The sequence below is a fragment of the Orcinus orca genome, chromosome 17 (genome assembly GCF_937001465.1).
Source record: "Orcinus orca chromosome 17, mOrcOrc1.1, whole genome shotgun sequence".
NCBI classification, from domain to species: domain Eukaryota; kingdom Metazoa; phylum Chordata; class Mammalia; order Artiodactyla; family Delphinidae; genus Orcinus; species Orcinus orca.
In genome coordinates this window covers 43,591,261-43,663,349 of record NC_064575.1, presented here as the reverse complement: position 1 = coordinate 43,663,349, position 72,089 = coordinate 43,591,261, and the positions used below count along the sequence as shown (strand labels likewise).

General features: G+C 36.5%; 1 pseudogene; it reads right to left on the bottom strand.

Moving 5' to 3' along the window:
• Window positions 1-23,810: 23,810 nt before the first annotated feature.
• LOC101275218 (60S ribosomal protein L27a-like) lies at window positions 23,811-62,680 on the bottom strand (annotated as a pseudogene).
• Between the last annotated feature and the right edge of the window lie 9,409 nt (window positions 62,681-72,089).

Sequence of the window (72,089 nt, the reverse complement as noted above, 5' to 3'; positions counted from 1 at the left end):
GGAGTAGCATGATATATTTAAAATGATGAAAGGGAAAAACCTACAACCAAGAATACTATATCAAGCAAGGCTATCAATCAGATTGGATGGAGAATTCAAAATTTTACAGACAAGCAAAAGCTAAAAGAATTCAGCACCACCAAATCAATGTTACAATAAATCCTATAGGAACTTCTCTAAGCAGAAAAGAAGAGGCCACAACTAAAATCAAGAAAATTACAAACTGGAAAGATCACCGGTAAAGGCAAACATAAAGTAAAAATACGAACTCATCCACACACACAAATATGATATCAAAACCAGAAATCATGAGAAGAGGAGAGTATAAAGGCAGGATATTGGAAATACATTTGAAATTAAGAGATCAGCAACTTAAAACAATCTTCTTGGGGCTTCCCTGGTGGCTCAGTGGTTGAGAGTCTGCCTGCTGATGCAGGGGATGCGGGTTCGTGCCCCAGTCAGGGAGGATCCCACATGTCGCGGAGCAGCTGGACCTGTGAACCATGGCTGCTGAGCCTGCGCGTCCGGGACCTGTGCTCCGCAACGGGAGAGGCCACAACAGTAAGAGGCCCACGTACTGCAAAAAAAAACCAACAAAAAAAAAACCAACCAAAAAAACAATCTTCTTTACCTATAGACTACTATATCAAAACCTCATGGAAACAACAAACCAAAAGTTATAATAGATACACACAAACAAAAGAAAAGCAATCCAAGCACATCACTAAAGACAGACATCAAATCACAAGAGAAGAGAATAAAAGAGGAAAGGAAGAAAAAAGACCTTCAAAAACAAATCCAAAACAATTAACAAAATGGCAATAAGAATATTCATATCAATAATTACCTTAAATGTAAATGGATTAAATGCTCCAACCAAAAGACATAGACTAGCTGAATGTATACAAAAACAAAACCCATATATATATGCTATATACAAGAGACCCACTTCAGACCTAAGGATGCATACAGACTGAAAGTGAAGGGATGGAAAAAGATATTCCATGAAAACGGATATAAAAAGAAAGCTGGAGTAGCAATACTCATATCAGACCAAATAGACTTTAAAATAAGGAATGTTACAAGAGACAAAGAAGGACACTACATAACAATCAATCAAAGGATCAATCCAAGAAGAAAATCAAACAATTGTAAATATATATGCACCCAAAAGAGGAGCACCTCAGTATACAAGCCAAATGCTAACAGCCATAAAAGGAGAAATTGACAGTAATACAGTAACAGTGGGGAACTTTAGTGCCTTACTCTCATCAATGGACAGATCATCCAGACAGAAAATCAGTAAGGAAACACAAGCTTAAATGACACACTAAACCAGACGCACTTAATTAATATTTATAGAACATTACATCTGAAAGCAGTCAAATACACTTTCTTCTCCCTCACACACAGATCATTCTCCAGGATAGATCACATCTTTGGCCAAAAATCAAGCCTTGGTAAATTTAAGAAAATTGAAATCATATGAAGCATCTTTTCCAACCACAAAGCTATGGGATTAGAAATAAATTACAGGAAAAAACCTGTAAAAAACACAAACACATGGAGGCTAAACAATATGTTACTAAACAACAGTGGATCACTGAAGAAATCAAGAAGATATCAAAAAATATCTAGAGACAAATGACAATGAATAAACGATGGTCCAAAACTTTTGGGACACAGCAAAAGCAGTTCTAAGAGGGAAGTTTATAGCAATACAATCTTGCCTCAGGAAGCAAGAAAAATCTCAAAAAAATAGCCTAACCTTACACTTAAAGCAACTAGAGAAAGAGGAACAAACCAAACCCAAATTTACTAGAGGAAAGAAATCAGAAAGATCACAGAAGAAATAAATGAAATAGAAACAAAGAAAACAATAGCAAAGGTCAATGAAACTAAAAGTTGGTTCTTTGAGAAGATGAACAAAATAGATAAACCTTTAGCCAGACTCAAAAATATGAACAGACAATTCAAAAGTACTGAATTTGAAGCAGTGATTAAAAAGCTTCCAGCTAACAAAAGTCCAGGACCAGATATCTTCACAGGCAAAATCTATCATTTAGAGAAGAGTTAATACCTATCCTTCTAAAACTCTTTCAACAAACTGCAGAAGAAAGATCACTCCCAAGCTCATTCTATGAGGCTACAATCACCCTGATACCAAAACCAGACAAAGATATCACAAAAAAGAAAATTACAGACCAATATCACTGATGAACATACATGCAAAAATACTCAACAAAATACTATCAAACCAAATCCAGCAATAACATTAAAAGGATCATGCACCATAATCAAGTGGGATTTATCCCAGGGATGCAAGGATTCTTCGATATCTACAAATCAATCAGCGTGAGACACCACATTAACAAACTGAAGAATAAAACCCACACAATCATCTCAACAGATGCAGGAAAACCTTTTGCCAAAATCTAACAACATTCATGATGAAAACTCTCCAGAAAGTGGGAATAGAGGGAACTTACATCAACATAATAAAGGCCATATATGAAAAACCCATGGCTAACATCATTCTCAATGGTGAAAAGCTGAAGGATGTCCACTGTCACCACTTTTATTCAACATAGCTTTGGAAGCCCGAGCCATAGCAATCATAGAAGAAAACTAAATAAAAGGAATCCAAATTGGAAACGAAGCAGTAAAATTGTCACTGTTTGCAGATGACATAATACTATACATAGAAAATTCTAAAGATGCTACCAGAAAACTACCAGAGCTCATCAATGAATTTGGAAAGTTTCAGGATAAAAATTTAATACACAGAAATCTCGATGGCAGAGTAGAAGGATGTGCTCTCACCCCCTCTTCTGAGAACACCAGAATCACACATAGTTGCTGGACAATCTTCAGCAGGAAGATGCTGGAACTCACCAAAAAAGATACCCCACATCCAAAGACAAAGGAGAAGCCACAATGAGATGGTAGCAGGGGCACAATCACAGTAAAATCAAATCCCATAACTGCTGGGTGAGTGACTCACAGACAGGAGAACACTTAACCATAGAAGTCCACCCACTGGAGTGAAAGTTCTGAGCCCCATGTCAGGTTCCCAACCTGGGAGTCTGGCAACGAGAGGAGGAATTCCTAGAGAATCAGACTTTGAAGGCTAGTGGAATTTGACTGCAGGACTTTGACAGGACTGGGGGAAACAGAGAATCCACTCCTGGAGGGGACACACAAAGTAGTGTGTGCATCGGGACCCAGGGGAAGGAGCAGTAATGCCAGGGGAGACTGAACCAGACCTACCTGCTAGTGTTGGAGGGTCTCCTGCAGAAGCAGGCGGTGGCTGTGGCCCACCATGGGGACAAGGATACTGGCAGAAGTTCTGGGAAGTACTCCTTGGCATGAGCCCTCCCAGAGTCTGCCATTAGCCCCAGCAAAGAGCCCAGGTAGGCTCCAGTGTTGGGTTGCCTCAGGCCAAACAAACAACAGGGAGGGAGCCCAGCCCCACCCATCAGCAGTCAAGCAGATTAAAGTTTTACTGAGCTCTGCCCACCAGAGCAACAGCAAGCTCTACCCACCACCAGTCCCTCCCATCAGGGAACTTGCACAAGCCTCTTAGATAGCCTCATCCACCAGAGGGAAGACAGCAGAAGTGAGAAGAATTATAATCCTGCAGCCTGTGGAACAAAAACCACATTCACAGAAAGATAGACAAGATGAAAAGGCACAGGGCTATGTACTAGATGAAAGGATAAGGTAAAACCCCCCAAAACAACTAAATGAAGTGGAGATAGGCAAGCTTCCAGAAAAAGAATTCAGAATAATGATAGTGAAGGTGATCCAGGACCTCGGAAAAAGAAAGGAGGCAAAGATCGAGAAGATGCAAGAAATGATTAACAAAGACCTAGGAGAATTAATAAACGAACAAACAGAGATGAACAATACAATAACTGAAATGAAAACTACACAAGAAGGAATCAATAGCAAAATAACTGAGGGAGAAGAACAGATAAGTCACCTGGAAGACAGAATGGTGGAATTCACTGCTGTGGAACAGAATAAAGAAAAAAGAATGAAAAGAAATGAAGACAGCCTAAGAGACCTCAGGGAGAACATCAAACACAACAACATTCGCATTATAGGGGTCTCAGAAGGAGAAGAGAGAGAGAAAGGACCGGAGAAAATATTTGAAGAGAGTATAGTCGAAAACTTCTCTAACATGGGAAAGGAAATAGCCACCCAACTCCAGGAAGTGCAAAGAGTCCAACTCACGATAAACCCCAGGAGAAACAAGCCGAGACACGTAGTATTCAAAATGGCAAAAATTAAAGACAAAGAAAAATTATTGAAAGCAGCAAAAGAAAAATGACAAATAACATACAAGGGAACTACAATAAGGTTAACAGCTGATTTCTGACCAGAAACTCTATAAGCCAAAAGGGAGTGGCATGATATACTCAAAGTGATGAAAGGGAAGAACCTACAACCAAGATTACTCTATCCGGCAGGATATTCAGATTCGATGGAGAAGTGAAAAGCTTTACAGACAAGCAAAAGCTAAGAGAATTCAGCACCACCAAACCAGCACTACAACAAATGCTAAAGGAACTTCTCTAAGTGGGAAACACAAGAAGAAAAGGACCTACAAAAACAAACTCATAACAATTAAAAAAATGGTAGTAGGAACATACATATCGATAATTACCTTAAACATGAATGGATTAAATGCTCCAACCAAAAGACACAGGTTCGCTGAATGGATATAAAAACAAGACCCATCTATAGGCTGTCTACAAGAGAACCACGTCAGACCTAGGGACACATACAGACTGAAAGTGAGGGGATGGAAAAAGATACTCCATGAAAATGGAAATCAAAAGAAAGCTGGAGTAGCAATACTCAAATCAGATAAAATAGACTTTAAAATAAAGAATGTTACAAGAGACATGGAAGGACACTACATAATGATCAAGGGATCAATCCAAGAAGAAGATATAACAAGTATAAATATATATGTACCCATCATAGGAGCTCCTCAATCCATAAGGCAACTGCTAACAGCTCTAAAAGAGGAAATCAACAATAACACAGCAATAGTGGGGGACTTTAACACCTCCCTTACACCAATGGACAGATCATCCAAAATGAAAATAAATAAGGAAAGAGAAGGTTTAAATAACAGAATAGACCAGATATATATAACTGATATTTATAGGACATTCCAGCCAGAAAGAGCAGATTACATTTTCTTCTCAAGTGTGCATGGAACATTCTCGAGGATAGATCACATCTTGGGTCACAAATCAAGCCTCAGTAATATAAAGAAAATTGAAATCATATCGAGCACCCTTTCTGACCACAATGTTATGAGATTAGAAATGAATTACAGGGAAAAAAAGGTAAAAAACACAAACACATGGAGGCTAAACAATACGTTACTAATAACCAAAAGATCCCTGAAGATATCAAAGAGGAAATCAAAAAATACCTAGAGAAAAATGACAATGAAATCACTTCAATCCACAACCTATGGGATGCAGCAAAAGCAGTTGTAAGAGGGAAGTTTATAGCTATACAAGCCTACCTCAAGAAACAAGAGAAATCTCACATAAACAATCTAACCTTACACCTAAAGGAGCTAGAGAAAGAACAAACAAAACCCAAAGTTAGTAGAAGGAAAGAAATAATAAAGATCAGAGCAGAAATAAATGAAATAGAAACAAAGAAAACAATAGCAAGGATCAATAAAACTAAAAGCTGGTTCTTTGAGAAGATAAACAAAATTGATAAACCATTAGCCAAACTCATCAAGAAAAAGAGAGAGAGGACTCAAATCAATAAAATTGGAAATGAAAAAGAAGTTACAACAGACACTGCAGAAATACAAAGCATCCTAAGAGACTACTACAAGCAACTCCATACCAATAAAATGGGCAACTGGGAAGAAATGGACAAATCTTAGAAAGTTAGAAACTTCCAAGACTGAACCATGAAGAAATAGAAAATATGAACAGACCAATCACAAGTAATGAAATGGAAACTGTGATTAAAAATCTTCCAAAAAAGAGAGTCCAGGACCAGATGGCTTCACAGGTGAATTCTATCAAACATTTAGAGAAGAGCTAACACCCATTCTTCTCAAACTCTTCCAAAAATTTGCGGAGGAAGGAACCCTCCCAAAGTGATTCTATGAGGCCACCATCACCCTGATACCAAAAGCTGACAAAGATACTCCAAGAAAAGAAAATTACAGACCAATATCACTGATGAATATAGATGCAAAATCCTCAACAAAATACTGGCAAACAGAATCCAACAACACATTAAAAGGATCACACACCATGATCAAGTGGGATTTATCCCAGAGATGCAAGGATTGTTCAAGATACATAAGCCAATCAATGTGATAAACCATATTAACAAATTGAAGAATAAAAACCATATGATAATCTCAATAGATGCAGAAAAAGCTCTCAACAAAATTCAACATGCATTTATGAAAAAAAACTCTCCAGAAAGTGGACATAGTGGGATCCTACCTCAAAATAATAAAGGCCATATATGAGAAACCCACAGCAAACATCATTCTCAATGGTGAAAAACTGAAAGCATTTCCTCTAAGATCAGGAACAAGACAAGGATGTCCACTCTCACCACTATTATTCAACATAGTTTTGAAAGTTCTAGCCATGCAATCAGAGAAGAAAAAGAAATAAAAGGAATACAAATTAGAAAAGAAGAAATAAAACTGTCACTGTTTGCAGATGACATGATCCTATACATAGAGTATCCTAAAGATGCCACCAGAAAACTATTAGAGCTAATCAATGAATTTGGAAAAGTTGCAGGATACAAAATTAATGCACAGAAATCTCTTGCATTCCTATACACTAATGATGAAACATCTGAAAGAGAAATTAAGGAAACACTCCCATTTACCACTGCCACAAAAAGAATAAAATACCTAGGAATAAACCTACCTAAGAAGACAAAAGACCTCTATACAGAAAACTATAAGACAGTGATGAAAGAAATTAAAGATGATACCAACAGATGGTGGAGAGATATACCATGTACTTGGATTGGAAGAATCAATATTGTGAAAATGACTATACTACCCAAAGCAACCTACAGATACAATGCAATCCCTATAAAATTACCAATGTCGGGGGCTTCCCTGGTGGCGCTAGTGGTTGAGAGTCCGCCTGCCGATTCAGGTGACTCGGGTTCATGCCCCAGTCTGGGAAGATCCCACATGACATGGAGTGGCTGGGCCCGTGAGCCATGGCTGCTGAGCCTGTGCGTCCGGAGCCTGTGCTCCACAATGGGAGAGGCCACAACAGTGAGAGGCCTGTGTACTGCAAAAAAAAAAAAAAAAAAAAAAAAAAAACCAATGGCATATTTTACAGAACTAGAACAAAAAAAATCTTAAAATTTGTACCAAGATACAAAAGACCCCGAATAGCCAAAGCAGTCTTGAGGGAAAAAAACGGAGTTGGAGGAATCAGACTCCCTGACTTCAGACTATACTACAAAGTTACAGTAATCAAGACAATATGGTACTGGCACAAGAACAGAAACATAGATCAATGGAGGAAGATAGGAAGCCCAGAGGTATTTCATGCACCTATGGTCAACTAATCTATGACAAAGGAGGCAAGGATATACAATGGAGAAAAGACAGTCTCTTCAATAAGTGGTGCCTGGACAACTGGACAGCTGCATGTAAAAGAATGAAATTAGAACACTCCCTAATGCCATACACAAAAATAAACTCAAAATGGATTAGAGACCTAAATGTAAGACCAGACACTATAAAACTCTTAGAGGAAAACATAGGAAGAACACTCTTTGACATAAATCACAGCAAGATCATTTTTGATCCACCTCCTAGAGTAATGGAAATAAAAGCAAAAATAAATGGGACCTAATGAAACTTCAAAGATTTTGGACAACAAAGGAAACCATAAACAAGATGAAAAGACAACCCTCAGAATGAGAGAAAATATTTGCAAATGAATCAATGGACAAAGGATTAATCTCCAAAATATCTGAACAGCTCATGTGGCTCAATATTAAAAAAAATGAACAACACAATCTGAAAATGGGCAGAAGACCTAAATAGACATTTCTCCAAAGAAGACATACAGATTGCCAATAAGTATGTGAAAAGCTGTTCAACATCACTAATTATTAGAGACGTGCAAATCAAAACTACAATGAGGTATCACCTCATACCAGTTAGAATGGGCATCATCAGAAATTCTACAAACAACAAATGCTGGAGAGGGTGTGGAGATAAGGGAACCCTCTTGCACTGTTGGTGGGAATGTAAATTGATACAGCCACTATGGAGAACAGTATGGAGGTTCCTTAAAAAACTAAAAATAGAACTACCGTATGACCCAGCAATCTCACTACTGGGCATATACCCAGAGAAAACCATATTTCAAAAAGACACCTGCACCCCAGTGTTCATTGCAGCACTATTTACAGTAGCCAAGTCATGGAAGCAACCTACATGCTCATTGGCAGACAAATTGATAAAGAATTATGGTACATATATACAATGGAATATTACTCAGCCATAAAAAGGAAAGAAATTGGGTCATTTGTAGATACGTGGATGGATCTAGACACTGTCATGCAGAGTGAAATAAGTCAGAAAGAGATATCTTATATTAACACATATATGTGGAACCTAGGAAAATGGTACAGATGAACCAGTTTGCAGGGCAGAAATTGAGACACAGATGTAGAGAACAAACGTATGAACACCAAGGGGGGAAAGTGGGGTGGGGTGGTGTGATGAATTGGGTGATTGGGATTGACATGTATACAGTGACGTGTATAAAATTGATGATTAATAAGGACCTGCTGTATAAAATAATAAATAAAATTAAATTAAAAAAAGAGAAATCTCTTGCATTCCTATACACTAACAACAGAAGATCAGAAAGGAAAATCTGGGAAACAATCCCATTTACCATCACATCAATATTAATAAAATACCTAGGAATAAACCTAACTCAGGAGAAAAAAGAGCCCTACTCTGAAAACTGTAAGACACTGATGAAAGAAATCAAAGACAACACAGACAGGTGGAAAGATATATCATGTTCTTGGATTGGAAGAATCAGTATTGTCAAAATTAATATATTACCCAAGGCAATCTGCGGATTCAGTGCAATCCCTGTAAAGTTACCAATGGCATTTTTCATGAAACTAGAACAAAAAATTCTAAAATTTATATGGAAACACAAAAGACCCTGAATAGCAAAAGCAATCCTCCCTCAATTCAGACCATACTATAAAGCTACAATTATCAAGGCAGTAAGTTACAAAAACAGAAATATAGATCAATGGAACAGAATAGAAAACCCAGAGATAAACCCATGCACCTATGGTAACCTAATCTATGAAAAAGGAGGCAAGACTATACAATGGAGAAAAGACAGTCTCTTCAATAAATGGTGCTAGGAAAACTGGACAGCTACATGTAAAAAGGAATGAAATTAGAACACCCTCTAACACCATACACAAAAATAAAGTCAAAATGAATCAAAGACCTAAATGTAACACCAGGCAGTATAAAACTCTTAGAGGAAAACATAGAACAGTCTTTGACATAAATCACAGCAATATCTTTTATGATGTACCTTCTAGGTTAATGAAAATAAAAACAAAAATTAAAAAAATGGGACATAGTTAAACTTAAAAGCCTCTGTACAGCAAATCAAATCATAAATAAAATGAAAAGACAACAGAATGGGAGAAAATATTTGCAAATGATGTGACCAACAAGGAATTAATCTCCAAAATATACAAACAGCTCAAGTAGCTCTATGTCAAAAAAACCCAAACAACTGAATCAAAAATAGGCAAAAGTTCTAAATAGAGGGTTACCAATGGCATTGAGGGTGGGCAGAAAAGGGAACCCTCATATACTGTTGGTGGGAATATAAATTGGTACAACCATTATGGAGAACAATATGGAGGTTCCTTAAAAAACTAAAAATAGAAGTACTGTATGATCCAGCAATTCCACTCCTGGGCATATACCAAGGGAAAAATCTAATTTTAAAAGATACATGCACCCCAATATTCATAGCAGCACTCTTTACAATAGCCAAGACTTGAAAGCAACCTAAATATTCATCAACAGATGAATGGATATAGAAGATGTGATACTTATATTCCGTGGAATATTAGTCATAAACAGAATGAAATAATGCCATTTGCAGCAACATGGATGGACATAGTTATTATTATACTAAGTGAAGCAAGTCAGACAAAGACAAATGTCATATGATATCACTTTTATGTGGAATCTAAAAAAAGTGATAAAAGTGAACTTATTTACAAAACAGAAAAGAGTCACAAATATAGAAAACAAACTTATGGTTACCAGGGAGGGAAGTGGGGGGGAGGGATAAATTGGGAGATTGGGATTGACATATATACACTACTATATATAAAATCGATAATTTTTAGTAGATAAATAATAAAGACCTACTTTATAGCACAGGGAACTCTACTGAGTACTCTGTAATGCCTTATATGGGAAAATAATCTAAACAAGAGTGGAGATATATATATATCTATCTATAACTGATTCACTTTGCTGTACACCTGAAACTAACATAACATTATAAATCAACCATACTTCAATAAAAATTAAAAAACAAAACAGTGGAAAAGCAAATTACCCTTAATCACATCACCTAGGAATAACTACTACTGTTAACATTTTGGTGTATTTCTTTGTAGTATTTTTCCTGCATATTTATAAATTTGCAACTATAATATATATACAGGTTTATTATCAGTTATTAATATTTAACTTTTGTATTTTAATTATGTGTGCAATTTTTATGTCCTGATTTAGTATTCACAAATAGAATTTTTTAAATGACCCATAAGTCAAAAGGCTATTTCCATTCTTTTTTTTCTTAATTTTATTTGTTCATTTATTTATTATTTATTATTTATTTTTGGCTGCACTGTGTGTTCACTGCTGCACACAGGCTTTCTCTAGCTGCAGTGAGTGGGGCCTATTCCTCATTGTGGTGCCCGGGCTTCTCATTGCGGTGGCTTCTCTTGTTGTGTAACACAGGCTCTAAGTGTGTGGGCTTCAGTAGTTGTGGTACGCAGGCTCAGTATTTGTGGCTTGCTGGCTCCAGAGTGCAGGCTCAGTTGTCGTGGTGCACAGGCTTAGTTGCTCTGTGGTACGTGAGATCTTCCTGGACCAGCAATCAAACCCATGTCCCCTGCACTGGCAGGCAGATTCTTAACCACTGTGCCACCAGGGAAGTCCCTATTTCCATTTTTAATGCATATTGTCTAACTACCTCCTGGAAAGATTGTATTAATTAGAAATCTTACCACTAACCTGTGAGAGTACTTGCCTTACTACATATTCTTACCAGCAGTGGGTATTATTGGTTTATAAATCTTACCAGTTTGATATGTGGAGAATGGTATTTCAATATTGTTTTAATTTCTTTGATTACTATACTGCTAGATATTTTTAATACTTCCTTAGAGTTGTCTTTTCATTTTCTTTGTCTACTTTCCTATTGGGTATTTTTAATCAATTTTTACAATCTCTTTATGTATTAAAGGTGTTAAATCCTAATTAAATTTATTTTTGCAAAATTGTCCAATTTTTACTTTATTTACATATTTTAACACATACAGAAATTTAAACTTTTTATGCAATTAAATTCATTGGTACTTGCCATTTTCATTTTTTTCTTTACTTTTATTCACTGTGCTGAGTTGTCTATTGATTTATATTTACTTCTTTTAAATTATTTTGTTTTGATTTTAAGGGGCGGGATTAAAACAATTGTACATCAAATCTTCTCTGTGCTGTTTCAATTTTAGTATATTTGCTGCTAAAATGAGCACATAATCTTGTTTTCTTATGGTTTAACAATTTTATATTTAACCCTGCTATCCATATGGAATTTATTTTGTTAAGAATCTATATTGAGTTTTTTCCACAAATAGCTGAATTTCCCAACATAATTTGTTAAACAATCCATTTCTTCCTATGGGCTTCTGATCTCTCTTTTATTATATATTAAATTCTTATATACATACATGACATATCTGATTTAGGGCTATCCTATTCTAGTCATCTGTAGATTCTAGTGATAACACAATGTTATTTTAATCTTCAGAGCTTTTTTTTTTAAAATTTAATTTATTTTTTTATACAGCAAGTTCTTATTAGTTATCTATTTTATACATACTAGTGTATATATGTCAATCCCAATCTCCCAATTCATCACAGCACCACCACCACCCTCCACCATTTTCACCCCTTGGTGTCCATACATTTGTTCTTGACATCAGTGACTCAATTTCTGCCCTGCAAACCAGTTCATCTGTACCATTTTTCTAGGTTCCACATATATGCGTTAATATACGATACTTTTTTTTCTCTTTCTGACTTATTTCACTCTGTAAGACAGTCTCTAGATTCATCCACATCTCTACAAATGACCCAGCTTCATTCCTTTTTATGGCTGAGTAATATTCCAGTGTATATATATACCACGTCTTCTTTATCCCTTCATCTGTCAATGGGCATTTAGGTTGCTTCCATGACCTGGCAATTGTAAATAGTGCTGCAATGAACATCAGGATGCATGTGTCTGTTTTTTTTTTCTTTTCTTTTTCTTTTCTTTTCTTTTTCTGAATATTATTTTATTTTATATTTTAAATCTTCATTGGAGTATAATTGCTTTGCATGTGTTTTTTTGAATTATGGTTTTCTTTGTGTATATGTCCAGTAGTGGGATTCCTGGGTCATATGGTAATTCTATTATTAGTTTTTTAAGGAACCTCCATACTGTTCTCCATAGTGGCTGTATCAATTTACATTCCCACCAACAGTGCAAGAGGGTTCCCTTTTCTCCACACCCTCTCCAGCATTTGTTTGTAGAATTTCTGATGATGCCCATGCTAACTGGTGTGAGGTGATACCTCATTTAGTTTTGATTTGCATTTCTCTAATAATTACTGATGTTGAGCAGCTTTTCATGTGCTTCTTGACCACCTGTATGTCTTCTTCGGAGAAATGTCTATTTAGGTGTTCTGCCCATTTTTGGATAGGTTTGTTAGTTTTTTTAATATTGAGCTGCATGAGCTATTTATATATTTTGGAGGTTAATCCTTTGTCCATTGATTCATTTGCAAATATTTTCTCTCATTCTGAGGGTTGTCTTTTCATCTTGTTTGTAGTTTCCTTTGCTTTGCAAAAGCTTTTAAGTTGCATTAGGTCCCATTTGTTTATTTTTGTTTTTATTTCCATTACTCTAGGAAATGGATCAAAAAAGATCTTGCTGTGATATATGTCAAAGAGTGTTCTTCCTATGTTTTCCTCTAAGAGTTTTATAGTGCCTGGTCTTACATTTAGGTCTCTAATCCATTTTGAGTTTATTTTTGTGTATGGTGTTAGGGAGTGTTCTAATTTCATTCTTTTACATGTAGCTGTCCAGTTTTCCCAGCACCACTTATTGAAGAGACTGTCTTTTCTCCATTGTATATCCTTGCCTCCTTTATCATAGATTAGTTGACCATAGGTGCGTGGGTTTATCTCTGGGCTTTCTGTCCTCTTCCATTGATCTATATCTCTGTTTTTGTGCCAGTACCTTATTGTCTTGATTACTGTAGCTTTGTACTATAGTCTGAAGTCAAGGAATCTGATTCCTCCAGCTCTGTTTTTTTCCCTCAAGACTGCTTTGGCTATTCGGGGTCTTTTGTTTCTCTCTACAAATTTTAAGATATTTTGTTCTAGTTCTGTAAAAAATGTCATTGGTAATTTAATAAGGATTGCATTGAATCTGTAGATTGCTTTGGGTAATATAGTCATTTTCACAATATCAATTCTTCCGATCCAAGAATATGGTATATCTCTCCATCTGTTGGTATCATCTTTAATTTCTTTCATCAATGTCTTATGTTGAATAATAGTGGTGAGAGTGGACATCCTTGTCTTGTTCCTGATCTTAGAGGAAATGCTTTCAGTTTTTCACCATTGAGAATGATGTTTTCTGTGGGTTTGTCATACATGGCCTTTATTATGTTGAGGTAGGTTCCCTCTATGCCCACTTTCTGGAGAGTTTTTATCATAAATGGGTGTTGAATTTTGTCAAAAGCTTTTTCTGCATCTATTGAGATGATCATATGGTTTTTATTCTTCAATTTGTTAATATGGTGTATCACATTGATTGATTTGTGTATGTTGAAGAATCCTTGCATCCCTGGGATAAATCCCACTTCATCATGGTGTATGTTCCTTTAAATGTGTCATTGGATTCTGTTTGCTAGTATTTTGTTGAGGATTTTTTACATCTATATTCATCAGTGATATTGGTCTGTAATTTTCTTTTTTTGTAGTATCTTTGTCTGATTTTGGTATCAGGGTGATGATGGCCTCATAAAATGAGTTTGGGAGTGTTCCTTCCTCTGCAACTTTTTGGAAGAAACTTTAGAGCTTTATAAATATGTTTTAGTATCTGTTAAAAAAAATCTCTTTGATTAATCTCCTTTTTATTGTATATTTTTGATGAATTTTAGAATAATATTATCAAACATAAAGTCATTTTAGATTTTGATTGAAATAATGTTAAACCTATTAAGGTATTTGGTCATCTCACTCAGGATAATTACGTGTCTTTCCTTTTACACATAATTTTTTATATGTCCCTTGGTGGAGTTTAGCAGCTTTCTTCATATGGGTCTCTATAAAGTCCTAGTTCTAAAAACGATAAACAGTTCATTCTTTAATATCTAGTTAAAGCACTTCTTACTCTTCAAACACCTTAAAAATTTCTGTAATTTTGGCCACTGGTATTCTCCATCTTCTACTTACTTAACTCATGGTTACATCCTCATTTATTTTTTTCTGATTATTTCACGTGGCTTAATCTGTTATTCCTTAACAAAATTAATCACTTTTTTTTTTTTTGCAATACCTGGGCCTCTCACTGTTGTGACCTCTCCCGTTGTGGCCTCTCCTGCTGCGGAGCACAGGCTCCGGATGCTCAGGCACAGTGGCCATGGCTCACGGGCCCAGCCGCTCCGCGGCATGTGGGATCTTCTCGGACCGGGGCACGAACCCGTGTCCCCTGCATTGGCAGGTGGACTCTCAACCACTGTGCCACCAGGGAAGCCCCCTAAATTAATCACTTTTAAAGAATATAGGCAATGCTTTATAGTCTTTTTTGAAGTATATGCAGTAATCGTTCTTTCATTACGTCATCAGCTACTCACTGAGTTCCAACCGTTTGACAGGCCATGCACTAAGCACGAATATATATCAGCAAACAAGTCCAACACAGAACTTAGCCTTTGCGGAGTTTATATCCTAGTGTGAGAGATAGATTTTAAGGGACTAATTGAAAAACTAAATTTCAAAATTAATAACTAATAGAATAAAGATTAGCAGGGTGTCATGAGAAAACATAACAGAGACACTTGATTTAAGTCTGGGGTGTCTAAGAAGACTTCCTTTTAGAAGGACCAAAACCTGAGTTTTGGAGGATGACTATGTGTTAATTTGGTGACGAAGGTTTAAGGATGGGACAACAAGAATTCCAGATATAAGGAAAAGAATAACTAAGAGCTTACACTGATTACTTATTACTTATTATGTACCAAAAACTGTGAACTGTGCTAAGCTCCACATATACTATATATATATTTTAACCCTAACAATCTCCAGTTAACTCATGGGGAAACTGAGGCATAGAGACCTTAAGCAACTTACAGCTTGCAGGTAATGTGTACAAATCTAGCGTGACTCCACAGCTCATAGTCTTAACTCCTATGCTATCTGTTCCTTCTATGCAGGCTTTGAAGGGGGAAGAAGCGTTTCATGTTTGCATATCTAAAAGAAGGTCCAGAGTATGGAGAGCTGGGAAAAGTGGAGTTACCTGAGACTGTTGGGTCAGGTAAGTGTCAGGTTGAATTTATAGACCATGGTGAGACATTGACTTTTGTCTTAAAAGAACTTAGAACCCACTGATAGGTATTCATCAGGAAAATGACAAGATCATATTAACACTTAAAAAAAATTTCTCTGGCTATGGTGTGAAGAATAGATTGAAAGAGGTGAAATGAGGGCAGAGAAAACAGTTTGGAAACTATTTCAGTACAGGCACACCTCATTTTATTGTATTCACTTTATTATGCTTCTCAGATATTGCATTTTTTTTTTTACAGATTGAGGGTTTGTGGCAATCCTGTGCTGTCAGATGATGGTTAGCATTTTTTAGCAATAAAGTATTTTTGATTAAGTTATGTACATTGTTTTTCTAGACATAATGCTATTTCACACTTAACAGACTATAGTATAGTATCAACATAACTTGAATATGCACTGGGAAACAAGAAAAATTCATGTGACTTACTTTATTGTGATATTCACTTTATTGTGGTGTTCTGGAACTGAACCTGCAATATCTCCAAGGTCTGCTTGTACTACGAGTTAGAGATAATGGTAGCTGAGAGTAGGGTAATAGTGATGAACATAGAAAGAAGAATATATTTGAAATATACAGTGGAGCCATAAAGAAATGGACTTTTGATAAGTTGGGTATAGAAATAAGTGAAAAGGAAATATAAAGCACATTTTAGGCACATGTAACAGAGTGACTAGTGGTGACAATCACTAAAGTGAGAATCACTTATTAGTTCTAGAAAGAAAAAGAACACAGAAAATAATCTGATTTTTCCCCTCTTTAAGAATGCTAAAAAACATTTTTTCTTGTCTTTGATTTTCAGTTTCACTATACTAGCCTTAGGTGAGTTTTTCTCAGTGTTTATCAGGCTTCTTAAATCTGTGCCTTGATATCTTTTGTCAAATTTTTGGAAAGTCATTTGTCATTATCCTTCAAATATTACTTCAGTTTCTCTTCTCTCTCTTCCCTTTCTGGGACTCCAATTATATATATGGTAGAACTCTTAATTTATTCTCTTTTCTGTATTCTCTCCTTTTTCTCTACAGCTTCAATCTAGATATTTTTTTCTGTCCCTTTCCGAATAACAAATGCTCTCTTCACTGAGTTTAATCTGCTGTTAAATCTACTGTGTCAGTAATTACATTATTGCCTCTCAGCTCCAAACCCACCCTTCTGTACTCTGCTTTGGGATGCTGAACTGGGACTCTGCAAACCACATTTCTGCTTTGTCACTAAGATCTACATTAGGTCATCTGGTTCTACTTTAGGATCTGACAAGAGGAAACACTAGAGGGAGAGTGCAAGATTGGAGGAGGAAAAAGGAACATGTTTCTTACTCTGTATCCTGTGAGTTTCCTATGAGATTTCTTTCTCCTACCAGATCCTTTGAGCATTACCTCCATGCTTCTTGAAATGCCTTTCTGTTGCATCAGCTGAATACTGTTTGCAGTTTTTCCATATGAAGCTAGCAGAGATAGCTTCATTGTTCTTCCCTCTGAGGCCACAGAATTTCAGAGATTTAAGTCCCAGACTCAGAAACACCAACACCAGCTGGCCAGGACCTCCTCCTCAGAAGCCCAAGTTTCAGCTTCACAGGACTCTTCCTCTAAGTTTCTAAGTTTTAATAATGTCAATGTCTTCCCTTCGTTTCCCTATTTCTGTTGTAGGTGCGGTATTAACTCCTTGAAGTTGCTACTTTCATGATATATTAGAGTTATTATCCTACTCTTTTAGTTACTTAGTTAATAAATTTATGCCTAGCTAACCATTCTCTATATTAAACTCCTCTGTTCAAATTACTGATAGTGGTTTTCTCTCCTGGGTCCTGTTACTTCCACTTATTGTGTTCTTATTTTCAGTTGTATTTTTCAATTCTGAAATTAGCATTTGTTTTTTTTTTTAAGAATTTTTACTTTTCTGATGAAAATTTTCATTTTGTCATCAATATATTGTGTATAAAATCATACATCTTAAGAGTTTGTGTCTGGTACTTCTAATATCTCAATATCTAAATCACCTGTTAGTCTATTTCTACTATCTATTTTGTTTGTATGATTTTTATTGCTTGTTTGTGTTTGATCATTAGGTCTTGTCTCCTGGTATCCCTTGTAACTTAATGATGAACCTTGTATATGAATATTTGTAAAGGCAATTTGAGTCTTTGGATGTATTAGCATCCTCCAGAAGATTTATGCTACTTGTGTCAGGCAATTAAGAGTCAAGAAGATCATCTCAGTCAAACAAGGAACTGAGCTGACTTGAAGACAGTTTTCAATATTTCTGGGGCCCAGCTTCTTTTAGTTTGTCTCTATTTCTAGGGTATGACCTTCAGGTGTCTCAGCTAAAAGCTAGGGTATTTACATTGGTGACCCTCTTCCTTAATGCGCCCTGAACTCCATTTTTATGCCTTAGCCTTATAAGACATCCAGAAATTATTTTCAGCTTCTCATTTTCTACTTGAGAATCAGCAGATCCCTTGAAGGGTGCTGATTATTGGACTCCCTTCTCTGTTCTTTTCTCCCCTCTGAGATGTCAAGTTGTCACTGCCTTGTTAGCCCTCCTATGCCTTTATGTATATTTTTGAAAAAATATATACATTTTATCTAGCTTTAGGAACATTCTTACTCTATTTAGTAGTTGTGTTTTTTTTTTTTACCTGTTCAAAAGATCCCCATCATACTAACCAGGTCAAAGATATTCTCTCTTTGAACAAAGAGTAAATAAAACATTGCAATATTACTTTACTAAAAGAAAATGTCATTTCTCTTTCTTGCCGTATTCTGATAGACTCATGACTCACAGAAAGGAAAGGCTTCTTTTGTCTTCTTACCATGCTCTCCTAATCTCAACTTTACCACTCAAAGTGCATCCTCAGCATATTATTACTTCCAAACAAAGATAAATTTTTTAGGAACTGTGATGTCATTTGTTGGAATAATATTTTTTTTCTTGCCCCCACTGTAAAGTCAATGATAATTACATTTACTGTTTTAAAAATTTAATTTCTTGAGGTTTTAAAATAACATTATATGTCTCATGAGGACGACATTCTATATCTACTTCTGTATACCCTATGATGTGTTCACCACCAAAAATTTAGTTTCCATTCGTCACCATACAGTTGACCCCCTTTACCAGTTTTTGCCCTCTCCCCTGCCCTTTCCCCTCTGGTAACCACTGGTCTATTCTCTGCATCTACGTGTTTGTTTTTATTTGGTTTGGTTTGTTCATTTATTTTGTTTTTGTTTGTTTATTATTTTTTTTATATTCCACATATAAGTGAAATAATATGGTATTTGTTTTTCTTCTTCTGAGTTATTTCACTTTGTATAATACCCTCCAAGTTCATCCATGTTGCTGCAAATGGCAAAATTTCATTCTTCTTTATGGCTGAGTAGTACTCCACCACATCTTCTTTATCCACTTATCTGTTGATGAACACTTAGAGTTGTTTCCATTTCTTGGCTATTGTAAATGATGCTGCAATGAACATGTGGGTGCAATGAACACGGGGTGCAGATTAGGTTTTGTATTCTTTGGATAAATACCAAGAAGTGTGATAGTTGGATCATATAGTAGTTCTATTCTTAATTTTATGAAGAATGTCCGTACTGTCTTCCCCAGGGGCTGCACCAATTTACATTCCCACCAACATACTGTGAGACTTCCCTTTTATCCACATCCTTGCCAACACTTGTTATTCCTTGTCTTTTTGATAACAGCCATTCTGACAGGTGTGAGGTGATATCTCATTGTGGTTTTATAACTGGTGATGTTGAACATCTTTTCATGTACAATATGTACATCTACTTTGGAAAAATATCAGCTCCTTTGTCCATTTTTAAATTAGGTTTGTTGGGGCTTCCCTGGTGGTGCAGTGGTTGAGAGTCCGCCTGCCGATGCAGGGGACACGGGTTCGTGCCCCGGTCCAGGAAGATCCCACATGCCACGGAGCGGCTAGACCCCTGAGCCATGGCCGCTGAGCCTGCACGTCCAGAGCCTGTGCTCTGCAACAGGAGAGGCCACAACAGTGAGAGCACCGCATACTGCAAAAAAAAAAAAAAAAAAAAAATTAGGTTTGTTGTTGAATAGTATAAGTTCTTTATATATTTTGGATGTTAACCCCTTATCAGATATATAATTTGCAAATATCTTCTCCCATTTGATAGGTTGTCTTTTCACATTATTGATTGTTTCCTTTGCTGCACAGTTTTTTAGTTTGATGTAATCCCATTTGTTTATTTTTGTTTTTGTTTCCCTCACCTGAGGAGACATATCTAGAAAGATACTTCTAAGACTGATGTCGAAGAGTGTACTGCCTATGTTTTCTTCTAGTTTTATTGTCTTAGTTCTTACATTCAAGTCTTGAATCCATTTTGTTATCACATTTAATCTTTTTATAATAACTTTTTATTGGAGTATAGTTGATTTACAACGTTGTGTTACTTTCTGCTGGACAGCAAAGATAATCAGTTATACATATACATATATCCACTCTTTTCTAGATTCTTTTCCCATATGGATCATTACAGAGTACTGAGTAGTTATTAGTTATAGGTTATAGTAGGTCCTTATTAGTTACCTATTTTATATATAATACTGTGTGTATGTCAACCCCAATCCCACAGTTTATCCCTCCCTCCCTCTCCCACCTGGTAACCATAATATTTACTCTTGATCCTGGCTTTGAGTCAGAGGAAAGACCTATAAGAAGTTATTTGCACATGTAAAAGATGATGATTCTCAGCCTTTATTTACAATTCATCAATTACTTAGTTCAGCTTTCCCCAGATTTGCCTAAAGGTAAGAAGCAGCCTCTCAGTTTCTTGTTAGAAATTCAGACCTCACTTCTGGAAAGCCTGAATTAGTAGGTCTGGACTGTGGTCTAGTGATTCTTCTGACAAGACAAGTTTGGGAAATAGTGATCTGGTTATTACTACATCACAGGAGAGCCAATTAACAATTAAAACAGCCTTACAAATCACTAAATATAGTAGAAAAATGATACTGACCTTGCATATTATTTAAATATTAGACAAATTTTCAGCTCGAATGAAGCTGTGTTGCACATACATATCCAATTGAAGAATTAGGGCAATTATTTTTATAATTTAGGCCACCATCACTCCCTGCCACCACCACCCCCAATCCATTAACACATAAATATATCCTTAAATGATTTGTTGGTTTTGGAAGATGAAAAGATAGTAGAAAGATGACTGGTGAATAATGAAGAGAACTTCTTTAAATAATTTAGCTGAATAATTTTATGTCATCTATGTGCACATGGAGTTTTGGGTTTCTCTGGTTGAACATATATACATTTGAGATATTTGCAGTCAATATTGTTGCATGTTAAATTAAATGAGTTTGCATGTATTTCTAAAGTTCTATGAAATAACTAATATACATCCAACTTTTAGCTACAGTAATAACTAATAAATTACATCTATTTTAAGATGTGAGTCTATTTTAAAGTCTGTTATAGTACTGATAGACATGCTTCCCCAAAATTTTAGAAATGTAAGTTTCAGTATCCATTGCAGGTGGGGTATTATTGTTTTACCTATATGTCAGACATTTTCACTAATATGCAAAATAAGCCATAAATTCAACCAATGTAGTTTTTTCCCCCTCCTTATTTACTAAGTTGTATGCAATGCTACTTAACTATCTGGGTAATACAGGTTTATTTCAACTATTGTCAGAAAGAAGTTAGAGAGTCCCTTTCTCTTATTCAAGTTCGATTTCCTATAGTACTGCAAGTATGTTTATATAACTTGAACATGGCTAGAAATATCCCTTAGAGAAATTATACTGTTTTTACAGCTTATGGTGTTTCAGTATAGACATTTTAAAAAGCAAGAGAGTTAATTTAGATACTTTGAAATGACTATGTTAATATGAGCTTGAGATTTGTTTTCAAAAACAAATTTATGTCAATAGAAAAACCTTGGATGTTGTAACCAATTGGTTGAAGGAGTGAGAAATGTTAGTCTATGATATCATTTTACTAACATTGAAGCCATACAGGCTTATGATATAGGCAGTATTGAAAAAGATGCAGGAGTTGGTCAAGTTTAAGTTATTTAAAGTTAGATGGAGTGAACTCTTACTAATTTTAGTGACCAAATAAATGAAATACTAAGTCAAGTAACCTAGCAGATATGGGTCAGTGTTCAGGCTTTTTTGAACAGATAAAAGAAGTTGGTGACATAAAAGGGTTGCAGGTCACATGAACACTTCTTTTAAGTCATGGAGTCACTGCCATAGCAATTTTAAATAGAGTTCGGTGTGTTCCTGCAAGGTCATGGCTGAAATTCAATTGGTGCTTGAGTTGAAATGTCTGCTCGTTATGCCACTTTAAGCATCTGAGGTGGTCTCCCCTTCAACTGCTTAGGGTGACAAAGTTGCTTTCCTAGTTTATTATCAACTTCAATCCTGGAAAATTTTAGAATTAAGTGTAGAAGTGTTACAGAGACCTAAACACATTGTTTATTTCTTTGCTTCATTCAGGTTTTTCCTGAAATATTGTCTCATAACAGATTCAGGTTTCCTAAAACAGATTCAGGTTTCCTAAAACATCCATTTCCTTATTGTGCTTTATTTTTTCTATAGCATCTATTACTACCTATTATATATTATACTTTATATAATATATTTATTTAAGTTATTTGGCTCTTTTTTCCATTGGGATGTAAATTCCTCTACGGTGTGGACTTTTATTTTTTTCATTGCTATATCCCCAACACATAGAGTAGTGTACCCTGCTGTTACACAATAAACTGTTGTTAAATGAATGAAAATGACTACTGGAGTCACTGTAAAAAGGAGGTCTTACTTTTCAGGCTTCTAAAGCAATCCAAGGAAGCTAAAAATGAAGAAATAATTCCTTAGCATTACTTTGTCTTTAAAATTACAGAACAGCATTTTTATTTTGAGTAGTATTTCTTCCAGTGACTACCCGTTCTTTTCTTATAGTTCTCCAGTTCTAAAAGGTATGGTAGAGGTGGTAATTATGTATTTTTGTATTTTAGTCATCCATAAAACAAGTTAAGCAAACAAACATATTAAAAGCCTTATAATGTTCCAGGCACCCTACTAGATGCTCTAGATTTGAAGGTAAAGGACATGTCCTTGTCCTTTAAGAGTTTTTCTAGTCTTGTAGAGGAGGCAGCAAGAAAACAAACACTTAGAACATGATGCAATAAGACATCTGCACAGAGTGTGAAGAGAGTCCAGAAGTAAGGCATGTAATCTAGAACAAGAGTGTCAGCAAAGATTTGCTAGAATAGGTGCTACTTTAACTCAGCTTTGACTGATAAACATAATAAAAATATTAACAATCATCATTCATTGAGTGCTTATTATATGTCAGGCAATTTACAACCCTGATGTCATTATATCCTTTCAAGAATCTTCATGTGGTAAATATTATTATTCTTACATTACAGAAGAGGAAATTATGTTTAGAAATACTGAATTAGTAATTTGCCCAAGATTACATAGGCAGTTCAGTGTCAAAACAGAAAGCTGGGATGAGATGATGACACCAGCACAAAGGAAACATTTACAAAATACAAAGGTGTAACAGAACATGACAAGGCAGGAACTAACAGGACTGAATCAGGTATTCTTTGGAAGCTGAGGGAAGTAGCAATAATTTGATATAATGTTGCAGATGAAAACAGAGCCAGATCATAATGGACAAGGATCACTCCAAGAATTTTGAAGTTTATACTGGTTTTGACGCAATATTCCGAAGAATTGTTTATTAGGTCTGCACAGAAATTGGTGGAAAAGTTTGAGATATTAAACGTCCCTTATTTAGTAATTTCTTATTCTTTAGACTAGTGAATTTATTGATTTATTGATTTATATTTTTTGAAAAGCACTTGTTAACATTTAATGAATCTTCCACCATGTGGCTTCAAGCTACCAGGACACAAGCCCCACCCACATCCTTAATCTTCTCTTCAGCTCTTCTGCTGAAGAATTTGGCCTTCACGATGACAGGCTGCTTTGGAAGCTTCCCCTTCCCCAGAACTTTGTAGTAGCCCAATAGCACCATATAAATGATAGGAGCAGCTCCAGTCTTGTTCTTCGCAGCATTTACCCAAGTCTGCTCACTGACCAAGGTCCATAATTTATCAAGGTTGACAGTTGGGCAGAAGTTCTGGTTCCTCTTTAAGTGGTAATGCCTCATACCAATTTTCTCAAGGTAGCCTGGTAGCAGGTGATCCTGTGGCAATGCATGCCACCAGCATTACCCTGGACTTCTGGTTGCTTCCGGTGTTTGCCGATGTGGCCGTGGCCGTGGCTGTGGCTCACTTGGCCCCTAACAGACTAGAGAATTTAAACAAGTGTTTTGTCTATGAGTTTGTGAAAAAGACTGAGAAGGAAGGAGAGGGAGAAGGTTTAAAAGGGTTTGAAAAGCAGTGTTTCTACAGAGAGCTTGCTGCCTCTTAAGCTTTTTGAGATTTAAGGGATGATCCATGAACTAATATTTATTTTCATTCTACCATATATCAGAGAATGGGTTTGGATTTTCACATGTCAACTCAATGATCCTCACAATCATCCTGCAAAGTAGGAATATTACTTCCATTCTGTGGTTGAGGAAACTGAGCATATGAGCTAAGGATCTTGCCAAAGGTCACATGGCCGTCAATAGCAAAGTCAGATTTTAAACCTATTTCAAGACTCAAGCTCTTTCTAGCTTAAGCTGCTTTCATCTCTTGAGACAGTGTTTTCCAACCCTTTAGGTCAAGACTTGAAGGATCATGGAATCAACTTAGTGGTTCTTAAATAGCATTTGAAAGAAATACAAAGATTAGAATAAAATAAAATAAAGGGTATCAGAGTGCACTACACATAGTAAGGATCAACACTGGTTGAAATTCTTGCTTCAGTCGGACATACACATGTATAAACATAAATATTGGTGTGTCCTGAGTTGTGATGGGAAATATACTCTTACTGAGTTTTCAAAAGTTTGAAAAACTCATCTAGTGAAATAAAGATCAGATCACAGCTACTACGTTAACTCATTTCTTATTTCATCCTATGAAGTTGAATGTTCATAGGTAACCGACAGGACACCACACCTCACAGCAAGGGTAGAATAGAAAAGAGAAGCAGAAAACTTCATGAGGGCTGAAGGAGGACAGCGGACCTTCATTTCAGTCATGGCAAACTACAAGACTTCTTTAGTTTAACCCTTCACCTGCCATGTCAAGGGAAGATAGTAGTAATTACATTTTCAAGGAAAATGTATGTGTGGGTCATTTATTGAGGTGATAAATTGAGGGGGGTTCCCCACCTCCTCCTTCCCACCTCCCTCTGGATTTTTGACCTGTAATGAAAGAGAAAGAGGTATAACATTTGAAATTGAAGTGTATGTGTATGCTAATATTCATACTTATTGAACACATGTGCTTTTGCAGATTTATTATTTATACTGTATAGAATTATATATAAAATCCAACTAAACTCCGTGTGTGGTGTTAAGTTACAATCTGTTTCTCTTTGGAATCCCATTCTGTGTACAAACATTTTTACAAAACATGTGGATTAGTAGTAGGAGTAGATGGTTTAAAAACGTTATGTTAAAGCAACACCTTAAGTCAACATGTTGAAAGAATGAGAAAATCAAAATAGTACTGTAGTTCCCTTACTGGTGGAAATAAGAGGGGAATCCTAGGATGCGGGGAATATATAGATTTCTCTGTAAGTTTACAAATGTCCCAGCAGTTGTTAATTTCTCCTGGAAGAACCTTAGATACACTAAATTTCTCAATAAATATTATTTTACATTTTAGCAAAGAAACTTAACTACTTACCTAGTAAACAAGGTTTTAAATTTGCCATTTTCCTCTTTTCCCTTTTTATACTCAAATATTAGTGCTAGTGTTGTTTTGAAGAGCCTAGATTTTACTCTGTACCATATTTAAATTTTATAAGTCTGAATAAATTATTGTAACCAGCTAGTTGTGTTAATTATATTTGCGTTTCTAACTAGTCAGATTTTAGAGGATTAAAACACAGAAAATTTAATTGCATAGTGTCAACCATTTCCAAATGCATGATGATACCAAGCAGAGTGGACTTAGGTATAATGAAATAAACAATTCTATGTGTGTGTCACTGACACCATAAGATATTTAAATTTATCTAAACCAACTCTTTCCGTAGTGTTGCCTACTATAAATTAATATAGAAAGCCCTTAGGATGCTTGGCCAGTGATATGGAAATTGACACAGTAAATATTTGTTTCATGTTCTGGGAATTGTGTACACTGCAGATCAGTTGTGTTTAATCATTACCATTTGGCCAATTTTGCTTTTTTCAGAAGAAAGATAATTATGTATTGGATATGGCAGTCTTGGTGCTTGTTAAACACATAGCTCTTTTAGGCTTATACTGCCCACCTCGAGTCCCTTGCTCAGGAGGTGAAAGCTATAATTTGTGCAGAGAAAGGGAATTTGTTGTCTCAAATAACTGAGAAGTAAAAAATAGGGTAAATTCAAGCATGGTTGGATTCAGAAACCCACTTATTGGATTTAGTAGCCGGTTTCTATCTGTTGCCCAGATTGGCCATGTTTTGGCTCCATTTTCAGGATCAGTGTGGTCACAAGATGGTAGCAGCTGCGCCAGCCTCACATCTCCTCAAGTCAAAGCCAAACCGAAGGGGGAAATGTCCTTTCTGTTGAAATATCTCTTTCTGGTTATTCAAGTAAAAGTCCTGAGATTAGCTCTGATTTATTCTGACTAACTTGGCTTGAGTTAAGTGCCTATTCTTGGATCAATCTTTGTAGCCAGGGGAATTCGAAGTTCTGATTAGCTGAACTTGGGCCTTATGTTCCATCCCTGAACCCAGGAATTGAGGTTGGATTCAAAGCACATGGATTGAAAGTTGGGAAGGGGTATTGTTTTTAGAATAAAGAGGAGTGGGCTGCTGGAGAACAAAAAATATTCACAATTCTCAGATCATTTTTATTTTCTTTAAGCTAATTCAATATTTTTAAAATAAGAATGGGAAATATATGTATGTTTATCAGTTTCAATCTAGGGAGAATATATATGGAATGGGCCAGTCACTTACTGACTTTATGATCTTGTGCGGATCAAAATATCTTTGATCCTTGTTCTCCTCAGTGGCAAATGGGGATAATATTGTCTTTCTACTACCTCACAGGTGGTTGTGAAGACCTAAACAGATAATGCTTCTAATAAAAATCATAATATCTAATATTTAATGAGCAGTTTGTCCAGAAATTACATTGTTACATCCCTATAATCATTCTGTACAGTAGATACTACTATAATACTTATTTTTAAATGACCTAAGGCTTACAGAGGTTAAGTAACTTGCCCAGTATCAATCACACAGCAGTTAAATGACTGAGTCAGTACTCATGTCTATCTGGCTACCAAGTTCATCCTAATAGCCACCATGATACAGATATAGGGGACTGTCATTGGATTCTTCAATTCTAAGAGTCACATGTTTTCACATTTCAGCATTTTAAAAAACCAGTATGTGCCTTACAGCTGATGGTAAGAGGACAATCATGATGTAGTAGTTGTTGTCTGCTTATGTGTAAATTGGTTACCGTTAGTCTTATTGTTATTTCAATTGAGTCGGCTACATGTGTTGAGTTTAAATGCTATACAAATATTAAAATATTACATTATCATTTGGCATTGAAATAGAAATTTATCTAATAGAAAGACACAGAAACAGAGTAATGAAGCATAAATGTGATACAGTGAAGTAATATCCATCGCCAGAGGAATAGCCAGTTTCACACTTTCTTATAAGGCAATGACCACATGCTTTATGGGATCTTAGAAAGGAAGATCCCCAAAAGTAGAAGCTACCTTATGTTTTCTCCTGATATATGTGTTAAAGGACTGCCTGTCAAATGACATTTACCAAAGCAATAATGAATTTATTTTGCTTATATTTTGCTTTCTATGTAGGAATATGGTGATAAATATCTATGTCCAAGTAAGTCACAAAAATCTCTTTTTTAAAATATAGAACACAATATTAAGTGACAAGAAGCTTTGTGCCATAGTTTAATTGGCATTGGTCTTCCATTTTATTGTGTATAAAACATTTGTGTTTCTTACAGTTTATGGAGTCTTAAATTCTATAAAATATGACATTATTGTATTGTAGAAATAAGAGAAAGGTTTTTTTAAACATCTTTATTGGAGTATAATTGTTTGACAATGTTGTGTTAGTTTCTGCTGTATAACAAAGTGAATCAGCTATACGTATACATATATCCTCATATGCCCTCCCGTTTGAGCCTCCCTCCCAACCTCCCTATCCCATCCAACTAAGTGGTCACAAAGCACCGAGCTGATCTCCCTGCGCTATGCAGCTGCTTCCCACTAGCTATCTATTTTACATTTGGTAGTATATATATGTCAATGCTACTCTCTCACTTCCTCCCAGCTTACCCTTCTCCCTCCCTGTGTCCTCAAGTCCATTCTCTACATCTACATCTTTATTCCTGCCCTGCCCCTAGGTTCATAAGAATCCTTTTTTTTTTTAGATTCCATACATATATGTTAGCATATGGTATTTGTTTTTCTCTTTGTGACTTACTTCACTCTGTATCAGAGACTCTAGGTCCATCCACCTCACTACAAATAACTCAATTTCATTTCTTTTTATGGCTGAGTAATATTCCATTGTATATATGTGCCACATCTTCTTTATCCATTCATCTGTTGATGGACACTTAGGTTGCTTCCATGTCCTGGCTATTGTAAATAGTGATGCAATGAACATTGTGATACATGTCTCTTTTTGAATTATGGTTCTCTCAGGGTATATGCCCAGTAATGGTATTGCTGGGTTATATGTAGTTCTATTATTAGTTTTTTAAGGAACCTCCATACTGTTCTCCATAGTGGCTATATCAATTTACATTCCCAGCAACAGTGCAAGAGTGTTCCCTTGTCTCCACACCCTCTCCAGCATTTACTGTTTGTAGATTTTTTGATTATGGCCATTCTGACTGGTCTGAGGTGATACTTCACTGTAGTTCTGATTTGCATTTCTCTAATGATTAGTGATGTTGAGCATCCTTTCATGTATTTGTTGGCAATCTGTATATCTTCTTTGGAGAAATGTCTGTTTAGGTCTCCTGTCCATTTTTGTATTGGGTTTTTTGTTTTCTTGTTATTGAGCTGTATGAACTGCTTGTGTATTTTGGAGATTAATCCTTTGTCAGTTGCTTCATTTGCAAATATTTTCTCTCATTCTGAGGGTTGTCTTTTGGTCTTATTTATGGTTTACTTTGCTGTGCAAAAGCTTTTAAGTTTCATTAGGTTCCATTTGTTTATTTTTGTTTTTATTTCCATTCCTCTAGGAGGTGGATCAAAAGGGATCTTGGTGTAGCTTCCCTGGTGGTACAGTGGTTGAGAGTCTGCCTGCTGATGCAGGGGATGCGGGTTCATGCCCCAGTCCGGGAGGATCCCACATGCCATGGAGCAGCTGGTCCTGTGAGCCATGGCCGCTGAGCCTGCACGTCTGGAGCCTGTGCTCCGCAATGGGAGGGGCCACAACACTGAGAGGCCCGCGTACTGCAAAAAAAAAAAAAAAAAGGGATCTTGCTGTGATGTATGTCATAGAGTGTTCTGCCTATGTTTTCCTCTAAGAGTTTAATAGTGTCTGGCCTTACAAGTAGTTCTTTAATCCATTTTGTGTTTATTTTTGTATACTGTGTTTGGGAGTGTTCTAATTTCATTCCTTTACATGTAGCTGTCCAGTTTCCCCAGCACCATTTAATAAAGCGCCTGTCTTATCTCCATTGTATATTCTTTCCTCTTTATCAAAGATAAGGTAACCATATACGTGTGGGTTTATCTATGGGCTTTCTATCCTGTTCCATTCACTCTACTTCTATTTTTGTGCCAGTAGCATACTGTCTTGAATACTGCAGCTTTATAGTATAGTCTGAAGTTAGGGAGCCTGATTCTTCCAGCTCCAATTTCCTTTCTCAAGATTGCTTTGACTTTTCAGGGTCTTTTGTGTTTCCATACAAATTGTGACATTTTTTGTTCTATTTCTGTGAAAATGCCATTGGTAGTTTGATAGGGATTACAATGAATCTGTAAATTGCTTTGGGTAGTATAGTCATTTTCACAGTGTTGATTCATGCTATCCAAGAACATGGTATATCTCTCCATCTATTAGTATCATCTTTGATTTCTTTCAACAGTGTCTTATACTTTTCTGCATACAGGTCTTTTGTCTCCTTAGGTAGGTTTATTCCTAGGTATTTTATTCTTTTTATTGCAATGGTAAATGGGAGTGATTCCTTAAGTTCTCTTACAGAGTTTTCATCATTAGTGTATTGGAATGTAAGAGATTTCTGTGCATTAATTTTGTATCCTGCTACTTTACCAAATTCATTGATTAGCTCTAGTAGTTTTCTGGTAGCATCTTTAGGATTCTCTATGTATAGTATCATGTCATCTGCAAACAGTGACAGTTTTACTTCTTCTTTTCCTATTTGGATTCCTTTTATTTATTTTTCTTCTCTGATTGTTGTGGCTAAACTTCCAAAACTATGTTGCATAATAGTGGTGAGTGTGGGCAACCTTGTCTTTTTCCTGATCTTAGAGGAAATGGTTTCAGTTTTTCACCATTGAGGATGACGTTGGCTGTGGGTTGGTCATATATGGCCTTTATTATGTTGAGGTAGGTTCCCTCTATGACTACGTTCTGGAGAGTTTTTATCATAAATCAGTGTTGAATTTTGTTAAAAGCCTTTTCTGCATCTATTGACATTATCACATTGTTTTTATTCTTCAATTTGTTAATATGGTGTAACACATTGATTGATTTGCATATATCAAAGAATCCTTGCATTCCTGGGTTAAACCCCACTTTATCATGGTGTTTTATCCTTTTAATGTGCTGTTGGATTCTGTTTGCTAGTATTTTGTTGAGGATTTTTGCGTCTATGTTCATCAGTGATATTGGCCTATAGTTTTCTTTTTTTGTGACCTCTTTGGCTTTGTATCAGGGGGATGGTGGCCTCGTAGAATGAGTTTTGGAGTGTTCCTCCCTCTGTTATATTTTGGAAGAGTTTGCAAAGGATAGGTGTTAGCTCTTCTCTAAATGTTTGATAGAATTCTCCTGTGAAGCCATGTGGTCCTGGGCTTTTGTTTGCTGGAAGATTTTTAATCACAGTTTCAACTTCAGTGCTTGTGGTTCCTCTGCTTATATTTTCTATTTCTTCCTGGTTCAGTCTAAGAAGGTTGTGCTTTTCTAAGAATTTGTCTATTTTTTACAGGTTGTCCAATTTATTGGCATATAGTTGCTTGTAGTAATTTCTCATGATTCATTGTATTTCTGCAGTGTCAGTTGTTACTTCTCGGTTTTCATTTTTAATTCTGTTCATTTCAGTCTTCTCCCTTTTTTTCTTGGTGAGTCTGGGTAATGGTTTATCAATTTTGTTTATCTTCTCAAAGAACTAGCTTTTAGTTTTATTGATATTTACTATTGTTTCCTTCATTTCTCTTTCACTTATTTCTGATCTGATCTTTATGATATCTTTCCTTCTGCTAACTTTGGGGGTTTTTTTGTTCTTCTTTCTCTAGTTGCTTTAGGTGTAAGATTAGGTTGTTTATTTGAGATTTTTCTTGTTTCTTGAGGTAGGATTGTATTGCTATAAACTTCTCTCTTAGAATTGCTTTTGATGCATCAAATAGGTTTTGGGTCATCGTGTTTTCATTGTCATTTGTTGCTAGGTATTTTTTGATTTCCTCTTTGATTTCTTAGTGCTCTCTTGGTTATTTAGTAGTGTACTGATTAGCCTCCATGTGTTTGTATATTTTACAGTTTTTTTTTTCCTGCAATTGATATCTAGTCTCATAGCATTGTGGTTGGAAAAAATGCTTGATATGATTTAATTTTCTTAAATTTCCCAAGGCTTGATTTGTGACCCAAGGTATGATCTGTCCTGGAGAATGTTCCATGAGCACTTGAGAAGAAAGTGCATTCTGTTGTTTTTGGATGAAATGTCCTATAAATATCAATTAAGTCCATGTTGTTTAATGTGTCATTTAAAGCTTGTGTTTCCTTATTTATTTTCATTTTGGATGATCTTTCTATTGGTGAAAGTGGAGTGTTAAAGTTCCCTACTATTATTGTGTTCCTGTCAATTTCCCCTTTTATGGCTGTTAGTATTTTCCTTATGTATTGAGGTGTTCCTATATTGGGTGCATGAATATTTACAATTGTTATATTTTCTTCTTGGATTGACCCCTTGATCATGAAATAGTGCGTGTCTTTGTCTCTTGTAATAGTCTTTATTTTAAAGTCTATTTTATCTGATATGAGTATTGCTACTCCAGCTTTCTTTTGATTTCCATTTTCATGGAATATCTTTCTCCATCTCCTCACTTTCAATCTGTATGTGTCCCTAGGTCTGAAATTGGTCTCTTGTAGACAGCCTATATAGAGGTCTTGTATTTGTATCCATCCAGCCAGTCAATGTCTTTTCGTTGGAGCATTTAATCCATTTACATTTAATGTAATTATCGATATATATGTTCCTATTACAATTTTCTTCATTGTTTTGGCGGGCTTTTCCTTCTCTTGTGTTTCCTGCCTAAAGAAATTCCTTTAGCATTTGTTGTAAAGCTGGTTTGGTGGTGCTGAATTCTCTTAGCTTTTGCTTGTCTGTAAAGGTTTTCATTTCTCCATGAATCTGAATGAGATCCTTGCTGGGTAAAGTAATCTTGGTTGTAGGTTTTTCCCTTTCACCTCTTTAAATATGTCCTGCAACTCCATTCTGGCTTGCAGAGTTTCTGCTGAAAGATCAGCTGTTAACCTTACGGGGATTCCCTTCTATGTTATTTGTTGCTTTTCCCTTGCTGCTTTTAATATTTTTTGTTTGTTATTTATTTTTGATTGTTTGATTGATATGTGTCTTTGCATATTCCTCCTTGTATTTATCCTGTAATGGACTGTCTGTGCTTCCTGGACTTGATTTACTATTTCCTTTCCCATGTTAGGGAAGTTTTCAATTATAATCTCTTCAAATATTTTCTCAGACCCTCTCTTTTTCTGTTTTTCTTCTGGGACCCCTTTAATTTGAATATTGGTGTGTTTGATGTTGTCCCAGAAGTCTCTGAGACTGTCCTCAAGTCTTTTCATTCGTTTTTCTTTACTCTGATCTGCAGTCGTTGTGTCCACTATTTTATCTTTCAGGTCACTTATCCATTCTTCTGCCTCAGTTATTCTGCTATTGATTCCTTCTAGAGAATTTTTAATTTCATTTATTGTGTTGTTCATCATTGTTTGTTTGCTCTTTTGCTCTTCTAGGTCCTTGTTAAACCAATTTTTGTATTTTCTCCATTCTATTTCTATGATTTTGGTCACCTTTACTATCATTATTCTGAATTCTTTTTCCGGTGGACTGCTTATTTCATCTTCATTTGTTTAGTCTGGTGAGTTTTTACCATGCTCCTTCATCTACTGCATATTTCTGTCTTGTCACCATGTTTAACTTGCTGTGTTTGGGGTCTCCTTTTTACAATCTGCTGGTTCATGTTTCCTGTTGTTTTTTGTTTCTGCCCCCAGTGGGTGAGGTTGATTCAGTGGCTTATGTAGGCTTCCTGGTGGAGGGGCTCCTGCCTGTGTTCTGGTGGGTGGGACTGGATATTTTCTTTCTAGTGTGCATGACTGTGTCCGGTGGTGTGTTTTGAGGTGTCTGTGAACTTGTTATAATTTTAGGCAGCCTCTCTGCTAATGGGTAGGGTTGTATTCCTGTCTTGCTAGTTGCTTGGCATGGGATGTCCAACACTGGAGCTTGTGGGCCATTGGAGCTGGATCTTAGCATTGAGATGGAGATGTCTGGCAGAATTCTCACTAACTGATATTACTTTGGGCCAGGAGGTCTCTGGTGGTTCAATGCTCTGAACTCGGCTCTCCCACCTCAGAGGCTCAGGCCTGACACCAGGCTGGAACACCAAGACCCTGTCAGCCACACGGCTCAGAATAAAAGGGAAAAATGAAAGAAAAAAAATATTAAAATAAAAACATTAAAAAAACCCAGTAATACTAATAAAAAAAGAGAGCAACAAAATGAATAAACAAATCCACCTAAGATAACAAGCGCTAAAAAGTATACTAAGAGAAATATAAAAATCTGAAACAAATCAGTCACAGACAGCAAATCCCAAGTGTACAGTTGCTTGTAAAGCCCACCACCTCTGTTTTGGGATGATTTGTTGTCTATTCAGGTATTCCACAGATGCAGGGTACATCATGTTGATTGTAGGAATTTAATCTGCTCCTTCTGAGGCTGCATGGAGAAATTTCCCTTTCTCTTCTTTGTTCGCACAGCTCCTGGGGTTCAGCTTTGGTTTTGGCCTCGCCTCTGCATGTAGGTCACCCTCAGGCATCTGTTTCTGCCCAGACAGGATGGGGTTAAAGCAGGGCTGATTAGGAGTCTCTTGCTCATTCATGCCAGGGTGAGGGAGGGGTATAGTAGTTATAATTGAAATATGGAGTGAGCCTGCTGTGGCAAAGGCCAACATGATGTTGCAACAGCCTGAGGAGCACCGTGTGTTCTCCCAGGGAACTTGTCCCTGGATCACAGGACCCTGGCAGTGTAATTCTGCGCAGGCTCCTGGTGTGTGTGTGTGTGTGTGTGTGTGTGTGTGTGTGTGTGTGTGTGTGCGCATGGATAGTGACCTGTGTTTGCATACAGGATTCTTGGTGTCTGCAGCAGCAGCATTAGCATTTCATGCCTATGTCTGAGGTCTGTGCTGATAGCTGTGGCTCATGCCCATCTCTGGAGCTCATTTAGGCGGCGCTCTGACTTCTGTGGGCAGACAGGGAAGGAATCCCCTCTCCTTGTGCACCCCGAAACAATGGTCTCTTGCCTCTTAGGCAGGTCCAGACTTTTTCCTGGACTCCCTCCCGGCTAGCTGTGGTGCACTGACCCTCTTCAGGCTGTGTTCACGCAGTCAACCCCAGTCTTCTCCCTGGGGTCTGACTTTCAAAGCCCAAGTCTCAGCTCCCAGCCCCCACCCACCCTGGTGGGTGAGCAGACAAGCGTCTCAGGCTGGTGAATGCTGGTTGGCACTGATCCTCTGTGTGGGAATCTCTCTGCTTTGCCCTTTGCAACCCTGTTGCTGCTTTCTCCTCTGTGGTTCTGAAGTTTCACCCTGCCCACTGCCTGTCTCCACCAGTGAAGGGGTTTCCTAGTGTGTGGAAACTTTTCCTCCTTCACAGCTCCCTCCCAGAGGTGCAGGTCCCATGCCTATTCTTTTGTCTCTGTTTTTTCCTTTTTCTTTTGCTCTACCCAGTTACATTGGGGGCGGGGGTTATTGCCTTTTGGGAAGTCTGAGGTCTTCTGCCTGCATTCAGTAGGTGTTCTATAAGAGTTGTTCCACATGTAGATGTATTTTTGGTGTATCTGTGGGGAGGAAGGTGATCTCCATGTCTTACTCCTCCACCATCTTGAAGGTCCCCAAGAGAAAGTTTTAGATTTTGAGTTTTTCTTACAGATCTGTAGTGGATCAAGCATTTTCAGGATCTTTAATATAAAAATTAAACCATTAATTCTAAAAGCTAAAGCATTGGAGATTCATTAAAAAATTCAGAAAAATTATAAGTACTTAAATTTTCATTTAACAAATTATAAAATTGGCTAAAAAAATAGAAACAGAAACAGATTTCTGGCCAGGTAATTACTCAACCTACTCTTTCTTTAGCACATACTAGACAAATATGGGTATATGGGCCTCAAAGTATTTTGAAACTAATTCTTAGTTTGGGGCTCAAGATTGCTGCTAATCAGCTCTACTTTTATTTTATAAAATAAGGAGTTTAAAAAATATTCTCTGTCATCCATAACTATGATTTCATAGGGAAGAAAGAGGGATCAGTTGAAATCCAGGGGGGCTTATTTCTTACCATTAATGATTCTCCTTCCTCCAAAAAATTGAATCTTAAGATACTAAACCTTTTCCCACAAAACAATTATTACAGAGAAAGGGTATCCATTCTCAATTTGCTTGAAGCATTTACTTAAAAACCCCATTTTGATCAACTTTTATTAAACTGCAGAACTTCTGCAGTTATTAAACTGCAGAAGTTCACAGGAAGCTCTTATTCAGAGGCTGTGAAGTCACTGAATGAAATAAAATCAAATTTGGCCTGGTATTGCATGGAAATCTCATTAGCAGAGGCTGGGCTGTTTTCCTTGGGATTGAACCTACTTAGCACTGTTTATTGATGATCTCCTAGGTCTCAATAGATTCAATAATAACAGAACCTTTTTACACCAAATTATGCTGAAAAATACAATATATTTTCTTTTCTAGGAAAATGTCAATATGAGTAAATTTGATTTGATTTTTATCCCTGGAACTTTACAGATTGCCATTTTAGTTTTGAGTTCCTCAAACCATGCAGTTTTGCAAATAAGTAACAATGAACATGTTCTTAGAAATGATTACTGTTACTACTACCAGTACTACCTAAACTTCGTCTAATACTTTGTAATTTATAGTATCACTTCACATGTATTATCTCACTAAATTCTTACATGTTTATTGTAGAATACCTATAGAATTCAATATGTAAAATATCATATTTTGTCTCATGTACTGGTTTCCATATACTGACCTCAATATTTCCTATTACAAAGGGAGGTGTGTGCTTTACTTGGTAGAAACCTCCAAAGATTATGCAGTGTGTCTATCAGAACAATTTTCCAGTTAGTCATGATGGGTAATCTCCCTAGTATTACTATAGTCTTGATACAATGTTTGAGAGTAAGGGTTGGGGATTTGTGGCACACTGAAAAATGGTTGAAGTATAAAGTATTGAAAAGGAAGTAGATTAATGCATTGAACGATTAAAAGGAAAACAAGGGGGCTTCCCTGGTGGCGCAGTGGTTGGGAGTCTGCCTGCCAATGCAGGGGACGCGGGTTCTCGCCCTGGTCTGGGAGGATCCCACATGCCGCGGAGCAACTGGGGCCGTGAGCCACAATTACTGAGCCTGCGCGTCTGGAGCCTGTGGTCCGCAACAAGAGAGGCCGCGATAGTGAGAGGCCCGCGCACCACAATGAAGAGTGGCCCCCGCTTGCCACAACTAGAGAAAGCCCTCGCACAGAAACGAAGACCCAACACAGCCATAAATAAATAATAATAATAATAATTAATAATAATAATATCATAATAATAATACCACCCTTGATTTAAAAAAAAAAAGAAAAAGGAAAACAAAAAGGAGAAAACATGCTCTCACAACACTTCAGAAAGTGTCAATTTTGTTAGTTGAAATTATTAGTTATCTAGCTTTTTTTAAATTTAAATGTTCTGTCATGGAAACACAATCTCACCTTAGTCCATGACTTTCGTGTTGGGACGTTGATTTGGGATTCTGGGATTTTGCTTGTATTTATCAAATAAAAAAGGATTCTCTTAAAAATGCAGTCTTTCAGGAGCTGAGCTTTTTATTTTAAATGGAATTTTCCTTATTTGTTTTATTACATGTATATGTTTATGATTTTTATCAAGATGATGAAAAGAAGTATTTAAATTTTAATTCTTAGGATAGACTAGATACAGTACTTCCAGTTAAGGCCATGTTCATACAAATAAGTGTCCCTGGCAAGCTTCAGTGAGCCAAGGTCCCTCAGAGTGAGCCAGCAGGAGGAAAAGATAGGTTGAGAGGCAGTGAGAAGAAGCTCATAATTGCACATGTTTAATTTCAATAATTAGGCATAGTGTTAATAGAAACATTCATTTGAAGCAAAGGCTGGTTATTTGCACAAACAGAGGAAATATGTGGTGCTGTAGTTTTGCTATGAAGACTGCAAAATTAAGCAAGAAATACTCAGCTCAATATAAATTTAAAAACATGTTTTCAAAGAGAATTAGAAATAGAATTTGGGAACTAAATCTCAAAATGCCTAATAGATTTTATTTCAGAACAGTGTCCTTAACATAGTTCTATTTTCTTTTAAAAGCTTCATTGAAATATAATTAGTATACTATACAATTCATTCTTTGAGTGTAAAATTCAGCACCTTTCAGTATATTCACAGTTGTGCATCCATCACCACAATCAATTTTAGAACATATTCATTGCCTAAAAAGAAACCCTGGACCCCTTAGCTACCACTCTTTAATCCTCCCATACTCCTAAGAACCGTAGGCAACCTCTGATTGATTTTCTGCTTCTATAGATTTTCCAATTCTGTACATTATATGTAAATGGAATTGTACAATATGTGGTCCTTTAACACTGATTATTTAACTTAGTCTAATGTTTTCAAAGTTCAACCATGTTGTAGCATATATAAATAATTTATTTTTATTGATGAATAATGTTCTATTGTAGAGATATACTGCATTCATTAGTTGATAGACATTTGGGTTGTTTCCACCTTTTCACTATTACGAAGAATGCTGCTAAGAACACTTGAGTACAAGTTTTTGTGTGCACATATATTTTAATTTATCTTCGGTGTATATATAGGAGTGGAATTGCTGGATCATATAGTAACTCTATGTTTAATCTTTTTAAGGAACAACCAGACTGTTTCCCAAAGTGGCTGCAACATTTTACATTCCCATCAGCAATGCATAAGTGTTCCAATTTCTCTATATGCTCTCTGGTACTTATTATTTTCTCTCTGTTTGTTGTGTGTGTGTATGTGTGTGTGTGTAATGATAGCCGTCCTAGTGGCTGTGAGGTGGTATCTCCTTGTGGTTTTCATCTTTATTTCCATGTTGGTTAATTACACTATCTTAGACATTTGTATATCTTCTTCGGAGAGCTATCTATTCAGATCCTTTGCCTATTTTTAATTGGGTTTACTTTTTATTATTGAGTTTTATAGCTCTTTATGTAGTCTAGATACAAATCCCTTATCAGATTTATGATTTGCAAAAAGTTTCTCCTGTGAGTTGTCTTTTCACTGTTTTTTATTTTATTGCAGTATAATTGCTTTACAATGTTGTGTTAGTTTCTGCTATACAATGAAGTGAATCAGCTATATGTATACATATATCTCCTTCCTCTTAGACCTCCCTCTCCCATCATCCCACCCATCTAGGTCATCAGAGAGCACTGAACTGAGCTCCCTGTGCTATACAGCAGGTTCCCACTAGCTATCTATTTTACACATGGTATTATATTTTTGTCAAACCTAATCTCTCAATTCATCCCATGCTCCCCTTTCCCCACTGTGTCCACACGTCCGTTTTCTATGTCTGCATTTCTATTCCTGCCCTAAAAATAGTTTCATCTGTACCATTTTTCTAGATTCCACATATATGCGTTAATATATGATATTTAGACTCTAGGTCCATCTCTACAAATGACCCAATTTCATTTCCTTTTATGATCTCCCTGTGTTACACAACTGCTTCCCACTGGCTATCTATTTTACATTTAGTAGTGTATATATGTCAGTGTTATTCTTTCACTTCGTCCCAGCTTACCCTTCCCTCTCCCTGTGTCCTCAAGTCCATTCTCCACATCTCTTTCTTTATTCCTGTCCTGCCCCTAGGTTCATCAGAAATTTTTTTTTTTTTTAGATTCCATATATATTGGTTTGCATACAGTATTTGATTTTCTCTTTGTGACTTACTTCACTCTGTATGACAGACTCTAGGTCCCTCCTCCTCATTACAAATAACTCAATTTCATTTCTTTTTATGGCTGAGTAATATTCCATTGTATATATGTGCCACATCTTCTTTATCCATTCATCCGTCGATGGACACTTAGGTTGCTTCCATGTCCTGGCTATTGTAAGTAGTGCTGCAATGAACATTGTGATACGTGACTCTTTTTGAATTATGGTTTTCTCAGGGTATATGCCCAGTAGTGGTATTGTTGGGTCATATGGTAGTTCTATTTTTAGTATTTTAAGGAACCTTCATACTGTTCGCCATAGTGGCTGTATCAATTTACATTCCCACCAACAGTGCAGGAGGGTTCCCTTTTCTCCACACCCTCTCCAACATTTATTGTTTGTAGATTTTTTGATGAAGGACATTCTGACTGGTGTGAGGTGGTACCTCATTGTAGTTTTGATTTGCATTTCTCTAATGATTAGTGATGTTGAGCATCCTTTCATGTGTTTGTTGGCTACCTGTATGTCTTCTATGGAGAATGTCTGTTTAGCTCTTCCGCACATTTTTGTATTGGGTTGTTTGTTTTTTTTTTGTTATTGAGCTGCATGAGCTGCTTGTGTATTTTGGAGATTAATCCTTTGTCAGTTGCTTCATTTGTAAATATTTTCTCACATTCTGAGGGTTGTCTTTTCATCCTGTTTATGGTTTCCTAGGCTGTGCAAATGCTTTTAAGTTTCATTAGGCCCCATTTGTTTACTTTTATTTTCATTACTTTAGAAGGTGAATTATAAAAGATCTTGCTGTGATTTATGTCAAAGTGTTTTACCTATGTTTTCCTGTAAGAGTTTTATGGCATCCAGTCTTACATTTAGGTCTTTAATCCATTTTGTGTTTATTTTTGTGTATGGTGTGAGGGAGTGTTCTACTTTCATTCTTTTACATGTAGTTGTCCAGTTTCCCCAGCACCATTTAATAAAGAGTCTGTCTTATCTCCATTGTATATTCTTGCCTCTTTATCAAAGATAAGGTAACCACATGTGCATGGGTTTATCTCTGGGCTTTCTATCCTGTACCATTGATCTATATTTCTGTTTTTGTGCCAGTACCATATTGTCTTGATTTCTGTAGCTTTATATTATTGTTTGAAGTTGGGGAGTCCTGATTCCTACAGATGCATTCTTCTTTCTCAAGATGGCTTTGGCTATTCGGGGTCTTTTGTGTTTCCATAAAAATGGTAAAATTTTTTGTTCTAATTCTGTGAAAAATGCCATTGGTAATTTGATAGGGATTGCACTGAATCTGTAGATTGCTTTGGGTAGTATAGTCATTTTCACAATATTGATTCTTCCAATCCAGCAGCATTGTATATCTTTCCAACTGTTTGTGTCATCTTTGGTTTCTTTCATCAGTGTTTTATAGTTTTCTGAGTACAGGTCTTTTGCCTCCTAAGGTAGGTTTATTCCTAGGTATTTTATTCTTTTTGTTGCAATGGTAAATGAGATTGTTACCTTAATTTCTCTTTCTGATTTTTTGTTGTTAGTGTATAGCAATGCAAGAGATTTCTGTGCGTTAATTTTGTAACCTGCAACCTTACCAAATTCATTGATTAATTCTAGTAGTTTTCTGGTAGCATCTTTAGGGTTTTCTATGTATGGTATCATGTCATCTGCAAACAGTGACAGTTTTAATTCTTCTTTTCCAATTGGATTCTTTTTATTTCTTTTTATTTTCTGATTGCCATGGCTAGGACTTCCAATACTATGTTGAATAATAGTGGTGAGAATGGACATCCTTGTTTTGTTCCTGATCTAGAGGAAATGCTTTCAGTTTTTCACCATTGAGAATGATGTTGGCTGTGGGTTTGTCATTACTGGCCATTATTATGTTGAGGTAGGTTCCCTCTATGCCCACTTCTGGAGAGTTTTTATCATAAATGGGTGTTGAATTTTGTCAAAAGCTTTTTTTGCCTCTATTGAGATGATCATATAGTTTTTATTCTTTAATTTGTTAATATGGTGTAGCACATTGATTGATTTCCATATATTGAAGAATCCTTGCATAACTGGGATAAATCCTACTTGATAATGGTGTATGATCTTTTTAATGTGTTGTTGGATTCTGTTTGCTAGTATTTTGTTGAGAATTTTATGTCTATGTTCATCAGTGATATTGGTCCATAATTTTCTTTTCTTGTGATATCTTTGTCAGGTTTTGGTATTAGGGTGATGGTGGCCTCACAGAATGAGTTTGAGAGTATTCCTCCATCTGCAATTTTTTGGAAGATTTTGAGAAGGAGAGGTGTTAGCTCTTCTTTAAATGTTTGTCAGAATTTGCTGGTGAAGCCAACTGGTCCTGGACTTTTGTTTGTTTGAAGAATTTAAATACACTATAAATTTCATTACTTGTGATCTGTTTATATTTTCTAATTCTTCCTGGTTCAGTCTTGGAAAGTTGTTCCTTTCCAAGAATTTGTCCATTTCTTTCAGACTGTCCATTTTTTTGGCATATAGTTGCTTGTAGTAGTCTCTTATGAGCCTTTGTATTTCCTCAGCGGTCATGGCTCACGGGCCTAGCTGGTCCACGGCATGTGGGATCTTCCCAGGCCGGGACATGAACCCGTGTCCCCTGCATCAGCAGGTGGACTCTCAACCACTGTGCCACCAGGGAAACCCCAACTTTTAGTTTTATTGATCTTTCCTATTGTTTTCTACATTTCTAATTCATTTATTTCTGCTCTGATCTTTATGATTTATTTCCATATACTAACTTTGGCATTTCTTTGTTCTTCTTTTTGTAGGTGAGTTAGGTGTAAAGTTAGGTTGTTTATTTGAGATTTTTCTTGTTTTTTGAGGTGAGATTGAATTGTTATGAACTTCCCTCTTAGAACTGCTTTTGCTGCATCCCATAGATTTTGGATTGTTTTGTTGTCATTTGTTTCTAGGTGTTTTTTTATTTCTTTGATTTCTTCAGTGACCTCTTGGTTATTTAGCAGCACACTGTTTAGCTTTCATGTGTTTGTGTTTTTCACATTTTTCCCCTGTAATTTATTTCTAATCTCATAGCCTTGTGGTTGGAAAAGATGCTTGATATGATTTCAATTTTCTTAAATTTTCCAAGTCTTGTTTTGTGACCCAAAATGAGATCTATTGTGGAGAATGTTCCATGTGCACTTGAGAATAAAGTGTATTCTTTTTCCTTCCAGTGGAATATCCTACAAATATCAATTAAGTCAATCTGGTCTACTGTGTCATTTAAAGCTTGTGTTTCCTTATTTATTTTCTATCTGGATGATCTATCCATTGGTGTAAGTTGGGTGTTAAAGTCCCCCACTATTATTGTGTTACTGTTGATTTCCCCTTTTATGGCTGTTAGCATTTGCCTTATGTATTGAGGTGTTCCTATGTTGGGTGCATAATTATTTATAACTGTTATGCTTTCTTCTTGGATTATTCCCATGATCATTATGTAGAGTCATTCCTTATATCTCTCCTTTTTAAATAAATTTATTTTATTTTATTTATTTTAATTTTTGTCTGAGTTGGTCTTTGTTGCTGTGCGCAGGCTTTCTCTAGTTGCGGCGAGTGGGGGTTACTCTTCGTTGCTGTGCGGGGGCTTCTTTTGTTGTGGAGCATAGGCTGTAGGCACGTGCTCTAGAGCACAGGCTCAGTAGTTGTGGCACACAGGCTTAGTTGCTCCATGGCATGTGAGATCTTCCCAGACCAGGGATTGAACACGTGTTCCCTGCATTAGCAGGCGGATTCCTAACCACTGCACCACCAAGGAAGTCCCTTTCCTTATCTCTTGTAACAGTCTTTATTTTAAAGTGTATTTTATCTGATATGAATATTGCTACTCCAGCTTTCTTTTGATTTCCATTTGCATGGAATATCTTTTTCCAGCCCTTCACTTTCAGCCTGTATGTGTCCCTAGGTCTGATGTGGGTCTCTTGTAGACAACATATGTATGGGTCTTGTTTTTGTATCCATTGAGCCAGTCTGTGTATTTTTGTTGGAGCATTTAATCCATTTACATTCAAGATAATTATTGATATGTATGTTCCTATTACCATTTTCTTAATTGATTTGTGTTTGTTTTTGTGGGTCCTTTTCTTCTCTTGTGTTTCCTGCCTTGAGAATTTCCTGTAACATTTGTTGTAAAGCTGGTTTTGTTGTGCTGAATTCTCTTAGCTTTTGCTTGACTGTAAAGCTTTTGATTTTTCCATTGAATCTGAATGAGATCCTCACTGGGTAGAGTAAGCTTGGTTGTAGGTTTTTCCCTTTCATCACTTTAAATATATCCTGCTACTCCCTTCTGGCCTGCAGAATTTCTGCTGAAAAATCAGCTGATAACCTTATGGGAATTCCACTGTATGTTATTTGTTGCTTTTCCCTTGCTGCTTTTAATATTTTTTCATTGAACTAAATTTTGTTAGTTTGATTAATATGTGTCTTGGTGTATTTTTCCTAGGTTTATCCTGTATGGGACTCTCTGCACTTCCTGGACTTGGGTGGTTATTTCTTTTCCCATGTTAGGGAAGTTTTTGAATATAATATTTTCAGATATTTAAAATTTTTTTTCAAATATTTTCTCAGGCCCTTTTTCTTTCTCTTCTTCTTCTGGGACCCCTATAATTCAAATGTTGGTGCATCTAATGTCTCAGAGGTCTCCAAGACTGTCCTCAATTCTTTGCATTCTTTTTTATTTATTCTCCTCCTCAGCAATTATTTCCACCATTCTATCTTCCAGCTCACTTATTTGCTGTTCTGCCTCAGTTATTCTACTATTGTTTCCTTCTAGTGTATTCTTCATTTCAGATATTGTGTTGTTCATCACCGTTTGTTTGTTCTTTAGTTCTTGTAGGTGTTTGTTAAACTTCTCTTGTATTTTCTCAATCCGTGCCTCCATTTTATTTCCAAGATTTTGGATCATGTTTACTATCTTTACTCTGAATTCTTTTTCTGCTAGGTTGCCTATTTTCTCTTTGTTTATTTGGTCTTGTAGGTTTTACTTTGCTCCTTTGTCTGTAACATATTTATTTTTACTTGGGTGGTGCTGTGTTCCTGTCTTACTGGTTGTTTGGCCTGAGTTGTCCAACACTGGAGTTTGCAGGCAGTTGGGTAGAGCTGGGCCTTGGTGCTGAGTTGAGAAACTCCAGAAGACCTCACTCTGTTTAATATTCCCTGGGGTCTGAGTTTCTCTGTTAGTGCAGTGGTTTGGACTTGGCACTCCCACCACAGGAGCTCAGGCCTGACCCCTGGCCTGGGAAATAAGATTCCACAAGCCATGCAGTGTGACAAAAGAAAAAAAAAAGGAGAGTACAATAACAAAGAATAAAACATGAAATAAAAATAGAAAATATCTTAGGAAAAATAAAAATATAGGTGAAACAACTACAACAAGGTAAAATAGAACCACAACAGAAAAAGAAAAAAAAGAAAAAGAAAAAGGGGAGAACAAGCCAAAAGGAGGAGAACAATAATAAAATATAAATAAAATAAAGTTAGAAAAATATAAATTTATTAGAAAAAATAAAGATGTAAATGAGTCAACAACAACAAAGTAAAACAGAACCAAATAGGGAGGGTGGGAGGGAGGGAGACGCAAGAGGGAAGAGATATGGGAACATATGTATATATATAACTGATTCATTTTGTTGTAAAACAGAAACTAACACACCATTGTAAAGCAATTATACTCCAATAAAGATATTAAAAAAAAAAAACCTAATAAAACCCAGAAAGATCAGAAATGCATTGGCTGTGGGGCCAGGACTTAGGCGGTGGCAGGGCTTAGGGGGGATGGGGTTTAAGGTGGAGGCGGGGCCTAGGCTCAGGACCCACGTGGCCAGAAAAGGCCTTGGGAGCAGGGCCTAAGCAGGGGCAACATTAAACATGGTGCAGCTGGGAAAGGCAGTAAGGCTGGAGGGGGGCCTGGAGTGTGGAGTTTGGAGGTAAGCACCTGGGTTGGGCTGTGGAGGCAGGGCTTCGGCTCAGCGCATCAGGAGGGAGCATTGGAGGGCAGAGGATTAGGCCTGGGATCTCAGTAGGCTCCCTGGGCCCCAAGTGGGTAGGGGAAAAGATCGCTTCATTCCCTTCCAATTCTCCCCTCTCCCAAGGGCCTACCCCATCCCTGTTGATCCCCTAACTGTGGGTGGGCCCCTCAGGGCATGGGAACCCCTTACCTCCCTCAGCTGCCCCTCAGAGGCACCAGTCCCATCTTGCCAGCCTTTACTTTTCCTCCCTCACTACTCCCTCAGGACTCACGTGGCTGGAGGGGGCCTCACTGGGCAGAGAATCAGGTCCAGGACCTCAGCAGGCTCCCTTGGGCCCAAGTGGGCAGGGGCACCCTGGCCTCATTCCCTTCTGATCCTCCACCCTCCCAAGGGACCCTCCGTCCCCATTGACACGTTGATCCCCTAACCGTGGGTGGGTCCCTCCAGGTGTGGGAACCCCTCTCTTCCCCCAGCAACCCCTCAGCAGTGCTGGTCCTGTCCTGCCTCTACTTCTCATCCCTTATCTCCAGCCACATCCTACCCAGTTGTTTGGGGGTGTCTTCCATCCCCTCAGGTGTCCATGGTCCCCCACTAGTGCCTGGTAGGTGCCCTAGTTGTGCGGAGAAGGGAACTCTGCCTCCTCCTAGTCCACCATCTTGACTCTGCCTCCTTTTTTCACTTTCTTAATAGTGTCCTTTGAAGCACAGAAGTTTTTAATTATGATGATTTCCAGTTTATTTTTTTCTTGTTGTTTGTGCTCTTGGCGTGACATCTAAGAAACCATTGCTTAATCCAAGTTTACAAAGATTTATACCTAAGTTTCATTCTAATATTTTTATAACTTTTACCTCTTAGGCTTAGTTCTTCAATCCAGATTGAGTTAATTTTTATATATGGTATAAGGTAAGGGTTCAACTTCATTGTTCTTCATGTGAATATCTAGCAGTCCTAGCACCATTTGTTGAAAAAACTATTGTCATATTTGTCAGAAAGCAGTTGGCTGTAAATGTGAAGGTGTACTTCTGGACTCTCAATTATATTCCATTGTTCTATATGTCTATTCTTAAGCTAGTACTTTTTTTTTTTTTGCTTACCATAGCTTTCTAGTAAGTTTTGAAATCGGGAAACATAAACCCTCTAACACTGTTCTTCCTTTTCAAGATTTTTTGTCTATTCTGGTTCCTTTGCATTTACACATAAATTTTAGGATAAATTTGCTAGTTTATCAATTTGTGGAGTATTGCCATCTTAACAATATTAAGCTTTCTAATCCATGAACATAGTATGTCTTTCTATTGATTTAAATCTTTAATTTCTTTCCATGTTTGTAGTTTTCAGTGTATAACTTCTTCACTTCTTTGGTTGAATTTATTCCTAAGTATTTCATTAGTTTGCTGAATTGGTTTATTAGTAGTTAGTTCTATTTTTACAATAAGCTTTCAATGGCATATTTAAGACTTAAGGTTGGATCACATTCTCAATACTTTTTGACAAGATTAGAGACTTTCTGAGTTACAGCAAAGCATGGTCTGAAACACAAAAACTTTATCATTTCTTTTTTAGGTAAATTAATACTATGGTGGAATAGCAAGCAATACAATTCATTTTGTGGCATTAGATTTCCATTATTTTGTATACTAGGTTTAAAATCTAGATCTGAACTTAAGAAAATCATAAGTTAGCTGCATGAAAAATTTTAAATCATTCTTTGTCAAAATGAAGTCTCCAGACCAGCAGAATGTACTAGCATCACTTGGAAAATTGTTAGACACTCTTGAGTCCCATTCAGACTTACTGAATCAAAATCTCTGGAGTTAGGGCCCAGCAATCTGTGTTTCAACAGGCCCTGATGCATATTAAAGTTTGCAAACCACTGCACAAGTCACCCGTTCTCTAGTCTGTACATAAAAATCATCTATAAAACTTAAAAAAAAAAATTCCTTGTTTCCATTTCAGATATAATGAATCATAATTTTGGGGGCTGGGGCCTAAGAATCTGTATTTTTAAAATGCACCCTAAGTAAATCTGATGTGCATGTTTGTGATCCACTGCTTCAAATAATGGTATACCCTCATATTTAGAGGGGTTTCCTGGAAGTTCCGAAGCTGGTGAAAAAAAATAGTGAACTTGTTATAGCTTTAGGTATCATATTTTAATCTTGGTAACTGAAAAAAAGCCAAATGTATTTATACCGTGTTAATTTTGTAACTTCTTTTAATGAAAAACTATTTCAAATAATGTTGTTGACAATTTAATTAATTGTTGAGAAACGTTTTCCTTCTTACCTGAAATCAGGGGTTGGTAAACATTTTCTATAAAGGTCCAAATAGTAAATATTTTAGTCTTTAAATTTATACATAGAGATAAAATACATGGCACCCAGTTAAATTTGAATTTCAAATGAACCACAAATAAATTTTTAGTATAAATATATCCACATTACTGCACAGATCATACTTATAATAAAATTTTTTTGTAGTTTATCTGAAATTCAAATTTGACTGAGATTCTTGTATTTTTATTTACTAAAATACAAATCTGGCAACCTTATCCATTCGGTCTCTGACTCTGTTGCAACTACTCAACTTTGACACTATGGTGTGAAAACAGCCATAGACAGTATGTAAGCAAATGGACATACATTGTCGTATTCCAATAGAACTTTGTTTACAAAAATATGTACAGTGCATGGGTGGAGTCCCTGCCCATATTAATGAGCACATGTGGTATGGCCTTCTTTAATCCATCTCTTCCTGCTCCCACCTAACCCTGAAAGTTAAATGTGTCTTGTCACACTGCACTGATTACTGAAGCTTTATAGTTAAGTCTTGGAATCCGGTAGTGTGAATCATTAAACTTTGGGGTTTTAAAAATTATTTTGGTTATTCTATGCCCTCTGCTTTTTTCATATAAATAGTAGGATCATTTTTTCAGTTTCTACAAAAGCCTTCTGGGTTTTTGATTGGAATTTTATTGACTCTATCAATCAGTTTGGGGAGAATTGGCATCTTTATAAACATTGATCCTTCTAAACCATGGACACCATATATTTTTAAATTACTCTCACCAATGTTTTGTAGTCTTAACATACAAATCTTGTTAGATTTAACATACAAATTTGTTAGATTTATTTCTAGTTTATTTTTGGATGCTTTTTTAAATAGTACTTTAAACATTTTAACATGCAATTTTTCAGTGCTTGAATATAAAAATACAACTGATATTTGAACATTGACCTTATATCTTGAGAGCTTGCTAAACTTACTTACTAGATCCAGTAGTCTTTCTTTCTTTCTTTTTTTGTAAATCTTCAGTATTTTCTACATAGACAATCATTCATCTTAAAATTTTTTTTAAAAGTTTTATTTCTCTTTCCCAATTTTTAAAATTATTTTTCTTCCCTTGTTGCACTGGTTATGATTTCCCATATAATATTAAATAGGAGTGATCAGAGCATAAAGCATTTCAAAATGTTTTATCTACCATTACATGTTATGTGGAAATGTGGGAGAAAGGCTTTAAGATATAAAATTATGATAATCTTATTTTGTAATCATCAGAAAAAAAATCAATTAACAGTTTTAAAGAGAAAAGAATAGATTGTACAAAGTTTTAAACCAGCATTTGACAACAGAAATAGGAGGAATGGGAGGATATTGGAGATCACTCTATCCAACTCTCTTATTATACAGACTGTGATACTGAGGTTCTCAGTTGAAGTGACTGGCAAATTTTAGTATAATAATCAGATCTTGAGACTCTTAGCCACATGTTCTTTCCCTTGAAAGACAATTTCTTAAGAAATGATGACATCTCCATAGCCATTGATTTAAGTTTTAATTTTGGGTGTCCAGAGCTCAGTCTCCACACCCTCAACTCACCACATATAAAAACACTGCAGCTTTGCACTTTGAGAAGTGGTCCTTTCTGTCTGCATCCTGCCTTCTGCAAGGGCAGTTTAGAGATAGGTATTGATGCTTGGAGTCACCACCAAAGATTCTGACTTAATTGGTCTGGGGTATAGTCTAGCCATTGGGACTTTTAACAACTCCACATGTGATTTTATTGTGGTAATATTGTCCTTCCTAAGTGCTCAGAAGCTTTAGGTGGAAACTTGTTACAATCTTAGAATCAGATGTGATTCAGGTGTTTGGGATTTTAATATACACCAGGCCCTTGTTTGGACAGCTTAAGTGTTTGGTGTATATCACCCTTGGCCTACTGCCTATGTAGACCTGAAGAGCTCTTAGAGGGTAATTTCTGCTGCTGGAGAAACAGCCTCTCTGTGCAATCGACTTTCAGTGACCATCCAACATTGATTCTCTTCTGGCCTCTACCTGCAGATGTCTGCCTGCCTGTTCTCACTGGCTGGCTTGGCAGAACCGCTCATGCCATCTGTCCTGGGCTGTCTGCACCAAGAGGGTGTGAACAGAGGGCAGACTTTCCTGGGAGATAAAAGTCAGCCATGTACACTAGTCCCCTCCACCAGGAAACCTACAAAATCCACTGAACCAACCTTAGACACTGGGGACAGACACCAAAAACAATGGGAACTATGAACCTGCAGCCTACGAAAAGGAGACCCCAGACACAGTAAGTTAAGCAAAACGAGAAGACAGAGAAACTCACAGCAGATGAAGGAGCAAGGCAAAAACCCACAAGACCTAACAAATGAAGAGGAAATAGGTAGTCTACCTGAAAAAGAATTCAGAATAATGATAGTAAAGATGATCCAAAATCTTAGAAATACAATGGAGAAAATACAAGAAACGTTTAAAAAAGACCTAGAAGAACTAAAGAGCAAACAAACAGTGGTGAACAACACAATAAATGCAATTAAAAATTCTCTAGAAAGGATCAATAGCAGAATAACTGAGGCAGAAGAACGGATAAGTGACCTGGAAGATAAAATGGTGGAAATAATGACTGCAGAGCAGAATAAAGAGAAAAGAATTAAAAGAATTGAGGACAGTCTCAGCGACCTCTGGGACAACACTAAACGCACCAACATTCGAATTATAGGAATCCCAGAAGAAGAAGAGAAAAAGAAAGGGACTGAGAAAATATTTGAAGAGACTAGAGTGGAAAACTTCCCTAATATGGGAAAAGAAATAGTTAATCAAGTCCAGGAAGCACAGAGAGTCCCATACAGGATAAATCAGAGGAGAAAAACGTCAAGACACATATTAATCAAACTATCAAAAATTAAATACAAAGAAAAAATATTAAAAGCAGCAAGGAAAAACAACAAATAACACACAATGGAATCCCAATAAGGTAAACAGCCGATCTTTCAGCAGAAACCCTGCAAGCCAAAAGGGAGTGGAAGGACTTATTTAAAGTGATGAAGGAGAAAAACCTGCAACCAAGATTACTCTACCCAGCAAGGATTTCATTCAGATTTGACAGAGAAATTAAAACCTTTACAGACAAGCAAAACCTAAGAGAATTCAACACCATCAAATGAGTTTTACAACAAATGGTAAAGGAACTTCTCTAGGTAGGAAACACAAGTGAAGGAAAAGGCCTACAATAACAAAGCCAAAACAATTAAAGAAAATGGTAATAGGAACATACATATCAATAATTACCTTAAATGTAAATGCATTAAATGCTCCAACCAAAAGACATAGCCTGCCTGAATGGATACAAAAGCAAGATGCCTATATATGCTGTCTAAAGAGACCCACTGCACACCTAGGGACACATACAGACTGAAAGTGAGGACATGGAAAAAGATATTCCATGCAAAATGAAATCAAAAGAAATCTGGAGTAGCAATTCTCATATCAGACAAAATTGACTTTAAAACAAAGACCATTACAAGAGAAAAAGAAGGACACTACATAATGATCAAGGGATCAATCCAAGAGGAAGACATAAAAACTGTAAATATTTATGCATCCAACATAGAAGCACCTGAATACATAAGGCAAATACTAGCAGCCATAAAAGGGGAAATCGACAGTACAAAATAATAGTACTGGATTTTAACAGCCCACTTTCACCAATGGACAGATCATCCAAAATGAAAATAAATAAGGAAACACAGCTTTAAATGATACATTAAACAAGATGGACTTAATTGATATTTATAGGACATTCCATCAAAAAACAACAGAATACACATTCTTCTCAGGTGCTCATGGATCATTCTCTAGGATAGATCATACTTTGGGTCACAAATCAAGTTTTGGTAAATTTAAGAAAATTGAAAGCATATCAAGTATCTTTTCCAACCACAGTGATATGAGACTTAATATCAATTACAGGAAAAAATCTGTAAAAAATACAAACACATGGAGGCTAAACAATATACTATTTAATAACCAAGATATCACTGAAGAAATCAAAGAGGAAATCAAAGAATACCTAGAAACAAATGACAATGAAAACACAATGACCCAAAACCTATGGGATGCAGAAAATGCAGTTCTGAGAGGGAAGTTTATAGCAATACAATCCTACCTTAAGAAACAAGAAACATCTCAAATAAACAACCTAACATTACACCTAAAACAATTAGAGAAAGAAGAATCAAAAAACTCCAAAGTTAGCAGAAGGGAAGAAATCATAATGATCAGAGCAGAAATGAATGAAAAAGAAATGAAGGAAATGATAGCAAATATCAATAAAACTAAAAGGTGGTTCTTTGAGAAGATAAACAAAATTGATAAAGCATTAGCCAGATTCATCATGAAAAAAAGGGAGAAGACTCAAATCAATAGATTTAGAAATGGAAAAGGAGAAATCTTGCAACAAACAAAAGTCTGGGACCCGATGGCTTCAAAGGTGTGTTCGATCAAACATTTAGAGAAGAGCTAACACCTATCCTTCTCAAACTCTTCCAAAATATAGCAGAGGGAGGAACACTCCCAAACTCATTGTATGAGGCTACCATCACTCTGAAACCAAAACCACACAGAGATGTCACAAAGAAAGAAAACTACAGGCCAATATCACTGATGAACATAGATGCAAAAATCCTCAAGAAAATACTAGCAAACAGAATCCACCAGCATATTAAAAGGATCATACACTATGATCAAGTGGGGTTTAACCCAGGAATGTAAGGATTCTTCAATATATGCAAATCAATCAATGTGATACACCATATTAACAAATTGAAGGAGAAAAAACATATGATCATCTCAATAGATGCAGAGAAAGCTTTCAACAAAATTCAACACCAATTTATGATAAAAACCCTGCAGAAAGTAGGCATAGAGGGAACTTTTCTCAACATAATAAAGGCCATATATGACAAACCCACAGCCAACATCATACTCAATGGTGAAAAACTGAAACCATTTCCACTATGATCAGGAAGAAGGCAAGGTTGCCCACTCTCACCACTATTATTAAACATAGTTTTGGATGTTTGAGCCACAGCAATCACAGAAGAAAAGTAAATAAAAGGAATCCAAATAGGAAAAGAAGAAGTAAAGCTGTCACTTTTTGCAGATGATGTGACACTGTACATAGAGAATCCTAAAGATGCTACCAGAAAAATACTAGAGCTAATCAATGAATTTGGTAAAGTAGCAGGATACAAAATTAATGCACAGAAATCTCTGGCATTCTTATTCGCTAATGATGAAAAATCTGAAAAAGAAATTAAGGAAACAGTCCCATTTACCACTGCCACAAAAAGTAAAATATCTAGGAATATATCTACCTAAAGAGACAAAAGACCTGTATGCAGAAAAGTAAGAAACTGTTGAAAGAAACTAATGATGATAAAAATAGATGGAGAGATATACCATGTTCTTTGATTGGAAGAATCAACATTGTGAAAATGACTCTACTACCCAAAGCAATCTACAGATTCAATGCAATCCGTATCAAACTACCACTGGCATTTTTCACAGAACTAGAACAAAAAATTTCACAATTTGTATGGAAACACAAAAGATCCCGAATAGCCAAAGCAATGTTAAGAATGAAAAATGGAGATGGAGGAATCAGACTCTGTGACTTCAGACTATATTACAAAGCTACAGTAATCAAGACAGTATAATACTGGCACAAAAACAGAAATATAGATCAATGGAAGAGGTTAGAAAGCCCAGAGATAAACCCATGCACATATGGTCACCTTATCTTTGATAAAGGAGTCAAGAACGTACAGTGGAGAAAAGACAGCCTCTTCAATAAGTGATGCTGGGGAAACTGGACAGCCACATGTAAAAGAATGAAGTTAGAACACTCCCTAACACCATACACAAAAATAAGCTCAAAATGGATTAAAGACCTAAATGTAAGGCCAGACACTATCAAACTCTTAGAGGAAACATAGGCAGAACACTCTATGACATAAATCACAGCAAGGTCCTTTTTGACCCACCTCCTAGAGTAATGGAAATAAAAACAAAAATAACCAAGTGGGACCTAATGAAACTTCAAAGCTTTTGCACAGCAAAGGAAACCATAAATAAGATGAAAAGAGAACCCTCAGAATGGGAGAAAATATTTGCAAATGAAGCAACTGACAAAGGAATAATCTCCAAAATTTACAAGCAGCTCATGCAGTTCAATATCAAAAAAAAAACAACCCAATCCAAAAATGGGCAGAGGACCTAAATAGACATTTCTCCAAAGAAGATATACAGATTGCCAACAAAAACATGAAAGCATGCTTAACATCATTAATCATTAGAGAAATGCAAATCAAAACTACAATGAGATATCATCTCACACCAGTCAGAATGGCCGTCATCAAAAAATCTACAAACAATAAATGCTGGAGAGGGTGTGGAGAAAAGGAAACTCTCTTGCACTGTTGGTGGGAATGTAAATTGATAAAGCCACTATGGAGAACAGTATGGTCGTTCCTTAAAAAATGAAAAATAGAACTACCATACAACCCAGCGATCCCACTACTGGGCATATACTCTGAGAAAATCATAATTCAAAAATGCCATGTACCAATATGTTCATTGCAGCTCTATTTACAGTAGCCATAACATGGAAGCCACCTAAGTGTCCATCAACAGATGAATGGATGAAGAAGATGTGGCACATATATACAATGGAATATTACTCAGCCATAAAAAGAAACAAAATTGAGTTATTTGTAGTGAGGTGGATAGACCTAGAGTCTGTCATACAGAGTGAAGTAAGTCAGAAAGAGAGAAACAAATTCCATATGTTAACACATATATATGGAATCTGAAAAAAAAAAGTTCATGAAGAACCTAGGTGCAAGACAGGAATAAAGACACAAACCTACTAGAGAATGGACTTGAGGATACGGGGAGGGGGAAGAGTAAACTGGGACAAAGTGAGAGAGTGGCATGGACATATATACACTACCCAACGTAAAATAGATAGCTAGTGGGAAGCAGCCACATAGCACAGGGAGATCAGCTTGCTTCTTTGTGACCACCTAGACGGATGGGATAGGGATGGTGGAGGGAGGGAGACGCAAGAGGGAAGAGATATGGGGACATATATATATGTATAACTGTTTCTCTTTTTAAAAAGCAGAAACTAACACACCAGTGTAAAGCAATTATACTCCAATAAAGATGTTAAAAAAAAAAAAGCCATGTTGCTGTGGCTCAGAGCAAATATTTTCTAGCTGGCTCTATTTCACAACTTCTCACATCACATTGTGTCTTAAAAGAGATGTGGAATATATATATGGAGAATATATATATGGAGGATATTTATGTACTTATGAAATAAAAACCAATTATATGCAATTATTTGAATTATTTTCCATAGCCAAGCAATTGTTTTATGCAATTATTACATGTAAAAAATTATTTGCCTCTAATGGGGACATACAAATCTTATTTAATGAAATAATTATAATATTTTACCTTCATTTCACTAACCAGTTTATTGACTGTAGTAAGAACTACTCCAAGACCAAAAATTTAAAAAGCTTACAAATTAAAACCACTCCTGATGTGGAAAAATCCCTTCTAATCTGAAACATTCCTCCTGATTCTGTTTTTAAGATCTGTAAACACCATATGTTGAGGGGACAGTATTATCGTGTTTTGACTTAAACTGTGGTCTGTTTCTCTTTCTTTCTTTTTCTTTTTTTATTCTCCTGCGACTGACCTAATTGATTCAAAAGACAAAAGACCAAGGACATTACAAGAGAAATAGGAATTGAATACTAACAATTCATCTACATATGGAATTACTTATTTTATCATCAAAAAATGTTCACACAGAGAATGGCCAAAGTGATTCTTTTACCATCTGATTTCTCAGTTAATGTAGAGTCCTGTGCTGCATTCCTACCCTGGAAAGACATGCAGTAAAGTAGATACGTGGAAAGTTCTCTTACCGTGGCAAAATAGCAGTTACAATTGGCCAAAGAACAAGTTTTGCTGCTGAGAAGCTTGGGAAAAAATTTACAGACACTCAAATTCACAAGATCATGGATCTTTTTTCTCTGGAAATAAGGTCAAATTTTATGGATTACGAACCTCAATAAGAGTAAAAGTTTTTTTAGGAAATTATTTTCTACCTAAATCTAGCTCCACGCCACTTTCTGCACCCCTCCCTCTCTCCTGATTTGATCCACCTCAGTCCCTCCTTACACATATTCAGACTTGCTGTTTCAGGATGTCCTTGGGTGATGAGTGAGAAAGGCTAACATTCGTGTAAGATGATCATCATGTTGATAAAACTGAATCTGTGAGTTCAAGGGCTTAATATGCCACAACTCAAAGAACCGTATTGTCAAACATATGTATTTTTTAAAGAATTAACTTTTTTTTTTTTTTTTTGCGGTACGTGGGCCTCTCACTGTTGTGGCCTCTCCCGCTGCGGAGCACAGGCTCTGGATGCGCAGGCTGAGCGGCCATGGCTCACAGGTCCAGCCGCTCCGCGGCATGTCGGATCTTCCTGGACCGGGGCAGAAACCCATGTCCCCTGCATCGGCAGGTGGACTCTCAACCACTGCGCCACCAGGGAAGCCCAAGAATAAACATTATTGACAGCAAGCGTATGCTTTATGAAACTGATAACATACAATCCAGCATTGTTTCATCTCAGGACTGGTACACCTGGCTGTATCTCAAACCCTCTCCACTGACAGACAATAGAGTTCTTAGCTGTAACATTCAATAAGATTCATCATACAGTAAAATCACCTTTGTCAAGTGCCGAGCCACAGATGACTGCTCACTAGCAGTGGAGGCCACACCTGTTGAGTCCATGAATAAAGATGAAACTCTAAGACCTCTTAAATTCAGACCAGGCAAAGGAGAGTCCTTCATGATTCCACTCAGGAAAAAGCATGTGCCTGAAGCCATCTGATTTCACAGCTTGCAGGGCAATGCACACCCCATCCTGGAGGTATTGGTAGACATATGGGGCAGGATGAGTCAGGATGCAAACCTAATGTGCACCCTTCCCCATTTTCCACAGCCAAACAAGTACACCTCCTTTCTTCTGGGAGAAAAACAAATGGGTTTAGAACAGAAGAGAAATAAGGGGAGAATATTTCTCTCTCCTTTTGCTGTGGGAACTAGATAAGCAAACAATTGAAACTAAACACTGTTTATTTGGCCCTGGATGCTTTCCAAGTAACATTTTTAGGAACTCTAATAATAACAGCTAATATTTTTGAGCATTTATCATGCATTAGGCACTTCTATAAGCATATGAATTAACTAATGTAATCCGCACAACAATGCTCCTAGTATTTATTACCTCCATATTCCCAAAGAGGAAACTGAGACTAAAAGAGAATTACACAGAAAGTATGTGATGTGTTTATGTTTAAACCTTACACTGAGGTTAGAGTCTGCATTATTAACCATTATTTTATAGGGATGTCTTTGAATAAGCACTTTATGTACATCATCTTATTAAATCTCAACAATGCTATGAAGTGACAACTGTTGTTTTCCTACTTTACAGATTAAGCTACTGACGCCTGGAGAGGTTAAATAACTTGCTTAAGAAAACACATCTGTACACTTCTGGAGCTGGGGTCCAAACCCACACAGGTTGACCAGAGACAGCTCTCTTAACATCCTTGCAATATGCCCAATGCTTCTGATCAACCACCGTCAGCAGGGACTGCATCTCTGTGGTCTTCTGCTTACCTCCTCTCCTTGCCTTCAGCATTGCCATCTCCACCCCTGTCCTAGGATGAGGTCATGTGAGCACAATTGACTACACCAGCTCCAGGGTCACTCACTTCACCATTCCTAAGCTCCAGGTCATGGCAGGCTGCATTTTCAAATCGCATAATAATTATACTTTAGGACTGATATTAAAACTGTGGATGGTATTTCTATCTATGTTTGCTCTTGTGACAGAAAAGACCTATGCAAAAAGAATGCATTTTCAAACATCAAAATATACTTCAAAAAGAGCTTAAATACTTAGACTTTCAGTCTGACTAGGTGCCTTTAGAAGGCAAACTATCTTTTGTTCAATATACATTTGATATGAAGAAGCAAGAGTTAGAATATATTTCCCCTGGAGTCTATAAAAATCACATAGCTTGCAATAGAACATCATAAATTTACTTGAGCCCTTTCAGATATTGAAACTAAATATATCAAATGTAAAATATGTTCACATATCCTTAACCTGCACTTGTTTATGGTAGTTGGTCTCTGTGGAATTTCTCTTCTCGTTGTATAATGACTGTAAATGCTTTGAGAGGCAGGGAGAGAAGGAACATTCCTTTCAATATCTCCAAATGATAAAAGATAGACATCTTTTGTTTGATGAGAACTATGGTCTAAATAACCATTTAAAGGATATATAAAAAGAGAGCACAGAGCAAAGTACAATTGAACAAAACCAGACTCTGAGTCTCTTTGGCAGAGAGAGTCCAGATATAGCACAGATGGATCCAGAAAAAGGCCAGCGTCATTAGACTTTTAAAATGAGGGATGCAATCTTTGATAGGAGGTGGGGGGAAAAAAAAAGCTTTCTTGGCTGTTGTCCACTTTGGAAGTCTTTATCAAAGAATAAGAGGAGTTTCCTTTTGATAATGGCCTCTTAGATAGAGTTAATCCTTCAATTTTGGATTCCCCCTGTTGTCTCTTGCCAGCTACAAATACTTAAAACAACTCCGAGATTCCTAATGTCTATGTAAGTGCAGCTGCAAACACTGAATAAGGTGTGAACATTTCACTGCATTATAAAATATTTTTACCAATATTGTCTTGAAAATCCAAATGTGGACTTTAGCGTTTATCTGAATAATGTCAAACAGGAATTTTTGTTTAGAAAATTTTCAGGTTTGTGAAAGTTTCAGGGAGAGAGAAAGGGAATCCCTACTTTCATGGTTTCCAGTGATATTCTGGCAGAGGATAGAAGGGTTCTAGCTTTTGAGATGATAGCAGGAACCATTGCCCTGAAAAATCAGAGACACCTGGGTTAGTGGAGAGAGTATTAAACAGAGAATCAAACAGAGAATCAAAATTATAGATTTTCACCTGAGCCTGCCACAAAGTTAAGTTGCCTATCCTGGATCTCAGCTATTAAACTGGGTAAGCTCTGGGGGCCTCTTCCAAAAGTCTAAGCTATAAATTTATTGTTGTTGTTAGTAGCTCTTATTATTATTATCATTTTTATTATTACCCACTTTGTACAAAAAGTGCTTGAGGTCATGGCTTGAAAAAACTGACAACTTGCAACTACATACAATAAGTAGATAAATGGGTCAAAGGAAGGGTAGAATAGTTAAAATAAAGATTAGTGCCATGCCCCTAATATTGATATTAAGGTGGTCTGAAGTACTGGCTACAGGTTTTATGCAGAAAAAGTTCTTGGTCCACTTGAACTTTTATGCCCATGGGTGACTGAGTTCCCAAAGTCCAATTCTATAGAGCACAACTATACCCTTTTATTTTGAACTATTTTCAAATGAACCATTGCCAACTGTCTGTGGTAGCTAAAAAGTTTCAGTAAAATACACACAGGTTAACTAATTTAAAAGAATTCAGCTTCTTATAAAAATCAGATAAAGATTAGTGAGAAAAATGTAACCCAGGAACATGGAATGATTTGATTCCATGTGGAGAACTGACAGATACTTGCTAATTAAATATTAGAGTCCACCTGTCAAAAATGATTATTTTGGTCTTAGAATAATTGATTTTGTCTCACTCTTTTTTTATGAAAATCACATGGAAACCCAACTATTGTTTGTAAATTGGCCTTTGTACTTGTACACAGAGGGCAAGGAGACTTTAAAGAAAGATGCAGACCACTCCAGGTTGGTAGGTAGCAGGTTTAACAACCAAGGGAACTTACTTAGGAGGGTGTCTTGGGCAGCTGAGTAGATTCCCGCACATGTGCACCAGAATCTTAAAGTTTGTATAGAAGCCTTAGCTAGGTTCAGTCACCTATACTGTTCAGATAGCCTCAACAACACTTTACTCTCTGAACTGTGTCCTTGGGGCAGCTTCTAGTGTGGGGAAGGCAAGTGGAACACACATCCCAAGGGCGGAAAGGGAGTGAGGAGACTCATTGCCTGGATCCAGTTTGCTGGTCAACCTGATGATCATGTCCTGTCGATGACCTCCTCCAACAACTACTCTTTTTATCACTATTCTTAGCTACCTAGGATGGTCATTGTCTTTGAACCAGCATATAACTACAGGTACAATGAAGGAGACATTTGTCTAGTTGATCAGAACAAACCTGATGAGAATTGAAAGGACAGATTGTGGTACAAGATCACTTGATTTTCCATCTGAAAACAGTGAAATAGAGAAGAATGTTTAGCTCTTTATATTTGATAGTACATGGCCATAGTTCCTACTTCTTAAGTATTGCCTTCAAATCATTAAGGTACAAGGCAAAGAGAAGGAGGTCAAAACCCATCACCATTTTACATATCTCAATCTAAAAAAATGATACAAATGAACTTATTTACAAAACAGAAATAGACTCACAGACTTTGAAAACAAACTTATGGTTACCAAAGGGGAAAGGTTGGGGGAGGGATAAAGTAGGAGTTTGGGGTTAACATATACACACTATTATATATAAAATAATCAACAAGGACCTACTGTATAGCACTGGGAAATCTACTCAATATTTTGTAATAACCTATATGGGAAAAGAATCTAAAAAAGAATGGTTATATGTATATGTATAACTGAATCACTTTACAAACTAAATGACATTGTAAATAAACTATAATTCAATATAAAATAAAAATTAAATTAAAAAATTTTGATATTCTGTCTGTACATTAATAACAATGAATCTAGGTAAATTCATACATGATCAGTTTCTGTCCACAGTCAAAGGCTAAGTAGATACCAGCTGAAGAATTGTCAATCTTCTGCTACCTCTGAATTTCTCAAAATATAATGGAGTGTGTCACAATCATCAATTGTTGGAAGAGCCCACCTGCTCCTTGTGTGGAATATTGGCCAAAACTTAACAATTTGTGAAAAAAAAAAACTGGCATGAAGTTAGAAAAAAGTGTTTAACTAACCAATGTGTTCATAATTTGCTGAGGCCAGAGGGTTTTCTTTTCGTTTTCTTTAGTTTTATTGAGATATTATTACATATAGCACAGTAAAAGTTTAAGGTGTACAACATAATGACCTGAATTACAAATATTGCAAAATGATTACCACAGTATGTTTAGTAAACATCCATCTCCTTATATAGTTACAAATTTTTTCCCCTTGTGTTAAGAACTTTTAGGGTTTACTCTTAGCAACTTTCAAATATACCATACAGCAGCGTTAACTATAGTCATCATGTTGTACTTTACATCCCTAATTTTAATTTATCTTACAACTGGAAGTTTGTACCTCTCAACTACCTTCATTCAATTACCCCAGCCTTTGGTAAGAACAAATATCTCTCTTTTCCTATGAGTTTTTTTTTGTTTGTTTTTTTAGATTTTATGTATAAGTGAGGTGAAACAGTATTTGTCTATCTGTCTGGCTTATTTCATTTAGCACAGTGTGCTCAAGATCCATCCATGTTGTTGCAAATGGCAGGATTTCCTTCTTTTCTTAGGAATTCCTGCAAATGGCAGGATTTCCTTCTTTTCTTATATTATCCATATATCCATATCCATATATATACTTATACATATATATACATACAGTAAGTCCCCTACATATGAATGAGTTCCGAGAGCATGTTCGTAAGTCCAATTTGTTCGTAAGTCCAACAAAGTTAGTGTAGGTACCCAACCAACACAATCGGCTGTATAGTACTGTACTGTAATAGGTTTATAATACTTTTCTCACAAATAATACATAAAAAACAAATACCAAAAAATAAAGAAAACATTTTTAATCTTACAGTACAATATCTTGAGAAGTACGGTAGTACAGTACAAGAGCTGACATACAGGGGTGGCATCAAGTGAACAAGAAAGAAGAGCTACTGACTGGAGGAGAGAGAGGAGGTGGGAAATGGTAGAGCTGAAGGATTATTAACAATAGGAGATGGAGGGCAAGGTGCAATTTCACCATGCCTGACATTGAAGGCACAGGTTCTAGTTCCTTACTGGATTCAATTCTATCTACCCTCTTGAAAAAATGATCCAGTGATATCTGGGTAGTAGCTCTGTAAGCTGCGTACACTGTTCTACATTTGGGTCCTGTGCCTCAAAAACTTACAGTGCCTCCTCAAATAAAGAAAATCCCCTTGCCATTTCCTGCATCATGAATCTCTTCAGTTCTTCTGTTACTTCTTCCTCTTGTCTCTCTTTGTCCTTTCTCTGGGCCTCCAATTCCATCAGGTCTTCATTAGTATGCTCCTTGTGTTACGCGTCAGGGAGTTCAATGAAGTCGTCCTCTTGCAGATCTAGCTCCATCTTCTCGCTGAGGATCACTACGTTGCAGAAGACCTCTTTGGACTCCTCATCCACCTTCTAAAATCCACAAAAGTCATGAACAAACTGCAGGCAAAGGTTCTTCCAAGCCAAATTCATGGTGACAGCCGTAACCTCATACCAAGCAAAGTCAATGTTTTTTATGGCCTCATAGATGTTATAGTCCTTACAAAATTTTTGCCATGTTGCTCCTCATTTGTCACTCACCTTTACTGCTTGACAAAAAGTGTGACATAAATAATACTTCTTGAAAGTAGCTATAATAACTCCCTGGCCCATAGGTTGGATGAGCGACATAGTATTTGGTGACAGATGCACTACTTTGATATTGGGATGAAAGTTGTCCATGAATGGAGGGTGACCCAGAGCACGGTTAAGCAGCAAAAGAATGTTGAATGGGACTTCCTCCTCCAAGCAATATTTCTCTACCTCCAGGATAAAGTGGTGGAAAAACCATCCCTGGAAAAGGGCCTGTGTAACACAGGCTTTGGGGTTACTCTTACAATGTACCAAGAACTAGTTTCTTTTTGTTAATTAACTTTTATTGGAATATAGTTCCTTTACAATGTTGTGTTACTTTCTACTGTACAGCAAAGTGAATCAGCTATATGTACACATATATCCCCTCTTTTTGGATTTCCTTCCCATTTACGTCACCACAGAGCATTGAGTAGATTTCCCTGAGCTATACATATGTTCTCATTTGTTATCTATTTCATACATGGTATCTGTAGTGTATATATGTCAATCCCAATTTCCCAATTCATCCCACTCACCCCCTTTTCTGCCTTGGTATCCATATGTGTGATTTCTACATCTGTGTCTCTACTTCTGCTTTGCAAAAAGATCATCTATACAATTTTTCTAGATTCCACATGTATGCATTAATATACGATATTTTTTTTCTCTTTCTGACTTACTTCACCCTGTACGACACTCTCTAGGTCCATTCACATGACACAATTTTGTTCCTTTTTATGGCTGAGTATATTCCACTGTATATATGTATCATATCTTCTTTATCCATTCATCTGTCAATGGACATTTAGGTTGCTTCCATGTCCTGGCTATTGTAAATAGTGCTGCTATATACTTCCAAATGCAACTGTTTTTTTGAATTATTTTTTTCTCTGGGTATATGCCCAGTAGCAGGATTGCTGGGTTATATGGTAGTTGTATTTTTAGTTTTTTAAGGAAATTCCATACAGTTTTCCATAGTGGCTATATCAATTTACATTCCCACCAACAGTGCAAGAGGGGTCCCTTTTCTCCACACCCTCTCCATCATTTATTTGTAGATTTTTTTTTGATGATGGACATTCTGACCAGTGTGTGGTGATACCTCATTGTAGTTTTGATTAGCATTTCTCTAGTAATTAGTGATGTTGAGAATCTTTTAATGTGTTTGTTGGCAATCTGTATGTCTTCTTTGGAGAAATGTCTGTTTAGATCTTCTGCCCAGTTTTTGACTGTGTTGTTTGTTTTTTTGATATTGAGTTGCATGAGCTATTTGTATATTTTGGAGATTAAGCCTTTGTCAGTTGCTTCATTTGCAAATATTTTCTCCCATTCTGAGGATTGCTTTTCGTCTTGTTTATGGTTTCCTTTGTTGTGCAAAAGCTTTGAAGTTTCATTAGGTCCCATTTCTTTATTTATTTTTATTTTTATTTCCATTACTCTAGAAGGTGGGTCAAAAAAGATGTTGCTGTGATATATGTCAAAGGGTGTTCTGCCTATGTTTTCCTCTAAGAATTTTATACTGTCTGGCCTTACATTTAGGTCTTTAATCATTTTGAATTTATTTTTGTGTATGGTGTTAGGGAGTATTCTAATTTAATTCTTTTACATGTAGCTGTCCAGTTTTCCCAGCACCACTTATTGAAGAGACTGTCTTTTCTCCATTGTATATCCTTGCCTCCTTTGTCATAGATTAGTTGACCACAGGTGCATGGGTTTATCTCTGGGCTTTCTATCCTGTTCCATTGATCTATATTTCTGTTTTTGTGCCAGTACCATATTGTCTTGATTACTGTAGCTTTGTAGTACAGTCTGAAGTCAGGGAGTCTGATTCCTCCAGCTCCGTTTTTTTCCCTCAAGACCTCTTTGGCTATTCGGTGTCTTTTTTGTCTCCATACAAATTTTAAGATTTTTTGTTCTAGTTCTGTAAAAAATGCCATTGGTAATTTCATAGGGATTGCATTAAGTAGTAGATTGTAGATTGCTTTATGTAGTATAGTCATTTCAAAATATTGATTCTTCCAATCCAAGAATGCAGTATATCGCTCCATCTGTTTGTGTTGTCTTTGATTTCTTTCATCAGTATCTTATAGTTTTCTACACACAGGTCTTTTGCCTCCTTAGGTAGGTTTTATTCCTAGGTATTTTATTTTTTTTGTTGCAACCAAGAACTGGTTTCATATTTCCTATGATACAGCTTGGTCTCTTGTTTCATAATCAGTATTTTACTTGAACTTACTCCCAATGCAATTATTACATGAGTTTCCAATGAGTTGATTTTCACCCAAATCTGGTGTCTCAGAGAAAATTGCTTTGTATTAAAAATGTTGGTGTAGGGCTTACCTGGTGGCACAGTGATTAAGAGTCTGCCTGCCAATGCAGGGGACACAGGTTCAAGCCCTGGGCCAGGAAGATCCAACATGCCATGGAGCAACTAAGCCTGTGTGCCACAACTAGTGAGCCTACGCTCTAGAGCCCACAAGCCACAACTACTGAAGTCCACGTGCCTAGAGCCTGTGCTCTGCAACAAGAGAAGCCACCACAATGAGAGGTCTGTGCACTGCAACAGAGAGTAGTCCCCGCTCACTGCAACTAGAGAAAGCCTGCGTGCAGCAAAGAAGACTCAATGCAGCTGGAGGGAGAGAGAGAAAGAAAGAAAGAAAGAAAGAAAGAAAGAAAGAAAGAAAGAAAGAAAGAAAGAAAGAAAGAAAGAAAGAAAGAAAAAAGGAAAATTAACAACAACAACAAAAGAAAAATGTTGTTGTAGATCAACTGTTTGCCTTTCAGCAACTGTTTGGCAAAGCTCTCACATTCTGATTATCCTCAGAGCAGTCTCAAGAGGGGACTATGTCTTGCACAAGCTTTGTCCTTACGGATATTAGGGCCTGACTCAACAGGCCAAAACCTGAGAGATGATGTCTTTAAAGTATGTGTCAGAATACTCTTCAAGAAAAGAAAAATAAAACAAATAAAAATATCTAATACATCTGAAAATGATATACTCTACTGTACTTTCCATCTGGTGAGTGAAAGAACAAATTACATTATTGATTAACATATTTCATAGATGGATTTTTATCTGTTCAGTACTTGTAGAGAAGGTTACTAATATACAGTTCTGTATCAAAAAGCTGGAATCAGCAGAAATTGCACTTGTCAATTGATCACAGATGCCACTTTTTAGGATATCCTTGTAGGAAACATGGATTTCATGTACCTTTCTCTGAAGAGCACTCAGCCTTTTGCCAACTAACAGAATGAACCAAGAGAAGTATATTTGGTAATGTCATAATCTTTCTCCACTAGAAAAGTTGCCATCACTTCTACAGTTCTAGAAATCTAAAATCACAAAGTACCAATCTACAAACAAAGTCTTTTCAAGACTTCTCAGTGCTTTACTCACAAGTACAAGTACACATGTTTTGTTTTGTTTTGTTTTGTTTCTAGAGACATCCGGTCCCTCAGGCCCTCTCCTTTCTCCCTTTCTGCCCACTTCATTCTCTAGTGGCCTTGATGGTTCAGTCATTCTACCACTTTTCTCATTTCATGACCAGCACACTAGATCTACATTTTTCCCTCAGATGCCCTGCAAACTCTCAATTATGGATCAGTCCATACATATGCCAAATTTTTAAATTCTGGAGCTGCTTTTTCATAAATTTCTCCTGTGCTTGGATAGCCTTTATAAAGTATTTTCATCCATAAAACTATGGTATTTCATACTCAGCTCAGATGATCCCTTATCCTGAATCCTGACTTCTTCTTCACTTACTCTGCAGTTCATAAATCTCCTGTGTGCTTCCTTAGCACCAAAGCACAATTTCACCCTGTATCAACAGTATTTGTCTGTCTTATCTGCCTATGGATTATGTGATTTTTTTAAGGCAAAGGTCAATGTCCAATCCATTTTATATCCTCAGAATCTACCCAGGAGTATACCACATTCTCAGAAGTGTTTATTGAACAAATAAATGAAGAACTTATTAAGAGTCTGAGAACATGATGAGATAAATGCTCTCAAAGCACTCATGTATGTCTTTCTCTGGGGAAAAGGCAAAGATTGCAAATAAGAACAGAATATGAAGATCTAGTTAAGAGTAGTAGCTAACTACTAGGAATGCAAAAACACTGTAATGTAACATTCAAGAATATGGATTTTGGAGCCAGGGTTCAAATCCTCGCTCTCTCTGGTCTTTGAAGAGGTTTATTTTCTCCTCCTTCAGCAAAAGAAAAGCTATTTTAAAATACTTATATGAAAAAGTGCCTAGCAAAATTCAAACCTGTTAATGTATCTTGATTAGTTTATTCATATATCAAAGTTATGACTTTTTTGAGACATATAATGAGTACATAAAACCTCTAGTCTCTAAAGGAATGCACCCTCAGGTATTTGGGACACAGGTATTATAAGTTAAATGATCTTCATTGCTGCTAATCAGAATCAATACAAATCTGATGAGTTAACCACCTGCACCAGTCAGTTGTGGCCACATCAACTTGTAAACCTGAATCAGGGAAGGACATTTCACAAGTGGCTTAGCAAAAGGCCTGGTGCTCTCAAATCAAGCAAGATGGCTAGTGTCTTCCTGAAAAATATTACTGTATTACAACTGATAGAAAGATTGTCTTCACAATCTGAGGCAAATTGCAAAATAACTAAAATATAGTTTTCATGAAATACAGAAAATAATAAACAGAAGATTTTGTGTGCCTTTTGAGAACTGCCCAAGATAGAAGCATCCTGAGGCTAATAAACACTGTGTGTGATAGTAACATGGTTACTATTGTAGGCATTATTAAATGGGAAGTAGAGTGTACAGCTAGCTAATGTGAATATATTCTTGCTTGCTCCTGTGCATATTTTTCACTGCAAATTTAAAAATATACTGCAGTCTTTGTATAGTATTGCTTTGAGGTTTTATAGATCTATTTTCATATCCTGACTTTCTGGGTAACTTTGGACCGGATTATTGAATCTCCCAGATACTCAGTTTCTTCATCTGGAAAGCAGAGATAAAACACCTTCCTCAGCGTAGTTATGGAAAGTTAATTAGCAGTACATCAAAAGCACTTTCTGCAGTGACTGGCATTTGGGTAATTCCCAGAAATGTCTTCAGCCATGGGTGACCCTTTTCTTGGTCTGACATCAGGCACATAAACAAACGTATGTGTGTTCATGTGACATAATGCAAATAAACAATTGTGTCTATGTGACATCATACCAATAAATAAGCCTTTGTTTAGAAATGGCACCATTGACAATTATTCTTGATTGATTTGTATAAACAAAATTGTTCGCTGAAATAAATCATTTAACTATGGGTCCATGCTATTCTTTAGGCACCAGGACCCCCAGTATTATAGACATGATGGGAACTCAATAAAATATAAACTCTCCTTGATTTATTGCTCAGTCAGCCTCTGGATCACTAGTCAAGAAAATAAAAATATTAGTTTATACCTTCATGCTCAGAATTTCCACCCTGTGTCTTAAATGGAAAACCAGACTTTTATGAATGTTGAAAAAAATTTGTTTAAATGAGGCAAGGTACAATTTATCCTTCATTGGAAATATATTGATTGCCACTAAGCCTGGGCCTTTTACATCCTAGCCAGGTGGGTAATGAATTAAATATAGAAAATAGTCATTAAGAGACTTCATAGAACACTAAGAGAACAAGTTCTGGAGTAAGTTTGTAAGGAGTCAGCTTCTCTATTTCCTTCTCTTAGTTAGTTCCATGATGTTGAGCAAGATATTTCATCTTACTGTGAAATGGGGATGGTAAGAGCTATAGCCTTATCAGAGAAGAAGAATGGTGCCAAGAAGAGGGATGAGAGTGTCAGATGGTGAGGGGTAGTAAGAGAATTTTAAATAATGTGGTCAAGGAAGGCCTTACCGAGGAAGTGATTAAGATCTGAAAGGGGATGGAGGGTGGAGAGGTGGTGTCTCAGGAAAGAGGGTACCAGGCAAAAGGATCATAGAAGGTTAAAGGGCCCTGAGGAGGGAGCATGCCCTGTAAGACAGGGAAGCATAGTGAGCAGTGTGAGATGAATTCACATAGAGTGTGGAAGAAAAGTGTGTGAGGCCATTATAGTGACTTTGAGCAAGGAAGGCATTGGACAGTGCTATGGGTTGAATTGTGTCCCCCAAAAGATAAGTTGAAGTCCTATCCACTAGTAGGAATGTGAATATGATCTTATTTGAAAATAGGGTCCTTGCAGATGTAATCAAGCTAAAATGAGGTCACACTGGATTAAGGTGTGCCCTAATTCAATGACTGATGTCCTTATAAGAAGAGGGAAATTTGGACACAAATACATAGAGAGGGAAACAACATGTGAAGATAGGAGCAGAGATTGGAGCAATGTATCAACAAGTCAAGGAATGCCAAGGATTGCCAGCAACCACCAGAAACTAGGAAGAGGTAAGGAAGGATCCTCTCTTAGAGCTTTCAGAGAGAGCCTGACCCTGCTGACACATTGATTTTGGACTTCTAGCTTCCAGAACTGTGGGGCAATAAATTTCTGTGGTTTTAATTTGTTTTTTTGTTCTGATGATCAGTGCTCATTTGGAATTTCACCATCTGTTTGCAGTCAGATGGTGGCTGGGCTGGAGTCATATGAAAGCTCGACTGGGCTGGATATCCCAGATGGCTTCTTCACTTGCACATTTGGCATTTGGTCTGGGATGGCTGGAACAGCTCAGGCTGTTCAGCGTCTCTCCCACCATGTGGCCTCTCACATGGCCATCTTAGCTTCCTCAGAGCATGGAAATCTTAGGGTAGTCACTCTTCTCACATGGCAAGTGTCTTCCATTAAAACAAATGTTCCAAAGAGACCCTAGTAGAAGCTGCAAGACATTTTAGGTACTGGCCTCAGATGTCATGCAGCGTCACTTTTACTGTGTTCTATTAGTCAGTCATAGGGTGAGCCTGATGAGTCATAGGATCAGCCTAGACTCAAGGGGAGGGGATCATGCATAGATTTGCATACCAGGAGGTGTGGTTCATCAGTGTGACCATCATCAGAGACTAGTTATCACAGTGGTATTCTCACTAAGAGTTACTGAAACAGTCAACTTCTCTTGTTTCCTCCTCAGTTTTATCCAAGTAAAATACATACATATTTCAGATTAGATATGATTAAGTTCTTGTGCTTTCATAAATCTAGGAATACCTCTAGATAATGAAAATGTGGAATCCTAGAGCTAGAATCTTAAAAGCCTATAGAACTAGAATCCTAGAACTCACATAGATCAATCCTATACCTTTTAGGCAATTTAGAAGAAACCTTTCATGGAAGGTGTGGAGATAAGGGAACCCTCCTACACAGTTGGTGGGAATGTAAATTGGTACTGCTACTGTGGATAACAGTATGGAGGTTCCTTATAAAGCTAAACATAGAGCTACCATATGATCCAGCAATACCACTCCTGGGCACATATCCAGAGAAAACCATAATTTGAACAGACAAATGCACCTCAATAGTCATTGCAGCACTATTTACAATAGCTAGGACACAGAAGCAACCTAAATGTCTATCAACAGATAAATGGATAAAGAAGATGTGGTACATATGTACAATGGAATATTTCTCAAGTATCAAAAAGAATAAAATAATGTCATTTTCAGCAACATGGATGGACCTAGAGATTGTCATACTGAGTGAAGTAAGTCAGATAGAGAAAGACAAATACCATATTGCTTATATATGTAATCTAAAAAAAAAATCGTACAAATGAACTTATTTACAAAACAGAAATAGAGTCACAGATGTAGAAAACAAACTTATGGCTAGCAAGGGGAGAAGAGAGGAAGGATAAATTGGGAGATTGGGATTGACACATACACACTACTATATATAAAATGGATAACTAATAAGGACCTGCTGTATAGCACAGGGCATTCAACTCAATACTCTGCAATGACCTATATGGGAAAAGAATCTAAAAAAGAGTGTATATATGTATATGTGTAACTGATTCACTTTGCTGTACACCTGAAACTAACACAACATTGTAAATCAACTACACTCTAACAAAGATTAAAAAAAAAAAGAAGAAACCTTTTATGGAATAATGACATTGCAGTTAATTGAGTGCTTTTTTCCTACTGACTTTATTGTAAAACTGGAGAGTCATTTAATTGGAAAATACCTGCCATAAAAATGAAGAAATCATAATAGAGAATATGGAATCATAAAATACATATACATATCATATTATATATATATATATAATAACTTCTTACAGAACACTTAACCATAACATCAAATTGTAACACTTAAGAACTAATCTAGACCTCCAAATAAACCTCACTCATTTTGCTTATTGTAGCAATCTTTTAGACTTAGAAAAGTGACTGTTTTTCAACAATTCTAAACAAACTTAAACCTAAGTTTACATTTTAGTTTGTCATTTTAACTTTTGTAAAACTTTCTTATAATTTGAGCCTACTAGTATCTTTCTGGATGGCTTTACTTAGTATAACCTTGTTGTTAATAATAGAATTCTAGGATAGAAAGAAATATTACTACCAAAAGCGAGGATCCAAAATGTCTACATCTGGGTTAGTGATGGTGATCCCATTTGCCAGTTGACTAAAGAGCACAACATAATGGATGCTGAGATACTACACTGCGTGGGAAGAGTAAAGTACACCTCAAATACAAAATCAGTAGTTTATTATTTTGAAGATTCTTTTCTCAAATTAAATATATATATTACAGATTATTACTGTAATGATTCACTAAGTACATCATTTTACAGATGATGACATGTCTTCACTGTCAGGATTTTAAAGTGCTATCGGCCAAGGTGTCAATTGTTTTCATATTGTAGCTGATTGCCATGTTTTAGGTAAGCATATAGGGTAGAGAGTACCACTAGTAGATCAGCAGACCCTGCTTGTCCCTATCTTTAGTGACTACTCCTTTTTTTTTCTTTTGAATTTTATTTTTTCATACAGCAGGTTTTTATTAATTATCCATTTTATACATATTAGTATATACATGTCAGTCCCAATCTTCCAATTCATCACACCACCTCCATCCTCCACCACTTTTCCCCCTTGGTGTCCATATGTTTGTTCTCTACATCTGTGTCTCAATTTATGCCTTGCAAACCAGTTCTTCTGTACCATTTTTCAAGGTTCCACATATATGCGTTAATATACGATATTTGTTTTTCTCTTTGTGACTTACTTCACTCTGTATGACAGTCTCTAGATCCATCCACGTCCCTACAAAAGATCCAATTTCATTCCTTTTTATGACTGAGTAATATTCCATTGTATATATATACCACATCTTCTTTTTTGATTCATCTGTCGATGGGCATTTAGGTTGCTTCCATGTCCTGGCTATTGTAAACAGTGCTGCAATGAATATTGGTGTGCATGTGTCTTTTTGAATTATGGTTTTCTCTAGATATATGCCCAGTAGTGAGATGGCTGGGTAATATAGTAATTCT